Below are 72,089 nucleotides of genomic sequence, written 5' to 3' on the forward strand. Positions count from 1 at the left end.
TAAGATGATGTTCGAGACATCGTTGGAAGGGGAAAGATGAAATAGAAGGGAAGAGGAAGAGGGAGGAGTTGAATGTCGGAGAATCATGGAGATAGGAGAGAGAAGTGAAGATTCATGAAACCAAGAGAAGAACGAAGTCGGCGAACAGTATGGACTATGGAGTGCGGAATCAATGAAGAAAGGACGAATAATCCCGTGAAGGAAAGGTAGGTTAAGGAGAGAAGAGAGAATGTTGAGAGAAGGGAGAGAGAGAGAGAGAAAGGGGGAGAATACAAAGAAAAGAAGAAGAAAAAGAACAAATTGAAATTCAAGAAGCAAAGGAGAGGGAGCTTAGATAGATATTAGTTTTGTTTATCTTTCTCTCAGATAAGCTTTGAAATACAAACTTCAATATACAGTAAAACTAAGATATGATCATGTGATATTAAGGTATTAATTCGTCGGCGACCATCCGAACCGTCGTATCTGTCAGCGGTGTGCGAGAACACGTTTTCGAGAAAAACGCGTTTGAAGTTTGGGGGTCCTTTGAAGTCTAGTGTAAAGAAATTTCTTGCTTTTATTCCCGATCTTTTTATATGAAAAGAAAGGCAAATTCCAGACGATTCGTATAATATATGTGTTTAAAATCATGTATGAATAAAACTAATGCTACGTTCACAAAAAGAAAGGCCTCCGCACAGGAAGAGTCGAAAAACAGGTATACGACGGTTCGGAGATCGCATTCTCAGTACGCGCGGTCATCCGAACTGACGTATCGGGGTGATACGTCAGTTTGGTGAACGCGCGTACCGAAAGTGCGATCTCCGAACCGACGTATCCTATTCTTATAACACGCGCGTCTATGTGATATGCGTGGTTACGTGGTGTTTATCTGTAAAACGAGTGATTTCGTGCATAATTTTGTGTGAATGCAACTATTCTGTGTCATAATTTCATAAGATGTAGTACAAATATGTCCAAGGTCTAGTTTTGGCATGCACATGATGAAACAATGGTAGGGGAGGGGGAGATTCCTCTGCAGATTTTTTGTTTGTTTGTTTTGTTTTGTTTTGTTTTTTTGACATGAATTACGCTTCAGGCATCAGACGAGAGTTCCTTTGATGTAAAAAAAAAAACAAACAAACAGACAAACAAACAATAAAAAAAAAAAAACCCACTCCATGTTTAGGACACATTATCTTTGATCAGTTTGTATCTAATTTGTATCACGCAAAAAGTGGTTATACATGTATTGTGAGAGGTGGGGCTTATGAAATTATTGCTTTTTCATTGCAGCCTGCCTCTTCTTTTTCCTCTCATTTCATCTTCTCATTGTTCTCCTCCACCTCTTCTCTTTCCCTTGCCACGCTTTAACCCTCTCTCCCACTCTCCAATACTGTAAACAAAAACCAAAATCACACATCCAAGCCTTGCTATTCTTTGTGATAATTCATGCCGCAATCATGACTGCAATGACCTAACTTTCATTCTTTCTAAGCTGCCATGATGAATAATACTGTACATTTTAACCCATGAATAAAGATTTTCTTTTACAGCTCACATGCATGGCAGACATAATTCATGATCATTCAGTTGGGTAAAACTCAATTATCAGCTTGCTCATCAGAAATAACAAGCAATAAATTTAGTAATAGCCACACGTCTGTCTCACATTATTGTTTATATATACATATATAATATATATATATATATATATATATATATATATACGTTCAGGACTCAGAAACAGTTGCAAATTAATTTTCTACGCAGAAACATCCACACACACAAACATGGATTGTACTTGTTCACACAAATAATAAAAGGTGTATTGTCCTACAGACTTAAATGATATTCAAGTAGTACTATGAATATCATTTCACTTCCAATTATATATGCTGACATTTTAGTGTGCATAATATTATGATTTCCTCACGATATGAGATCACAGTACATAGAAGAGAAAAACAAGAAAAAACAAAGAAAGTGAGTCTTGAGACAAGGCTGCATTAAAATGCAGCAATATTCATTTCAAAATCAATCCATATCTCACATCCAAAAAGAAAAGAAAAGGAATGAACATGTCCTTAAATACAATGGTAAAATTTCATTAAAAATTTTTGAATTTACAGAATGATCAAGATGTCTGGGGTAAAATAAATATTGATTTAAATTCATTGATAATGAACATGTCCTTTAATACAATGGTTACATTTCCTTGAACATTTTTAAATGTACAAATCAAAATGTCTTTGGTTAAATAGATATTGATCTAAATCAATTGTTAAACCGATTTTAACATGAGAAAATTGTACACAATACAGTTTATATTGAAAAACATTCTGAAACATTCATCAGATGGAAATGGCTTAAAGCAGAAGGCCAACTTCCTCCTAATATTAGTGAATCTCTAATAACTCAGGTCTTAGGGCTAAAAAAGAGTACATTGTATGATTTGAGTTGCTATTATGTGCATGTTTGTGATTGTACTTTCATTTCGATATAACGGTAATATCTACGCAACGGTCCTACAGAAATCAAATCAGATTTAGAAGGAGGAATAAAGCTGTTACATGTACATCTTTCACATGAAAAAATATGACAATTATTGTTAAAGAAATATCAAAGCTTATTATGATATCATAGAATATTTAATAGCTATAGAATAGACAAATCATAACATGGCGAATTGTGGTGGGGAGATAGTGCGGAGTGATAAATTATCAAAAATTTGAATACATAGACTAAATTGCTTTTGCATGCACAAACAACTGTAGGCACCATAGGCAAGCAATAATTAGTGAGAAGTTGGTCAGAGCTGACATCTTGCTGGGATGGAGCTGATGGTGCTTCATTGTTCAATTCTGGGACAAAGTGTGTATTGGTATCTTTTGAATGCAGTCCATGTCATTGGTGATGCCAACTGGAAATGAAGAGAACAAAAAGAAAAACAAGATACACATGGTGCATAAATATTACATTTGTATTATCATGTTTATTTAAAGACTGAATTTATCATTTCTTTGAAAGGACAAGATGTCATCCAGATTACAACTCGTGGTGGATCCATGTGTGGACATATGGGGTGTAAAATGCCCTTATCGTTTTTGGTTTTTTAAACAAAAAATCAACAGAAAAAACTGGAGGACGTGCATGTGGTCCCCCCCCCCCACACACACACACACACACTGTACAGAATTCCTGGACCCATCCCTGACAACTGCAAAAAAAAAAAAAAATAATGGTACATATTAGCCAGGATGCTACATTCTATGCTTGTGTATAGTTGATGTCATTCTTTTTATTTGTTATTATATGACAGCAATAGCATCATTTAATCCGGGTTACTAATGCTTAATCCAACAAGATTGAGTCAGCAATATCTGGCTGGGTTTCCCAATTAGATTAAGTGCTTTACAAACACTCACCAGTGAGAAGTTGTTCAGAGCTGACATTCTGCGGGATGGATCTGACAGTGCTTCATTGTTCAATACTAGCATTGGTATCTCTTGAATGCAGTCCATGTTCTTGGTGATGCCAACTGGAAATGAAGAAAACAAAAAGAAAAACAAATACACATGGTGCACAAACATTTCATTTGTTTCCATCATATTTATTGAAAGATTGACTTTATAATTTCTTTGACTAAGATTAACCTTTTAATAGCACAGTTTTCAGATAGCCCTTTGAAAATGTCCACAAACAAGAGTTTTTTTGCCCATCAGCAGAGATCGGACAGACTGGTGATCTGCATTAATGCGAAAGCAGTCAAACGGTACACGCATCCTCATTTGAGAATTGCTCATAGATTATCACTCTGCTTGGAAGGTCCAGGTACAATTGGCAGACAAGCTACATTCTCCAGTTGTGTGTTAGCCATTTGTTACAATATGACAAGAAGGATAACATGTCATCCAGATTGCAACAAGTGGTTAATTCATGTGGGGCACATCGGGTGTAAGATACCCTTTATTTTTGTCTTTTTTTTTAAATAAAAGAAATAAACAGAAAAACTGGAGGACATGCATGTCCCCCCCCCCCCCCAACTTTCACAGAATTCCTGGACCCACCCCTGACAACTGCAAAAAACACTGGTACATGGTAGCCAGGATGCTACATTCTTTGCTTGTGTGTAGTTTATGTCATCCTTTTTAATTGCTATTAAAGTGTATAAGACAGCAATAGCATCATTTAATTGTAATTACTAATGGATATTCCAAGAAGATTAATGCAGCAATATCTGGTTGGGTTTTCCAAATACTCACCAGTGAGAAGTTGGTCAGAGCTGACATTTTGCTGGGATGGGTCTGATGGTGCTTCGTTGTTCAATTCTGGTATTTGTATCTCGTGAATGCAGTCCACTCCTTGGTGATGCCAACTGGAAATGAAGAAAACAAAAAGAAAAACAAGATACAAACGGTGCATAGATATTACATTTTTTTAAAATCATATTTATCGAAAGATTGACTTTATCATTTCTTTCAAAGGACAAAATGTCATCCAGATTACAACACATGGTGTATCCACGCGGGGACACATGGGGTTTAAGATGCCCTTTTTAAAACAAAAACAAAAAATTAACAGAGAAAAACTGGAGGATGTGCGTTTGGTCCCCCCCCCCCCCCCCCAATTTGCAGAATTCCTGGGCCCACCCCTGACAACTGCAAAAAATACTGGTACATGGTAGCAGGATGCTACATTCTATGCTTGTGTATAGTTGATGTTATTCTTTTTATTTGCTATTATATGGCAACAATAGCATCATTTAATCCGGATTACTAATTGATATTCCAACAAGATTGATTCAGCAATATCTGGTTGGGTTTCCCAGCAAGGTTAAGGCTGTGCTAACACTCACCAGTGAGAAGTTAGTCAGAGCTGACATTCTGCTGGGGTGAATCTGACGGTGCTCCTTCATTGTTCAATACTAGCACTGGTATCTCAGGAAGGCAGCTGATGTCTTTTTTGATGCCAACTGTAAATGAGGAAACCAAAATATACATAGCCCATGGCTATTTTATTGTTTCTATCAGATTTTTTTTAAAGAATGAATTTATCTTTTTTTTTTTAAATATTAAGATTAACCTTTTAATACCACAATTTTCAGAAAGCCCTATTTAAATGTCCACAAACAAGAGGGTTTTTTGCCCATCAGCAGAGATCGGACAGACTAGTGATCTGCATTAATGCGAAAGCAGTCAAACGGTACACGCATCTTCATTTGAGAATTGCTCATAGATTATCACTCTGCTCGGAAGGTCCAGGTACAATTGGCAGACAAGCTACATTCTCCAGTTGTGTGTTAGCCATTTGTTACAATATGACAAGAAGGATAACATGTCATCCAGATTGCAACAAGTGGTTAATTCATGTGGGGCACATCGGGTGTAAGATACCCTTTATTTTTGTCTTTTTTTTAAACAAAAGAAATGAATAGAAAAACTGGAGAACATGCATGTGGTCCCCCCCCCCCCCAACTTCACAGAATTCCTGGACCCACCCCTGACAAGTGCAAAAAACACTGGTACATCGTTGCCAGGATACTACAGTCTTTGCTTGTGTGTAGTTTATGTCATCCTTTTTAATTGCTATTAAAGTGTATAAGACAGCAATAGCATCATTTAATCTTAACTACTAATGGATATTCCAACAAGATTAATGCAGCAATATCTGGTTGGGTTTCCCAACAAGATTAAGGCTTTACAAACACTCACTTGTGAGAAGTTGGTCAGAGCTGACATTGTGCTGGGATGGATCTGATGATGCTTCGTTGTTCAATTCTGGTATTGGTCTCGTGAATGCAGTACATGTCCTTGGTGATGCCAACTGGAAATGAAGAAAACAACAAGAAAAAGAAAATACATATGGTGCATAGATATTACTTTTTTTTTAATCATATTTATTGAAAGATTGAATTTATCATTTCTTTGTAATCCAGATTACAACTCATGGTGGATCTGTTCAAGAACACATGGGGTTTAAGATGCCCTTTTTTATAACAAAAAATAAACAGAGAAAAACTGGAGATGTGTGTGTGGTCCCCACCCCCCAATTTACAGAATTCCTTGACCCACCCCTGACAACTGCAAAAAATACTGGTACATGGTAGCCAGGATGCTACATTCTTTGCTTGTGTATAGTTGCTGTCATTCTTTTTATTTGCTATTATGACAGCAATAGCATAATTTAATCTGGATTACTAATTGATATTCCAACAAGATTGATTCAACCATATCTGCTTGGGTTTCTGAACAAGATTAAGGCTTTACAAACACTCACCATTGAGAAGTTGGTCAGAGCTGACATTCTGCTGGGATGGATCGAACGGTGCTCCTTCACTGTTCAATACTAGCTTTGGTATCTCTAGAATGCAGCTGATGTCCTTTTTGATGCCAACTGTAAATGAGGAAAACAAAATATACATACACTGTAGTGCATATATTTTTCACTGTTAATATCATATTTTTTTTTATAAGTTGAATTTATTATTATTTTTTTTTAATTAAGATTAACCTTTTAATACCACATTTTTCAGATAGCCCTATGTAAATGTCCACAAACAAGAGTTTTATTTTTGCCCATCAGCAGAGATCAGATAGACTGGTGATCTGCATTAAATGCAGTCAAGAGGTACATGCATCCTCTTTCCACAGTCAATTGCATGTGCTTATGAAGAATACAAAAACATCATTGGAAGTGAGGCACAAAAATAGCATTTGCTAATAGGCTTACAAACTCTTTTGTTACTATAGGGCACCCGGATGGGGTCAGCAAGTCAACATTTTTTAAACTCAGCCTTGCTGGCTACACACATAGATCTTCAGTTTTGCAGCAAAACAAGGGCATTATGAAATTGGAAAAAGTAACTAACACAAAATATAAGCAGATGTAACACAGAAAAAGAAAAGATACTGATAGAAGGTCTAATCTGTTCATAAAAAGTTTTTTTTTTTTTTTTTTTTTTTTTTTTTTTGCAGGCATAACACTAATAAACATGAATTAAGGCTACACAAGTACACGCTCATGTCTTTATTTTGAAAACATGGTATACCTGGTTGTGCTGTATATGAGTTGACATCATGAAAACCTAATATATACCAGGCACTACTTAAATGCATTCATGCAGTATGGAGTAAGCTACTTCTAACATTGCAGCACAGTTATGAGGTTATTAGACGCATTGAATAAACACACACACTGTATACTGTCCATACTTTTTACAAGTATGTATTAATTTGTGTGTGCTCAATCTTACCTAATTTCGCCAGGTAAATGTTGTCATCATCGTTATAATCAGAAGTATCATCTTCGTCACTGCTGTCTGCGGTGCTTGTGTTTCCATCATCGCTACTGCTTTCAGAATTCTCTCCCCCATACACAGCAGTAACTGTGCATTTCCACAGTTTCCTGTGCCATCGCATTGACACACGAACTCCAAGTCGTGGGAAGCTACCCCTCCTGAATTTCAGCTGATCAGCAGCTACGGTATTCCTCGTACCCATCTTTGTCCCAAAGGACTTCAACATCTGTTGGTTTCCCTGAGGACAAAGACCTGTAACAAACAAAAACAAAAACATTCACTACAAGTGTATTAAAAAAATATGTTTAATTTTAGCAGAAATGTTTTACCTCAAGCCTATCTAGTGGTCTATTTATACATTGATCATAAAAATGCAAAAGCACAATTCAACTCATATTATAAACAGATAGAGGGCGAAGATTCCCTGTGCTTATGGTACTGCAAAACTACTCTCTAGAATGTGTGAGCACCTATAGCCTAGCTAGGCTAGATCTGACAAGTGGAACATTGCATTTAGACCTCAATTTATACATTTTAGTTATAGTGGAACATCAGCGTATTACTATTAGATATCACAGGAGGGGCTTACTCAAGTACTGCCCTCTGGCCTGTTAACACATTAAAGCCTTCGTTGCAGTGATTTCAATATTATGGAGACTTGGCACTCACAGCGACATAAAAATGCATGCGATAAAAACATACTGTACTCAGTACCGGTACCGAACAAAGCATTTGCAGATGGCTAGATCTCTGAACAACACACATGTATTTATAAGCCAGCATAATTTAATCCTACTCCTTGAGTCCTAGGAATACAAGTATCAGATAAATTTACAGACGTTGGTAAAATTATTCATTTTTACTGTAGCCAGTATAGGCCCTTCTAGCGTTACTAGATCCTTGGCTTACATCAATTGGCAAATTCACACGAGATACATTACACTCAGATTTGGGTGTTTTTCTTTGTGTGTGTTTGCAAGCTTGGGGCTCAATTGGCCATAGATATATAAGTAGTACCGGTATAGAACCTATCATCAGAACTCTATGGCCCTACACTCAATGATGAACCAGCGATTAGCGGCTCTAAATTGTTGGCAGTGACTACCTAACTTGTTAGACTCGTCTAGTAATCTCGTACTTTTTGTGGTAATTCACAAACACCTCACCCTGAAGTGTTAACACTATGTTTGGCACTGTCCACACCCACTACGTATGAGGTCCATATATGGACCATAAGCACATAAAGCCAACTCAACGAGAACATTGTGAACGTTGTTTTTCTAGACTAAAGGGTCTATCATGATTTCAACCCTACTATATAGAGTATCCCTTTGTACCCACATATTTATCTATACACAGGACTACACCTAACAGCAAAACGAAATATTTTGGAAAACCCACGACAATCTGCGTATTTATCTTGACAAGTGACAATCTTATGGATAGAACTTGCTTGGGTCTGTTCATTTTATTTGAAATTGCATGATTTCATAGCTACACATTATAAAACTCACCGGTCCTGGGGAGGGTCCGGTTGACGCTCCATCGTCTGCTTCTGCCAGTTCTGGCGATACGACACCTTCTCTGAACGCGACTTGAAGTTTCGCGGCCAGCCGAACCGACGTATAGCGATACGTCGGTTCGGATGAACGCCTTCAGCCAATTCGCGTTCAGGCAAAATGACGTATATCAAATTTCTCTGTTAAAAACACAAAATCCGGTTTCAAAATTTTGTGAGTAGAAAGAGTGTGTGCTGGGCTTTCTTAAAACGGCAAAATCTGAAATTCGAAAAATTTACCGAATTTTGACATATACGACGGTTCGGATGGTCGCCGACGAATTATTCCATTTCACTTGAAACAATCAGAAAGGTATCATGCCCCCTGGATTTGCCTGTTTCATAGAAAACCACAATTATAGTGATATTTGAAAAAAATACCATCATTTAAAAATTCCTTGTATGAAGTACTTCATAATAGCTGATTTACACCAAGGGTTGTTTAAATGACTTAGCATATTATGGTGATAACAGTCTAAATCTTATTACTTGAAATGCAACCATTAATTTACCATAAAGATGGTAATAATGACAACTCTTAGAATAATAGCAGAATAATGAAAAAACGCCAATGATTATCCTTACTCTATCATTGTCACCATTGTAGCAAATATTGTCATTAACTTGGTCAGTAAAACAATAGCAGCAAAAATCATGTCAAAAGCAAAAAGAAATGATAATTAGAGCTGGCCTATGTTTGATAGAATTAAACATAGGTTTAACGTCTTGATTCCAAAGAAAGAAAATTGTCCTTAACACCGTCATAACAGTAATTCACTTAAGCCGGAAATGATTCGAGAGAACGCAACTGCGCCATGCTGATTTCAATCGCGGTACCATGAAATGACCTTGTCAAAAAAAGAAATACGAGTTTTTGAATCAGTCACTGGATTTGTCTGTCGATTAAGGGTTTATGTTTTTGATGATTCGTTTCCATTTTCCCTCTCCAAATCCAAAGTGATTCATATCAAAATCCAGCAAAATTCACCCTTACCCCGTGGCGTCTCGACGGAGCATGTAGTGGAGAAATGAAACAAGTTTGATCTCGCCTCTAGCCTGAACGATTCCTTAATCAGACTCTGCATCTTGTTGCGTGATATCCACAAATTAGTAATCTTCCTCCTAACACTTCATCCAAATGCTATCTGTTTGATGCCATCATATTCAACAAGAGCAGCTCTAATCCCAAGATTTATCGCGTTGAAACATTTTTTGCCCTTCTCCGTGTTTATTATATTCTATGATTTTTAACAACAGGGAACTCGTCTATGAACACTTCTCATTTCCTCCTGACTTCGTTTCTTCCTAGAATGGAGATTCAACTTTTGTTGTCACTGCAATTAAATGGTGGATCGGGTAGGTTTATCTTGACATGGTGTATGACATAGGTCTACATAGCAAGGGCCGTGGAATGGGGATGCTGGGGGCTGCAGCACCGCGAGCACTCCCCCGATAACCTCCTCCCCCTCCACACGTTGCACACACACACTAATTAAACTTTCCGCGGCCCTTGTATAGAAATCGATCACAAAATTTACAAATTAGCACCACATTATCAGCTGGGAAACGAAAGTCAAACGTTTCTCTTGAGATATTACTGTAAGAGATAGTTTATTCAAAATACATGAAAACTCATTTTCATCTGATGAGAAAAAAAGGCCCACATTTTTGCTACATTCAGACAGAATGACAAATATGTTTTGCTGGTTTATTCTCTCCTGAAAAAAAAAAGTGCAGGGATGCTAGATGTGCCATTAGTGTGGAGTGAAGTCTATACTGTCTTCATCTTAGCTTCCGTATTTAAGAAGTGCATAATCCAGTGTGTGCCGCCAAGATTCAGGACTACTCTAGAGACAGATATAAGTCTGCTTACTCGAGCATTATGTTCTATGAGTCATTTTGCAGTGGGATAACTTCGTATCAAGGTTGTCGGCAAATAGACAGACAAAAATGAATCAGTAATGAGACAATAATCTCTCTGTAATGATTGATTGTATAACTTTTTATAACTGACTTCAATAACTGACTAATGAATTTGTATATGATTTAAGTTACTGACTATTTACAACAACAAACTTCAAATGAATATTCTAAATTGGTTTAGCCTCACATTCCCTCATATTCTAGGTATTCCATGAACACAACTTTGTGTTTATCAAGATAATTTGATTTAAAGATTAGGAATCTTACTCCGAATCTGATTCCATGAATTGCTTGCGGAATAACTTATAGTAGCCTGCGAGATTATTTATATAATCATGCCATGTTGAATCAATTACCTTTTGGTAGGTTGTAATTTCATTCATTGTTACCAAGTTTACTTCGGAAAACGCGGAAATGATAAATTATTGCTCGGATGAAATAAGCAGGTTAATAAAAAGCAAAATACGGAGTGACTGAATGACTGACTTGAATGAATGAATGGATGAATAAATGAGTGAATGAATGAATGAATGAATGAATGAATGAATGAATGGCCATCTAGCTAAGGAAAGAAGAAAATTGCTAAGTACATGAAAAATCAACTTTACATGATGAGACTCAATCTTGATAGGCGTATTGGTATAACATTGGATCTGCTTCCTGAATATTCAGCCCAGACAGACAAGGCTGCCGTGCAATTGAAACTTAATAATGTCGCATTCCCGGAGGCACGAGGTTTCAATAACCACACAGATCCTACTTCCCCAGGCAGGTTTATAGTGAAACGTAGCTGCATGGCCTTTTCAACCACGTTCAACCACCACATAAAGACCACGGTTAATATGAGGCCACTTGCTGATAACCATCCTCAAGCTTTTAATAACCGAACACACGGTCCTCAGACGCTCGTGATAATTAAAATCCAAATATGACACAAAGACAATGATATCACATTGAGGCGTACCTTACAGCTGATGAAGTAAAATGAAGCCCACAATCAAGCTGTGAAAAGAGAGAAAAGGGGGGCTGGAGGAGATCTGATATTGGTCCGCTGTAAACCTGCCATTGGGTCACTGCTAGGCTTGCTACCTTGAAGGTACACCAAGAATGCATCATCATGACGTCACTTTCCGAACACTCACCTCAATCCTGATGGTTCCCCTTCTTCGCTCAGACTTATTGCTTGCCAACAAACCCTATATATGGCCCATGCAGGGTAAACATGCCTTGATGTTTGTTTCTAGAAATATATATATATATATATATATATATATATATATATATATATCAATAAAAAATAGATAAATCATGTTGGATGCTTCCGAAATATCATATATTTCATTCCTAAATCTATACGGATTGAGTTTTCTTTAATCCTCTTTCTGACTGAGAAAAAAAGTCCACAATGAAAAACATCTGTGCAAATATAAAGGTGGGGTTTTTTTTTTTTTGCACGTTTAAGCATTTTTTTTTTATTATCTATTAATAGTTGTTTCTAAATAGATAATGCAACATCAATGCATTGACCTCATGGTACACAATAGTCATGTTGTTATTGTTATTGCCATATTGCTTTTTGTCTTCGAGTGATCCACGTTTTACAAGCTCAGCTTTTCAGCAGATCACTCCTATTCTACCTCTAAACTTACTTCTTTTTTCACCATTGCAGATTATGCATTGTTTCTATTCATTCGTTCATGTATAGTGTACTAAACATTTCCTTACAAATTGTTTACAAATGTATAATGTGTGTTTGTATTTATACCCTTAGTTGGATGGAAATAAAATCACGATTAAATTGTCATCACTTTATCTCAGTGCATGGGCTCGTTACCAGAAAAACGTAACAAAAAATCTTGAAAAGAACTTGAAAAGGGAAACGCTTTAATTAAATACCGCAGATGAGTAAATTTCAGTGTGGCTTATTATGTGCAGTTCCTGAAGCTGGATTACGTTTGTTATTATACCAATCTTCCATCATCTCATCTTGTCACTCATTCATGTGTAAGACATTTACACCAACACAAGTTTACTCACTCTAGATTAATCGACTGCTCCTAAATAGGGGAGAAGTAATACACGGTACCCATTTTTATGTCTCCAGCTTAAAATAATACCCTTTGTAGTAGCTGACAGTGTAATCATTACAAACACATAAGCAGAACTTGTTGAAACTTTTTGCATTGTACATTTTTCCAATTCAGATGTACTTTTTTAAGTGTAACCTAAAAGATAGAATAAATATAAACATTTAGTGAAGTATTTTTATATTCACATAGTATACTGTTGTCTATCATGTCTATATCTCTTTCAGTCAAGACAAATATAGTGGTTGTTAAGTTCAATTTATTGTCTACTTAAACAGAATCAGAATATAGTTCTTTGATTTACCAAACAATTGAAACAATAGAAGAATATTGACAAAGGAACGTTTGTTGCTCTGTATTGTCAGTCTAGGTTGCCAAGAAATGGTTGTTGTGGTCGTTATCTCTGGAATCCCAATATATTCAGAGATATCCAGCTTGTTCATTAATGGATCTAATAAAACGGATTAACGGACAATGCATACGCCCTGGCACACAATGCCAACACACACACCAGTGTTGATCTCCCCATAAAATGCGACGCACTTTCGTTTAGTGTGCGATCTAAAATTAGATCGCATATTTTTTGGATAACCACAGAGGGCAAATTACGTCCCATGAATGGCGGCTTCCTTTTCTCCGTGTAATCATCACCTAAAAATAATCGTTTCTAACTGAATCTTGTTTTCCTATAACTCCTTTCCTTTTCCTCATATTTGTAAACGAATTTGTTATTGCTGTTTGTCTTTGAATGTGTACGTGCTCAGACATTTCTGTTGAAATCAAAGGTCATGTTTAACTCTCACTGCTACATGAGAGTACCGACAGTTCCATTGTAGTATGACCAATTTCCGATGTCAAGTTCATTCCTCTGTAACGTAGCTACACGGTGATTAGCCTAGCTGAGTAGGACTGCCATCTCGTAAGATGTTTTTGTCGCTTCTCTGAAATGTCCAAGGCCCTGTTGCATAAAAGTTGAAATCAAAGATAAATCAGAATATCAAACACAAGTCTTTGAATACTGAATTCTGATTGGCTGATTTAGGACTTATGTTTCAGTTTCTGGCATATGTTTGATTGCATCTTTTTATGTAACAGTTCCCAGGTTTCATTTTTCTCTCTTTGTATTTGGGTTGTTTATATTTTTTTCTCAAGTGAGGAGTAGTGAAAGTTCTAATCAAATCAAATCAAATCATACCTCACGAAGGTGACAAATATGATCCTTTGTGTTGATACTATACCTGCTCATGTGAGGAATATTTTGTATGTTACCCCATAATCTTCCTTGGATCTCTCTCGATCTTCCTTTGACCGGAAGTGGCTCTCTCGACAAGATTGTTTCAATGGTGGCGCCCTGTGGTCTGCATGGAAAGAATAATTGTGAACATGTCTGTCCTTGACACTGACCAGCCCGCATCATTCTGGGTGACGGGCGTGCAGTGATTGGTCTTACTCGGCGTTGACTTCTAAAGTTCTTAATAATACTCTTGGGTTTGTAAGCGAGCGTTTGAGAGGTAACTCCCCTTTATCTTTCAACTGTCATCGATAAGAAAAGTCAACCAGACAAGACGGCAAAAGTTTCATTGTCATTCATTAAGTTAAAATCGATCAATTAGAAAGTACTTGAATTTTGTTTTCGACACACAATGCTATTCGTCACAATAACATGATAAAAACGGAAGACGATTGTGAAGCCAACCGATTGACAAATTGCCCTACATCGACGTAAATATGAAGCCGTGAAATAAATTTTCAAATCATTTTTCTGATTTTGGACGGTTTTTTTTTTTTTTTTATTCCCCTGGTTTTTCTGAAGATTTGCGCAGTGAACTTGAACACAGTATGGAGTTTCACTCTGTGTTCACGCAAAAAAAAAAGGTTAGTACATAAGCGTCAGTGATCTGCTCCCCCTCCCCCCCCCCCACCTCCCCCCCCCACCTCCCCCCCCCCCCCACCTCTCCCTCGTCTCTCTATCCAATGATTGCTTTTTACAGGATTCTCCTTCCTTCTCCCGATAGCATAAACGATCCAAAACATTATCAGAGTGAAGCCGTGCCAAACATAGTAGGCTGACAGGAAAGCGTATGTAAGGCAAGTATCTCATAGAGCAAAGAATAGACAGATATAACTTGTTGACATACGGTAGCTGTATAGGATATCCTCCTATTCAATACAGAGTCATGTGATACGCCCCAGATGGGACGAAAAAACAAACTTCGAGCCTTAAAGGATGTTCTACAGGCCAGCTTGAACCATTAATCAATCTTATTCCATAATTTTCCAAACGAACATCTCGCAATGGTTAGAGAGGTAGAATGTAAATATAGTAAACATGGTATTAGAGCGTTTCTCATTAACAAAGTGTGCTTGTAAAAGAAAGACAAAAAATTATACTTTGTTGTATACCGAAATGCATATTAATGTAATAACATTGCGTGATACAATAAATGAATGGTAAATGTTACTGCGTGAAGAAAAGAATATAAGGGCTGCTATCTTTCAGGGGGAAGGGGTATATTGAGTGCCCACGTTGTCGCAAGACCGATAATGCAGTGATGAAAGCGCAAGAAAATTATATTTATATCTTGGCATCCTGCGATCTCAATCCCTCAAGTTGTACCAACTGCTAATTGCAAGCAAGCATCTTGTATGCATATTACTTTGTAAATTCTATTTAAAAAAAAAATAAAGTTTGAATTAAGCTGTTGAATTAAGTGACACTGCAAAGAAACAACTTTTTAAGCATTGCAGCATAAAAAAAGAATAAGATTGCATTAATTGAGAAAGAAGCTGCATTCATCGCATGTGTGTGTGTGTGTGTGTGTGTACGCGTGCTTTAGGCTGTTCTTTTTATCATTATTAGACCTATTTGTGCACAATCTATATTTACCAATGTAGTTTTAGAGCGCCAAATTTTTATCAGATAATCCGTAAAGCTAAAAATCCGCTGCATGGAAAGAGGGGCAAGTTGTGAAGAAAAACGAAAAAGCACAGAGGCTGTATTCTGTCTCTGTTCTAACTAAACTGATGTACACCATGAAAAATTGGGTGTCCCAATTTCATACTCTCGAACCTATAATAAGATGCGAATCCAGAGCTTGTATTACTCACAAAGTTTGAAGTGGGAATGTTTTCTATAGCACGTAATGTTAATACCACGAAATGTTACAAAGTTTAGTGTTTATTAAAGTGCTGGAAATAGGTCACAAAATAAAAAGGTGAGTAAAATATCGATGAGTAAGTCGTTCACGTCACACACCACACTAACTAGGTAGGTAAGTTTCACTCCGGATATAGATCCAGCAAGGTCGGGAGCCCAAAGAGCGACCTGCGAGACCTCAAGTCACTACTGCATCCTTTCAGGGACCGTAGGTGCTTCCTTGCTTCTCCGCCTAAAGTCCCGGGCTGGAGAAAAGTCCCAGGTAATTCCTGGCTGAAACTCACCCACAATCAACGGACACACTCCTTTGTATACCCCATCCCTACCATTGCGGTTAGGGTTTTGGCGGCAAATCGTAACTTGCTGAAATGAAGCGTAACTCCACACTGCCGCTGGCAAATTCATCAAAAACAAGAACAAAATGAACAGCTTTTGATTTGCGACAGAGTGCGTTAGAGGATCGATCACATTAGACTCTTCATCCAGCGCGTTGGGGCGCTGTACGTGGCATAGTGAATATGACTTCCGACTCCTTGATCGGAGGACCCGAGTTCGAATCCCGCCCAGCGCTTACGTCCTTGGACAAGATGTTTTACCCACCATGTCCTCTCGAACCAGGTGTATAAGTGGGTACCTGGCAATGCTGGGGTAATAATAATGGCAGGGCCCTCTGGTAGACCAGTGGCAACACTGAAGAGGTTACCCTGGGTAAATAAGACCTTATTATTATTGTCATTATTATCATTATTATTGTTATTATTATTATTATTATTAGGCAAGACATCTGCTATGTACGTTGTAACTTTGTCACGCTCAATTACTGAATAGTTCCGATGGCGTACTGGTCTTTGTTTGATAACCCTTCACGATTTTCCAACTCCACGTACTTGGGCTTCATACAAATTCAGGTAGTGCAGCTCATGTAACTTATGTTGTGTATATGTAAGTATATTGTGGTGTCTGAGAATGAATAAGATGCAAATCGACAGGAGGAAAAATATTAAACATTAATTTTGAGAAGTCAGTCGCAATACGGTACATTGCATCAGTGTATTATGGAGGGTTCTTTCTACCTACTGGTATTCGTGGTTTCCAAACCCATTCAGAGTCCATCAGACAAACACATACCTGTGACAAATTCTTCATTGAAAGTGAAGCACGTCACTAAACAACATTAACTACAAACAAAAAATCATATAGAGATAATGGCGAAATAACAACAAGGGCAAAATATTTTTAAAAACAAAACAAGGCACTGCATGACGAATTGTTAAACACGGATGAGGTAAAAGAGTCCAGGAAATTTTATATGAGCAAGCGGAAGTAAGAGTGAATTGAACAAGATATCGGCGGATTCAATGGAACGATTGAAAAGATAACGGAGGAACTCCGAAACAATGATCCCGGATACAGATATTCTGAACGTGGAAGTCTTTATGGAATACTTGCTAAAGAGTGTTATACTGTGAATTCTGTGGTTTACTTCTCCAGGTACGTGTTTAGTGAGACCAAAAGGTCTAAGGAAAAGAGAAAATTTGTTGCCAGAAGAAAGAAACCAGGTACCTCAGGGAAAGTGCCTGGCAAAAGCATAAAATCACACACTTCTGAGAGAAATTGTGAATAGTATCCTTAAGTTGCTAAAGCTAGTCCAGTCTGCTGTACTGTAATGATTACCGAGCTCATTCTCAATGGCAAACACACCAGAGGAAGAAATTATCCCACCAGAAATGAAAGTCATTGGTGTTCGATAAGTGATATAGTCGTATCGAATTCAAAAGGAGATGATCATTGCAAGGAGATTTACCGTGACAGTGGATAGGGTTGGTTTTTTTTTCTTCGCAGTCTTAGATATACAGTAGCTCCAGTCCCATTATGCTACTGAAGCAAAATTAAAGAAAAAAAAAAAGTTCTTTGCATTCTTTGTCATCTAGGACGATTTTTAGTATCTTGGTATTAATAAATTTATTGTATGAATGATTGCAGGAAGAACCCCTTTGATTGAAGATGATTTAGCAAACACTGAAATTCCCTTAAATAATGAAAAATTTATGATAGCCCCTATTTAATTCATGATATTAACAATAACCTAAACGAAATAACAGTCATGACAGTGGTGCTCAAATTGACACTATGCGCGGCAGTGGGTAGGGCGGCTGTCACATTTCAATATTCATTTCTTTGTTGAAGGGTGTTAACAGGTGTTACAGCGTTTGAATTTCGGAGTTAAAGGAAATACTCTAAATCGCATTGCAGTCATGCACAATCATTGCACTCAAACAGTCATTTCCGTCGGTTTTAACTCTCAGATTATGATTACTGGTCACAACCAGAATTAAATCAGGTGGTCAGTTTGAGGCTGATCATTGCCCACACCTGGTCAACAAAAAATAGCCGTATATACGCTGTTTTGTTTTCTTCTTCTTCTTTTTTTCTCTAAAGTGATGCAATGTGTTTAAAGGAATGGAATCTGACAACATACTGAATTAGATGAATTAGGCGCCAAAGATATTTTCGGATTGTCTGCTTGTACATCTCATTCGAGTGATGAATAGACTCTATTTGACGCAATTTACGCGTGACACCTTTTCTTTCCCAATGTGTATAGGCCTACTTGTAGTCCATCTGATTGTGGGTCTATGTGATTGTTGACCCGTCTTTTATTATCTGTGTGAAGTAATTGCAACTTGTGTACAATTATTATCTTGTCATCTGAGGCCATCCTCGTTCGACAAGAGATGAATCTCCGTTCCCTTACGACGCATTGAGGGACAGCTTTCTTTAATGCATTCTTTTAAACTTTCTTCAACAACATTCAGTCATTAAAAGCGATGACAATGGACACAGTTGGCAACAATATAGGTTAAATAATACTCTAGGTTGGGATGATATGAGAATCTTTGACCTCTGTCAAATATTTGTCAGCCGACAAAACATGGTATGGTCGCCATTACAAGTTTTCTTATTTAACCCTATAACTGCATGATCCTTCCGCCATATTTAACCCTAAACTGGCTTCCGAAAAGAAAAATCGATGAATTTACGTGGTTAAAGACTGGATTTCTTCTTTTAGGTTTAGGCTTCAAGCGTATGCATGTATCCTTGTCTTGCTACAATATTAATGTAACAATTTCGACCTGCAAAATAATCGTAAGGTTTCCTTAGCAGATGTGCTTTCGCTGTCAACACAATGGTCACGCATTTTGAAATATGAAACGGGACCGTAAAATTTCATCCTAAGAAACTTGCTTTCACCTAGCATAGGATGTGTGGCTAACGTCACTTCTTCTAACTTCTCCAGATTTCCGAGGGGGCTTTTATTTTTCTTGAGAGAGAGAGAAAATTAATTCGCACCTGCGGGGCTATTAAATGTCCGGTCGTCTAGACTATGAGTTGACATAAAGCAGGCCAGAATGGTGCAAGTTTGGGAGACGTGAGCTGTGACCCGTGTGAAGTAGGGGCAGATGTCGCTTATAATTACATCCAATCAATTAAAGGACTGAATTAATCTCTTTATCTCGTCAAAGGCTAATTTAAGGCAGAACCCAACTTTATTTCGAGGGTTCACTGTTGACTTGCAGTTTCCAAAATACTTTAAATGACCCGGCGTGCGCAGGTATTGATTATGGAGTGGTGAGAATGGGCGCTTTCTTAAAATGCTCAACATCTGTAAAAAATAAAGTATCGATCGTTTGCGTGTTGGTCTCTACTTCCTTGCAAGGCTATTAGTTCAAGATTAAAACATTAAAAAAAAACAACTCTCCTAAAGTACTCTTGATAATCATCATTTAATGCTTTAGATTTTTGTATCAAATGAGCACAATCTCTGTCACATTCTTTCTGCTGAACAAATAACCATGCATTGCATATTCGGAACATGAAACGTTAATGAATTTAGTTGGTTTGAACAGTTATCTAATGAAAAAGGTAAACCAATGCGGTTTTTCACACATGTTATTTTCATTATACAGGAATGAAACCGTGTATCTCAGCAACGACTGGCAAACTTACTTACAATGCTGTTCGCTTCTCCATCAGGGCTCGGCCTGTAACCTCGGTAAGAGATCTTAACACTTCGCTGTTTTGAGCATCGATGTACTGCCAGTTTCAGAGACACGTTTACTCTAGTTTTGATGATTGAAAATGATGGTATTGACGACAGGAATGATGATTATAGTCATGATGTCCCTGATTGATAAATATAATGATGATAAAAACATGGATGATGGTGATGATGATGATGATGATAATGACAACTTTATTTCATTTCATTTTAGTTCAATTGATTTAATTTCTTTATTTGTCCAAATTATGTATAAAAACATGGTATGGAAAATTGGTTTTGTCACACATTCATCATAAACACATCTTGACAACAGATAAACAACAAATTACATTACATGATATAACATCGAATGAATACTAAAAAAATACAAGGAACTAAACATTCAATCAAAACACAAACTATCATCATATGGTAAACGTGCAATGATAATTGAAATTGTGATCAGTTGTTTGATCATATCTGATGTCAGAGACACTTTATATAATTATGACAGTAAGGTATAAGTAATGATTGTAATCACGAGCATATCGATGTTAGTAAACCTATACAACTTCCGTGTTGATTATTGAAACTCAGTGTTCCTAGATATATTTATTTGTCTCGTGTTTCAAGACAGAAAGAAGTAACACTAAACATGCCATAAAAATAAAGTAAACTACAAATTATTGCTACCATCATCTACAGATTGTTGACTCAGTTATGTTTTGGTATAATTATGATACATGTAAGGCGCTTAGAAACTTTGTATCAAGCGCGATATATATAAATGTTAATTATTATTATTATTATTATTATTATTATTATTATTATTATTATTATTATTATTATTATTATTATTATTATTATTATTATCATCATCATTATCATTGTTATTATTATTTTACGAGGATCGAGGTTGTTCATGTTTTCTAAATACATAATTTTGCGTAAGCAGTAAAATAACATGAACATTTAAAAATAGAATCAGCAGTGGTCTATTGCCTTTCGATTGATGACGTGATTGCGACGTGCCATGTCTATACTCTTGCGAATTGTTAGTAATGTCATATAGGTGTAGTATGTGATAGTTTTACACTCGGAAGTCTGCAAGGCTTCTGTGAGGCAATGTGGTAAGAATCAAATGTTCGCTTAAGATTCTTATATGTAGAGAGAAAAAGGCTGAGATCACATCGCAGATACTTCTGGAGATTGTAATTGTTTCATGTGCAGTGTTGTTCAGGAATTTTGCAATAATGTACTTTTTAACCACTACCTAGGCCCCAATCCCATACCATTTGTATCTACATATTCATCATCTTTCGATGGTGAAGGAAGATGCTTCGCTTGGAATAGCTTTGAAATATTTGCTTCCATTTACGAAGACCTGCAGAGTAGGTATTGAATTCCTTGTCGCAGAATGTTAGCAGCTTGGATTAACCTTTGTGGGCCTACCACCACCAAACACACTGCATATAAACAGGATAGGTTGGAACTGATAGTGTTAATAACCACAAAGCAGTATACGTAGGTCTATCTAAAGGGACTATTAAAGAAAAATCTTCGGCTTAATTAAGTTTGACTTACACAATATAACTAACAAAATATTCATTCATATCTATCCGGGTAGAATATCTTCTTCGACTAAGCCAATTTTTTGTACCAGGTCAATAATCTTCTGTTTCTATGGTTGTATGTTTGTCTGCCTATCTGTCAATTTGTCTGTCTGTCAAACTCTGGCTTTCTCTTCGTCGTTCTGTCTTTCTAGATTTTATCTGTCAAAGCTTTCTGTCCGTCGATCTCTATCACAGTCCAATCGTCGTTATAGAAAATGCAAACTAAGTCCTACTACATAAGCACAAGGAAAAGCTCCTATTACTGAAGGGGGGGGGGGGTGGGGAGGGAGACATCACGAATAATTTTCAATCTCTACTCTCGGAACCTTGCAGAAATATCAGCTTCTATCAAATAGAGGCTGATATTTGTACCTATTTCAACTCAGTCAGGTATCAAGCTGCGATTCAAATAACCCAGGGATAATGAGATCATGACGTAATCGACAGAAATGACATTGAACATATCTAGTAACTTTCTTGCCTGAGGATCTATAGTAAAGATTAAGTTTTTCTGCCGTGATGTTCACACAAGCCATGAATACCAAACTCCTTCTCTTCATACGTGCTAGATTTAGATCCAGAGATGAGAATATTAGTGGGCAATAATAAAAATATACTCAACGTTTTCAGTTACATAACCGGATGAAAAGAATATCCAATACCCCTGGCAATTGCTTTTGATTAATTTCCTGCTATCAATCTAAAACAAAGTAGGAATACACTATGCTGATCTGAAATAGAACTGAAGTTTTCACTCCACATAGTGATTTTTTTTTTTTTTTTTTTTTTTTTGCCTTTGCTGCAGCATTCCCGTGCAGAAATGGCGGAGAGAAGTCAAAAGATGGCGCTATATGCATCTGTAATCCTGGCTGGACGGGTCGTCACTGCTTGACGCCGTGCGTCGCCGGGCGGTTCGGACAGGATTGCAGCCGACGATGTAAATGTGGCGAGGATGCCGACTGTGATGCTATGACCGGAGCGTGTACTTGCCGCGATCCAAATCGGTTTGTCGCCACCTATTGTTTCATGGAGGACAATGTTATTTGCACAGCAAGAATAAGAAAAGGAAATTATGTTGTATTAGATGTGCACATTTTCTACTTCGGTGTCTTTTAAACTAATCACTGAGCTCGACAGATCGACATCGAAATTTACAATTCCATGAGTAAAAGCAACACGGGAGCATTGAACCAGATTTTTGACTCTGTATTTCAGAACATTCTGTATTTTGTTTTTGTTTTTAAACTTGCATACCCCTGTGGGGTGAGTGAGTTAATAAGTTAAACTAAACTTAATTAAACTAAACTGAACGTGAATTAACTAAATTAAACCAAACTAACTAAGCTAAACTAAACTAAACTAAACCGTCCTTTAAAGAAGTTATTAAAATGTTTTAGTTGTACATTGAAATATTGGCAAGATAGTATTAGTATCAGTCTAGTTCATTCGCGGAGGTGGAGCTTGTTTATTTGATTTGATTAAAAATGTGTCATCCCTGTGTATATTATGTCATCACTTTCTCTCTTACAAGATCTATGATTATCCCTCTTATTTCCCTTCTGTTGGGATACACCGTACCCCACCCCCATGCACCCTCTCTCTCTCTCCCTTCCTCCCTCCCAGTTTTGTGCGATATTTTGAGATCACCCACCCGGCATTTCGATGTAAGGCGCCATCACTCTTTGGAATACTTCATTTCTCATGCTTCATTTCTCAATATCTCTCACAGCTGCACAACTCGATGTCGTAGCGGCTACTGGGGTTCAACCTGCCACATCAAATGCCGATGTTCAGAGGGGTGCCAGTGTAGCCATGACAACGGAGAATGCTTATGTCGATCAAGACCTCCTCGGGACGGATTGTCCAGCCCTGCTAGTAAGTGGACATAATAGCGACAGAAAACCTTTGAAAAACAACCGAACACATTTATGTATGTAGCATACTATAGATATGTATGGAGGTTGGTCGTAAAATGCACTAAGCACCATTAAAAAAAACCCAGAGTAAGTCCATCATCAGATAGAGCTAAATAAAACCCTACAAGAATGGAGTTACCTCGTTTTACGGTCAAACCCTTCATATAACTATGTATGCATCTAAAGAGCTTAAATGCCACCCCCCCCCCCCGATATATCCATTTGAGTATATGAATATAAGAACGACCCAAGTCCATTAGAGAAAATTTAGGAAAAATGGAAATTAATAAAAAAATCCATACTCCCTTAAGTGTGTTCGGTTATTGGGGTGTTATTAATTCAAACTTGAATATAAAACAGTCACTTGAATGATTATCTGTATTTGCATGACTACGTAAATGGCTTTCAAACGCGATAGCCAAATTTGGACTTGGGTCGTTCTTATATTCAGGTACTCATTTGTATCTATTTGAAATATTTGAGATTAAAGCTGCTGAAAAACAGAAAATAATTAAGATATGAGTAATAATTTGATATCTTCAAAAATATTTCTTGTTATGAAACGAGTGCAGTATCATTTAAATGATTGTTTTCATTCGATGATGAACTTATTTAAAAAAAAAATGGTGTTTATCTCTTTTTGCATTCAAGCTCTTGATGTCATATTCATATACATTTTTAAAAAATTGCAGCAATATACATTAATATCTATAGATTAGTTGCGAAGGGTAAAGAGATGGCCAAGATCTTACAGGATTCTCAAGAGATTAGTAGTCCGTTCCTGCCTTCGCAAAAATAAAAACAGTGTTTGAATGAGACACTTTATGCATTAATTCACTGAAAGCTTTTCATCGAGTTAAACCGTCTCGCTTCCTAGCAAGCGATTTACTCACAGTTTACTCCCCCTGTTTACACCTGAGCAATAAATCTTGTTATCCCTTCTCTAGTTTCAATATTGTTGTAAATGACTGTCCATATTATTCTCTATTACTCATGCGTGACGATACAGCAGTAGGTTATCTCACAATCTTACGTAATAACATGTAATAGATAGACTTTACATTATTGAGCATGATGGATTGTTGCGCTGTAGATGTATACACTATTATTATTATTATTATTATTATTATTATTATTATTATTATTATTATTATTATTATTATTGTTATTATTATTATTATTGTTATTATTATTGTTATTATTAATATTATTATTATTATTATTATTGTTATTATTATCATTGTTATTATTACTATTATTGTTATTATTATTATTATTGTTATTATTATTATTATTATTATTATTATTATTATCATTATTATTATTTTTATTACTATTACTATTACTATTATTATTATTATTACCATTATGGTGGTGATCACGCTACAAACCACGGGTCTCCTTCATCTTTCTGTTATGTTTTGTTTTCTATTACAATGTGATCTACCTTAGATCTGTACGTCGCTACACAAACTCAGGCGCAGAACGCATGTGGAGGTGAGTGCCGTAACGGAGGAAGATGTCGCCCAGCGCTGAGAACCTGTCGCTGTAGGTCCGGGTACAGGGGTCGGTTCTGCGAGGATAAGTGTTCCCCTGGATTCTACGGCAAAAATTGTCAAAACAGGTGCATGTGTGGGGAAGCTGCGACGTGTCTACCGGAATCGGGGCTATGTTTGTGCCCGGACTTCCCCACGTCGTGAGTACATAATCACTGGACATCGTACTAGTTAACATTTCCGTTTATTATCCATACGATATTATATATATAAAAAAAATAGGTTACACATTATGACAATTATTCTACGTCTACTAGAAATGATTGGACAAAGGTACTTTGTTATCTAATACGTCTGAAGGATATTACGGTCTAGTTGCCATCGAGGCTTTTACTGCTGTTGCCATGGCAACAACCTCCCAACGGAACATTTATGATAATCCCCTTGGCTGGAAAAAATTTTGTGTAAGATGCTTTGGTCCTTATGGATTGATAACGTGTCAATATCTGAAGTTTTCAAGAGTTTTCATAACCTCCAACATGTGCTTACAATCACTGAATTTGTGTTGAAATAAGATGAATATAGATAGGAAAACACTAACAAACACACACGTACACACACAAAGGAAACTAATCTCTCACGTCGGCTCAGCAGATACTAACTAGCTTTAAGGTAATAAATAGGCCTACTACTCGCCACCAAGGGAAGCGCAATTTGAAAAGTGGAGAGAAAATAAAACGTTATTATAATGTAATAGGCTATCACCTCATCACAATTGATTTTAAATGTTGATTTTTGTTTGTTTGCCCCTGCACCCTCTTCCCCACTCCACGCAACGCTATTCCACCCGATTCGAAAAACTCATTCTCTCTGTTCACTAATCCAATCCGCTTACCCTAATGCTCCTTATCTTTCGAAATAACCAACCACTAAAACTCAAAAGCCAATCTAACCAGTCAGGCGATATTGAGGAAGAGGGCCATGTAGAGGACAGTCAAGATGATGATGACGATGATGATTCGGATTTTTACGATTCGTCGGCTAGTGATCTCGATGTAACCCAAGCCCCTTCGTCACCATCACAATACAGCATGTTTCACTGCACGGGTCGTTGCCCGATGGGCCGCTACGGGCCGTACTGTGGACAGCAGTGTCGATGTCCTGCCGGTCTTCTCTGTAACGACATCAGCGGCGACTGCGAGTGTCCCGAGGGGAAAGTTTGCACTGGTATCCAAACGGATTCGTCGTCCACTTCGTCGTCAACTTCGTCGACAACTGTGGGATCAGCTCCAGGTGAGACCAACCGTACTTTTTTAGTTCTCTTTTTTTTTTCGGGGGGGGGGGGGGAATGGGAGGGGGTGGTTATTGTGTATTGTCCGTCGAAGTAATGTTTGCATCCATTTAATTCATAATGATTTCAATAAAACACTCATTTTAAATTTCTGGGATAGATGGGATAAGCTTTGTAAATTTCTAACAGAGAAAAGTGGTATTCTCTTACTCTTGTCTATGTCACACACCAACAAACAAAAATCATAGATACTGCAGGGTCCAAAGGATTGATACACTGTTTTGTTTTTCGTTTATATTCTATGTTGATATTTTTCCAAATCCCATAACTTTTTTCTTCTCTTTATTGTGTAACCGTTGTTTTCTCATGTTCTGTCGGAAACTGAAAAGATCATGAACTTGTACTTGCAACGGGAAAGTTCACTGTAATTTAACGCATCTTTATCAGGATATCAATTCTTTTTAAGTCGACGTTCTGACAACATTTCGTTCTGTTTCCATGACAACCTAGAGATGCCATCGACTCCAACACGCCGTCTTCCTGTAACCGTCGTGCCAGCCGCAGTGAACCCCGACAAGGCAGAGGGAACAGCCCCCTCAGCGGCAGGCACAGCTTCGTCCAGTGTCAGTAGCAAGTTCCATCACGCGTCTGGGCAAGGCGACGGGGAGGGGACCAGCAAAGCCGCCGGCGCGCCCGAGATATCCCTGAAGGGCGGCGACGCCGTGCTGACGGGAGAGCGACGGGGGCGCGGCGAGACGATGACGCTGTGGGCGGTGATTGCGGTGTCGAGTCTCCTGCTGCTCGTGGTCGCCTCGGTGCTCGTCGGCTTTCTTATCAAACGACAGCAACAAGGCGCTGTCGTCCACGCCCAAAGGTGAGAAGTCTTTCCCTCCCTGTGCTATCTTATAACAGGATCGTAGTTTTTGTACTCCAACAGCTGTAGCCCTATTTACAATAATTTTGCAACAATTGATATTTGAAACAAAATTTTACTCTAAATGCAGCTGTGGGTCTAATTGAATGAAACTATATATTGTGGTAGATTGATGAATAAACAAGCCCAGACAAAAACTATTTGTATCATTATTTCTGGCAAAGTGATACAGTGCAGATTTTACTGGTCTCCATAGCAACACAGGTATCACAGCACCGTAATTGTAACTATTATTGACAGTGTACTTAGAATTTAGAAATGAAATTAAGTTTCTTTACAATAATGATCAAAGACAATGTATTGTCGTCATTTTTTGGCCAGTGCATGAATGGGTTCACCGAACGACCATGTGGGGACTGGGAGCCACTAAGAAAAACTTCAGACAGAAAAATGTAACACTTGGACAAGAGCTTGGTCAGGATGATTTACAATTACATTTTGTTGTAAACAAGTAGTAATGATTTATATATGCTAATTAATCATACTAATTGTCAACGGCAAATTAGCGATTGAAAACATGTATGTGTGTATGTTTGTCTACTGTGTTCATGTGAGCTTTCAGTTTCTATGTTGTTATCTGTCTGTACGTATTATATTATATTATATACGTTTGTGTTGTTGTTGATGTTGTTGTTCTTGTTGTTGGTTGAGTGGAGAAGGACTTCTAACTTTTGGATATAACAAGTCGTGAAGCGGAAGCGACTCTAAGACCTATCAATCATAATCCATGGTCGATGTATCCAGGCTGCTAGACGTGGAAGTAACCAAGGCATTAGACATTCTACCAGGGATTGTAGGTCTTAGTCCGCTTCCTCTCTTGCCACCAAAGAAGAAAACTTATCGTCATAAACCTGGTTGTTCTCTCACCAGGGGTGGTAAATGGGTACCTGGTAAGATTAAAGTGGTCTAGGTAGTTGTTCGTTAATAAACAGTAAACCCGTGACAAAGTCGGGCCGGTGATGAATATCGGCATAATATAATCACTGCCATGGATTCATTCACAACTTCCTAAGTAAATTCAAGGTAAGCGGAAGTTGATGTGTAGAACCTTTTCATTAGGACAAATTTCGACAGACAATAGATATTATTGAGTCTTTTATTCTGTATTCGAGAGCACTTATGCGAAAGAAACTCATTTGCAGTGATTACCATTACTTCATTCCTTATACGTTAATATGACGCATTCAATCATGTAGGCGCATACGTGTGTGTGCGAATAATCATGTTTTGCCTGTAATAATGTGCGTGTGTGAGAGAGAAAGATGGTGTATGTGTATGTGTGTTTATGTGCGTGCGTTTGGGAAGTCAGTGGGCCTCGTTGGTATACCATTGTGTTGCATGCTGTCAAAATGAAACTCCTATTTCCCATGGCTGGTCTTGTTTGGCGCCATGCCAGAGCGATCTTGATGACGAAACGATTTCTTGAAATTACGTCGCCAGACTTTGTTGTTGTTTTGGTTCACCATGTGTCCCATTTTCGCCAGTGTTGATAGGAGATTCAAGTTTACGCCATCCAGCACGGGTCAACGCGATGGCGCACCTCTTTCAGCTGCATCGAACTATACAGGGTTGGATAGGTCGGCTCGAAATTTGCTTCAGAATCCATGTAGATAGAATATGTCTCTCTCAATCTCAATCTCAATCAATCAATCAATCAATCAATCAATCAATCAATCAATCAATCAATCAATCAATCAATCAATCTATCTATCTATCTATCTATCTATTCATCTATTTCTCTATGCATGCATGTATGTACGTCTGTATGTTTGTAAGTATGTATGTATGGATGTATGTATGTACGTATGTATGTATGTATGTATGTTATGTATGTATGTATGTATGTATGTATGTATGTATGTATGTATCTCTTTATCTATCTATCTATCTATCTATCTATCTATCTATCTATCTATCTACCTATCTATCTATCTATATCTACTTGTCTATAGAGATCACATTGTCACTTTACCTCCACGAGACAATGAGTGTCACCCACCTACTCTAAGCCGTATATGTTACCAATCACGCCAATGGCTGAATAAAACTTAAAAACAAAGTGAGTCAGTACGTTTCGCTTTCACTGAGGTTACAAAGATGGATATAGCATTAATGTCATAAATTCTACACAATCTTCAAAATACAATATGTTATGTCATACAGCATCACATTTTTCCCGTGAAGAATTCAGTACCTTCTTCTATTCTGTTAGAGTTATGTTGATTTTTCCAACAGAATACAAAATTTAGAAATGGCAATGATGTGGTATACATTTGAAAATACAGGTGTTGTTTTAACACTTGATTACATTCATTCATTCATTCATTCATTCATTCATTCATTCATTCATTCATTCATTCATTCATTCATTCATTCCTTTAGAATTACAAGTCAAGCTTGTCGCAAATAATGTGAAATATGTTTATTGTGAACCCCTGAGAGGAAATCTTTGAAAAAAAGCGTAATCATCATAAACGTAAATAGAAAGTATAAGGTAAAAGAAGACATGAAAGAGACTAGAATATATAACAAGACGGTTAACAGGGTTATCAAAACAGACAAGAAAGCAAAACATGACAACAGTAATGCCTACAAACGCTTCATCCTACTTTAAAAGGAAGACCCCCTTTCCGTGTAATTTCCACCGCTAATGTATTTCATTGACTGTGGGCATTTATTACCTCCCGTTGCTCATGTTCATAAAAATAGTCAACAATCTCAAGTTAGTTTTCTTTTGTTTTCCTTCCACAGAGCATAAGTCAAGAAAATTGCAAATGATCTTGAGTAAATATTGGTTGACTGTAAGATAAAAAGTAGACGTATTCAACAAATTGAAAGCAAACATGTATACATAGTTTCAAACCAAACTTGTTTCATTTATTTTGTTCGGATAAAAAAAGAGAGGGTCACTCAAACATAGTGCTTGTATACTATGGACACCATACGCAATCTACGCAAAAACTTAGACTTTCCTAATGCATTATATTGTATTTTCATTCCCTAGGCATTCTTTCAGTTCAATTCAATTTAATTCAATTATACTTTGTTTCCATCCAAGAAAAGGTAATACATGATGAAATATATATTGCTTAACAATTTAAAAGAAAGTGTAAATCTCAAATTATAACACGAAGTACAATCTGTATGAATAAATGAGAGAAAAGTGCATACTCTGCAATGGTGGCAAAAGTAATATAGCGATGAAAAAATGATCTACTGAAAAGTGGAGCTTGTAAGACATGAAACGCGCGAAAAGCAATACCAACAAGATACAATTAAAACATGTGATGATTGATTTTTTTTTTCTTGTTTCAGTTTTAATCCCCAAGCCAACATTTTTGATGATTTTTTTTTTCTCTGTGTGTAATGACTTTAATTCGTGAAGTGTTTGTATACACTTTATCTTCCACGTAGGGGCAGTTTAAAGATTAATGACTGATGATTTTGAAACTAACTTCATAAGAAATAAATCGAGTCTGTAAACTAGAATCTCTTTAGTTCATAGTATGCTCTGGTAGTCAGTAGTGTGCAGATTTTCTATTTTAGAGACTAGTTGGTGGATCCATGCATTTACCCATCGATTTAGCAATAGATAAATTGTTTAGGACCTCAGCTAGCTCTCCTAAAATTTTACAAGAACAATTGTAATTTCTGGACAGAGATAAGGGTTATTATTTGACAATAAAGGTCAGTTTTTGAGGACAGCCTGAAACGGCGCTACATAAAGGTTAGTTTCCATTCACAACATCGTTAAAGAAGACGTTAACAATTAACTTTGTTTGTTTCCAGAGTAAAGAAAAAAGGCCTATGATATAGAAGTTCATCTGTATAGGATGGAGCTTTGAGAGCTAAACAATCCTGAGGTAAATAATGTGTATTGAGATTAAAAGTTTAACACCAATATCCGGGAAAAAAAGCTCTTTCATTTGAAGACCAGGTCTAGAAAGCACTGTGTCTAAGAAGCAGGATTTGGGTAAATAAAAAAAAAAAAAGATCTCTTTGATTCCATATTCGTGCTAGCACTTGTGATAGAGCCTCTTAAATTTCGGATCTACGGGTACGAACATCTAGGATTTAAGAATGTGTGTGGTTCGGAATAATGAATAATGATAATAAGCCCTTTAAGGCCAAGTGTAAGCTGCGCTGCAGGGTGGTCTAAGATTGTCGAGATTCATACGTGTAGTCAGTTTGGGTATAGATGAGAACGGGCCAGTTTAAGTACGAGAGTGGCAGCGCATGGTTATATTTATATACAGTGCTTATCGCTACCGTATATAGTGTCTCTATGCGCTTTAAGGGAGAGGGTTGAAAATGGAAAAGGAAATGTACTGTATGTATAGATGTACTGTAGATGTTTCAGTTTGCAAAACCAAAAGTCATTCATAATACTTTTAAAACAGAAATGTCTTGAGAAGAGTTTTGAACTGTATACCTGTGTAAGCTTCCTTTATATAACATGGAACAATGTTCCACAGTGTGGGAGCAGCATGAACAAAAGATCGCTCGCCATAAAACTTAAGTTTTATGGTTATGGATGATGTTAATTGTAGCTAGGTGATGAGAAGGATCTTGATAATGAACCTTCAGAAAAACAAACTTCGCCCAGAAACACACCGGTAAGAAGAAAATTTTAACTACCTGGAGACGTATACCTGTTCAAATGCACTCACTGATATAAGATGCGCACAGCTTTGCGGGCAACAAAATACTTTCAACTGTGTTTTCATTTTTTTATGTTTTATTAGCGACATGTTTAGACAATGGAACGTACCAATGTCTCAAGGACTCATACAGTTTAGAGATTGACTCAACACTTAGACCTAGCTTTGGATGTAGCGTTTTGAAATATCACAATGTTGTACCACTCTTTCGACTTTCAATGCATCTGCCTCGACGAGATTTTGATCCTTTAAGAAGGACCATGAACCAGAGACCTAGTCCTTCATTGTTGTAATGTTAGAATGTCCGCATCAGCTTTGCAAAGCAATGAATGAAAATCATGTCCTTGATATCAAATCCTTCTTTTCTCCGTGCCATGGCTAGAATTAACTCTAATTGATTTAGCGTGTCCTTCCACTTTCCTTCCTGCTTTCTCTTTCTGTATACTTCCGGGTGTATGTTAAGCGACACCACATCTGTACTTCCGTCTTTGATAATGCTCGTAAACACATTGTCTTGTTGTGATCCCGGATTATTAAGCAATCATCTCTAGCAAATAATGTTGCGTTAGTTTTGGCATGCCGTGACTCTCAATAACAAGCGCTGAATGTAAGGCAGTGATCGATTGTTTACTCTCCATCTTTGGGGGAGGGGATGGGGGTGGGGATCTGTACTGGAGTAGGATGGGGGATTCCCCTCATAGATGTGTTCTTTAACGAAACTGACTTTTCAAGGGTCATTTCACTTCCTGGAAGTGTAAATCTCGTGAAAATGTATAATTACATTGTGATACAGGCCTTTGTATCACAAATATAGGATCACTCGTCTGCCTGGAAAACAATGGGCATGATGGGGATCTTATACTGACTGAAAAATGTTGTATATTAAAATTCCCTTACTATTGTATGTAATGTTATGATTCTATATTATTTTACATACTGGAATATTGTAAGGGGAAATTGTGGTTCAACCAAAATAAATGGAAAGCAATATATCCTCCCCTTCTTACTATTCCCCGTCTAATTCCCTTGTTATTCCATAATACTTTTATTTTTATCGACTGAATTATACCGATTGAAAACATAGAAAATTAATGATATTCCTATTTTTCAGATTGCTTTTTTTCTTCATAAGCATACATTTAATAGTTTTTCTATAAGTTTGATTGTTTTTTTCTGAACATTTGTTTTAGTTTTTTTTTTCGCTACAAACTCAGCTATATATTCATATTCATCCACAGAACGTCAGTCGTCTGATGATATCATCTTTACAACCCCAGAATGACAATCATCGTAGCCTAAAAATAATCAGACATCACTGACCAAAAATAAACCCTTTACTTTCAATCTACATGTAAAACAGTGCCCATCGCAAAATATCTTCAACAAGAAACTTTAAAGAAATATCTTTATATCTTTAAATCTTTATATCCCAATATCCTTCCAATATGCCTACCTTCATGAATATGATAGTCATACCTTATGTCCCCAGATACTCTAAACAATGATTTTACGACTATCATATTATCATACAATATGTTTCCCCCATCACACTGGCATACATTACAGTACATGCTTCCACAGACCAACATTATCCCAGCACATCACAAAGTTCATAATGTACTTTACAATAAATGATTTATTTTGTTTTATGTTGCAGCATTACAGGGTCATCACCGTCGTGAATCTATGCTTATGCATATGGCCCGCTGCATTGCACTTATTTTTCTATAAACTTTATTCTAAAGTGTTCCCTCTTGTATTGCTGTATAAACTTTCAACTTGACATTGCTTTCTTTCATCACTTACAACGTTTCTCGTGTACAGCAAAATAATGTATTTTGATTTTGTATGAATAATATAATTATAATGCCAACACCTTATGAGCTTTTTTTTTTTCACTGTAATGCAATGGAATGCAGAAATAAAACTGAACATCAACTGAACTGAACTATGACTCGAATATAAGGTGTACAATATCGAACACTAAAATGATTAGCAGGAATATCGCAGGAAAGTGACAATTCGCCAGACGGCTAGTAGGAAACCAAGCTAGATTCAAGATTCAAGATTCAAATTCAAGCTGCAGAGTTCAAATCGGTTATTTTCTCTCCTCAGCTGTGTTTTCCGCCGTAGTTATGTCAACGAAAAAAAAAGTCAGAGCCGTATATCCAATTGATATTTTTCATGTTTCCTGCAAGTATTGTGTATCACGCATCTCGGATGTCATCAGAAAGATAGTCACCGCTTCATTTATTCGCCCTACCACCTTAAATGACAAAACACAACAAAAATTGAGAACAACCCTTACATTATACTGATGATGGAATACCAGGTCCTGTGTGTGTTGGGGGAGGGGTGGTTCTGGTGTCATGATCGATTAGATTTGCCACAAATCAGTCTTCATTTCAAAGACATAAAGATGAGTTGTGAAAATAATATTTTATCTCACATCTTCACACTCATATCACTTTCATATCATATTCAAAATGTTTTGGTTTTTTATAATTTACCATCCTTCTAAATAGTATTGCAAAGCTATGAATTTTACTTTTTCTGCGTTGCAATGTCAATATACAGACAATTTTTCTGTAAGATTTCATATTCATGTTCCTGTTGGAGATAGAAAACCAACAAATGGTGTCAGTAGTTATTCAAGAAAGAGGCATGTGAAAAAAGAAAGAAGAACAGTCTACATGGAATCATATTTAGCCTCAAGGAAGATTATTGAAAGATATTCATTTAGGAATGTATTTTTCATTTGAAAATGCATTTCCACCCCCTATACCCATGTCGGCATAAGATATAAAGCCTCAAGAGAGGTAGAAGTTTCCTCGTGGGGGGGGGGGGGGAGCTGAAATTGAATGAAACGTACATTTTCACCAGTTTATTTTCTTTAGACCTGAAATAAAAGGGAGTAAACATACAGATTTATTAGATGTTTATATGTTAATATATGTACCGCACTCAGAAACACACACACACACAAACGCACACACACAAACACATTATAGCTTTGTCTTTCAAAACATTTTTTTTTTTATGATGGCATTCAAAGGAAGGACGGTAGGTGCCAAAATGTAAAGTTATCATCAAAAATTCATCTTTTCTTTGCCGCCCAAAGCATCGAGAGGGTTTTGAGATGACGATATCATCAGCTTTTCTCTATGAAAGCACTTAAGACTGTAAAAATCCATTATTTTCTTATTCATGTCCGATTTTGATTAAGCGCTGTATTTATACCATTCTTTTTGTCTGATAATAATGTATATAGTCATTAGTTAACTTGATGTGGAATTTCAATGAAAGAGGAAGTAATGGATCTCTGTATAATGAAAACTGTCCTTTTTTCCGATTAATCAGGGTTGACTCCAACAGAGAAAAGAAAAGAAAAAAACTTCCCAGCACAATACCACAACTAGACATTTTATTTTGATAAGAGCTCACATGTAAGCTCAGTCTCAGTGGAATGGTGTAATTAGAATTCCTTGAATGTATTGCCAAAACATTCAATTTATACGTCATTTCTAGTAGGCCTACTATTTATCATATCGATGCGAATTATGATATAAACATGCTATCTGCGCAGTTGGAGCACAAAACATTTGATCTGGAGTTCATGTATGTTCTTTAAATTGATTTCCTGTCCAGAAGGCTATCCGATCTTACTCATGCAGTATCATTATGCTTATCCTAAATACCCAGAATACTGCTGAGAAACGTTACAGTAGCTTGATACACCTGTAACTGCATCGCAGTGTTGCAAGCATACATGTGGCGGTGAATACCAAGCCAAGTAATGAGGCTAGATGGAAATGGAAGTGATGACGACACGTGTAAAGAATTCCCACGCAAGATTCATTTCCATTGAAGAGACAAGCCCTCGGCAAGGTCAGCCAATTGTTCCCGTCCGCTTTTATCTTCAAGACACCGTGACAGGTTTTTAATGCGCGCTCACAATTGTTTAATTGTTGGCGGAATGTGTATTCTGTGTTTGAGAGCAGTAGACTGTATTGACAAAGGCGCGATACGGATTTACAAGGCGTACTGGAACAAATCTAATGAAGTCCCATTTAGCATTTAATGGACCATTTGTAGGCTCGCAACCTACCGCGGATTATTTCTCTACCAATTTGCAGTTGTTAGCCTTGACTGTGGAGAACAGGTAAAATCATTTCCATTTTCATTTTTCTCTCCTTGCTTTCCAGTGCTCTTCTTTTAAAGGTGTTGAACATCTAAAGCAATAACCAACATTTAGGCCTTGATTCGTCATTTCTAACGAACTGACAAACCACCAATGATAATCCATAGTCCTGTACTGCATGTATTTTGTTTGTAGTGTTACTTGTAGATATCTTCATTTACGATAAATGATATCTATTCCAGAAACTGATCAGCAGCATGTGCACTTATCTATCAGTATTAGTATCCATTTTCCTTGATCTGATTAATCAATAGGCCTTCAAACCTCAGCGTGTGGTAAACAGATAAATGATGTGCTAACAATAAAGGCAAACTTGAGTGAGATTCACTAGAGAGAAGTCGCTGAGATACATAACGATCGGAAATGGCATGATAAACCCAAGGTACCTAATGTGCCGAGTACAGAATAACAACCTTTAGTTTTACCTTTATCTCACTCTGAATTTGAAGATTGTTTGCTGTGTAATCTGTTCAACAGAATTATCTGCGGACAACAAAAAAGAAGGCATTCCTATTATAACTATAACATTATGTTCATTGTAAGATTTGGGTATTTACGTCATTTTGAAGACCATCTGCCCAAAAGAGGAATCAGCTGGTCCGTCGTCACACTCGGCTGTTAATATACACATACATTGTATACCATACAGCTGAACACAAACACACACACATACATCATCATCATCATCATCATCATCATCATCATCATCATCATCATCATTATCATCATCATCATCATCATCATCATGGTTTATAGTGACCTCATCTACAGCCACTCTGTCTATTTTCCAATTGGTCTACTGGCAATTCGTCTATTACCGATTCGTCTAATACCCATTTTGGTCTACAACTTGTTTTGTCTAGTACACATATTGTCTAATAGTCACTTTGCCCACTACCCGTACTGTCTAATACCCAACTCGTCTAAGGAGCATATCGTCTACTGAGCAATTGATCTAATAGCCAAGTCGTATGTCTACTTGTCATGTCGTCTAATATCCATTTCGCCTACTGCCACTTCTACAAGTCATCTTCTACAAGTCATCTCGTCTACATTCACTTTGTCTAGTTATCATATCGTCCAACCCTTAGTTCGTCTATACCCAACATGGTCTATACCCATCTGGTCTACACCCAACTGGTCTATACCCAATTGGTCTACTCCCAACTGGTCTACTCCCATCTGGTCTACTCCCAACTCGTCTACTCCCATCTGGTCTACTCCCAACTCGTCTACTCTCAACAATTTACCCAAACTGATCATTCCCATCTGGTCATGCTAATAATGAATATACCACTTTGTCTAGTATCCAGTCCGTCTCACTGTCCCGAACTATTCTTAACCCTGCCCTGGTACAAAAATCAATAATAGTCTATTCTTTAAAGTTGTCAATTATTCCGCACATGCTGAATATAAAGACATATTAATGGTGAGACACGACTATCCAGTCAACATCCTGGCCGTAATATAACTGAATAATAATAAACTAGCTCAGTTGCAATCTTTCATCACAAACGAATTGTCAGTTATACGAAACAGAATTACATTTCGACCGCCCACCCTGTCCACCTTGGACATATAAATGCTGCATGATTACTTCTGATATAAATTACACATCCAGCACAAATGTAACACAGCAAGTTTTTCACACTGTGACCTTATTTTCTTTTTATAAAAAAAGTTATAAAATTGTCATAATTACAACAAAAAAATTTAAACCAAATGGTGCACCAAGAGTGTTCAACCTATTTCAGTGGGAAAGGAAACTGGATGAAGTAGACTTAAGTAAGGAGTTTCGAGTAGACAAAAAAAAAATTATATATATATATATATATATATATATATATATATATATATATATATATATAGTAGACCAGTTGGGAGTAGACAAGTTGGGAGTAGACGAGTTGGGAGTAGACCAGTTGGGTGTAGACCAGTTGGGAGTAGACCAGTTGGGAGTAGACCAGTTGGGAGTAGACCAGTTGGGTGTAGATCAGTTGGGAGTAGACCAGTTGGGAGTAGACCAGTTGGGAGTAGACCAGTTGGGTGTAGACCAGTTGGGAGTAGACCAGTTGGGAGTAGACCAGTTGGGTGTAGACCAGTTGGGAGTAGACTAACTGGTTATTAGACTAATTGAGTATTAGACAAGGTGGATGTAGACCAACTGGCTATTAAACAAAATGAGCTGTAGACTATTTCATTCATAGACCTAATGATTAATAGACGAAATGGTCAATAGACATAGTGGGTATTAGACGAAATGTGACTTAGACAAATTAGAGATTAGATTAAATGGTTAGTAGACGAAATGGCAATTAGACTAATTGGCATTTAGACAAAATGGTTGGTAGACGAGTTGGTAGTAGACGAAGCGAGTTTAGACGAGATGGCATTAGACTAGGTGAACAGTGGACAGTGTGGTTGAAGACGAGGTGCCAGTTTACCATCATCATAACACACGCACACATCATCATCGTTCATCATTATCATCATCGTTATACACACAGACACATGACTCCAAAAAGCGTGTATAGCCTCACACGTTTTTTAGTACGTACACGTAGTATATTTCATGTAATGTATCACGTGGATGTATCCATGTGATACATGAGGAGGAAGTCTTTTTCCTTTCAGTGTTCCTTCCTCGTCTTTTACTCATTATCTGAGAGAAATCAACTCTATGGACTATTTCAAGTCACATCTGAAAAAAGTAACACTCCAAGAAACAACAACAACAATTAAAAAGCATTTTTAGAGCTTCCTAACACCGAATGATAATGTAAAGATAAGGTGTTAAACAATCAGTCTTCTTAAAATTCCTGTAATCCTTCCAGTGTGTTTCTGCTGGGTGAATGAGACGTACGCTCTTCGGTAATGTTCTGCGCTCTTTCGCGACAACTGTTATCATCAATCATCATGCAAGTCCATCTTATGCTGTTTATAGATGTATATTTTCATGCCGATCAGGCCACTCTGTATAAAGATTCGCAATAAACAAATTAAAAAAGAATGATGCAAGGACACCTTTTTTTTTTTTTTTTTTTTTTGGGGGGGGGGGGACATTTATCAGTCCCCCCCCCCCACACACACACACACATACATACATGAAGGAGAAAATATTTCGATAAAGTGTAAACACGGCGTCTCCAGAGCGACATTAACAGATTTATTCAAATGAATGATTCTTGCTTAGAGTTGTTTTTATGGTAAATGAATGACATCGTCATAATAATGTCGTCGTAAAAATTGACTTGAATAATCGGTGTTTATTCACGTCTATGCATGGAGGGTAATTTGTCAATTAGTTGCCTGTAAGGTAATTTTAGCAATATGTGGAATTCACCATTTACTACATCTGGTACTTTTGAAATACATAATGAGGTCACAAAGAATTCTGTGCCATTTCCATTTGACTCCCTTGATATTATTCCCACGTATATTGCTGTATATCTGTGTATTTACACTGCGAAGGAATAGTTCTGACAAGAAAGCAGCAAAGCTATTCTGATAGAGGCTGTTAGATGGGACCGGAGCTGCAAGAAATTAAAGTGAATGTTGTACATGCACAAATAAAGAAAAAATACATTTCTATTGCAAGTGATGCTGCTTATATCACGGGTCCAATTTCAGACCTGTCCACGTTCGATTACGCGTAAGTTCGTGGAATTTTCGTTCCCTGTGGTGTAATTGCTCTGTGATAATGATATTGCATACTTGTTAAACATATCAAATAAACGCAAATCCAGAAGAAACGGATTTCCTTCGCTCTGTTCGAACCCACAAAAACAATATTATGGTAATGCTACCTATGAAATAGAGGTGACTATTATTCTTTGGGATGATATGGTTACCACAATAATATTGTACGCAATTAATGTTTAACAGTGTAATCCTACGAGAAACTCAAGCTATAGGTTTCATACGTTCGTCATCTCCTTTCATCTGTCTCAAATATTTTTTTTCCAAAGAATCAAGGCCATTCTCATAAAAATGCTAGAATGATATAAACGAAGGTCTCGTCCAAACTTATCACAACAATGCTCTAAGCAACGATTTGATATTAGCCAGAAATATCATGCATGTATCATACAGAAGAAAAAAAAATCTAGACATTGTTTTGAGTCATGATCATGCGTTAGATATAAATTTTCTATACACAGAATGCATGGTATGAGATCCATTGAACTGGCAAGTAGGGCAACAAACAACTCAATAGCAAAAGTGTTGAAATTTATTGAAGCCCGATTACACTTATGATGATAATAATGATAGGATTATGATTTAAATAGCGCCATTTTTCACTCTGATTAAATGTTCAAGGCGCTTTACACCAAAGATAAAAGACTGAAAATACATGTACCATAGAAGAAAAAGAAGAAGAAGAAGAAGAAGAAGAAGAAGAAGAAGAAGAAGAAGAAGAAGAAGAAGAAGAAGAAATAAACGTCCCTCTTCTAAAGGCACGGTTGAACATACGACATGCTGACAAGGTTGTGTTAGTGTGGGACGACAATGCATCGGTCATCAGTCTTGTTTAGGAATGAAACGTTGACCTGAAAACGATTTTCTAAACGTCAATCTTCCAAAATGTGTTAGATTATGCCCCACTTAACATTATGATTTTGAAAGAACGGAGACTTCGGAATTGCCTGCGGAACTGTTTGCTATGATTTCTTGGTTTATATTATTATTTGTACCTATAGCATCATGAAATCTTTCATGCATGCATTCTTTTAATAGTCAAACAGACCAACCGGACAATACACGTGGTGAAATGCAACGTCCTTCGGTTTGCTGGATGTTATTTCATATGAGAGGACTTCAAAATTTCCGCATATTAACGCGAATGTATGATGTCATCACCAAATAGATGGTCATTGATTTCGAAGAGGCTTTACTGTTAGATTTCGTTTTAATGTTTTGCTTGTAGGGTGGCTTTTATGTCATTAATTGCAGATGAAACATCGTAATAGTATTTTTGACATCATACATTTAACTTTGACGCATGTGTCGTATTATGATCATGGTAATGCTGAGTTGTATAATGTCATTATAATCAGTGCATTACGTATCAAAACTAGGTTAAACTCTCTTAACTTTCATAACGCCATACATGATAGAACCCCACCAAAGAGACCATAATGTGTAACGAGCAAACAACACCATTTTTAACCTCCTTTCCCTGGTAACCAGTCACAACAAGCAGTTTTGTTTCTTTCTTTTCAATCGAGCTTTCCTTTCTGCCTGTGTATAGAGGTCGCTTGGTTTAGATGATCTGGGGCTCTCAAGCGAATGATGTAAGGGAAAGTAATTGATTCTTTCTCAATCAAAACCTGGTAGTCGTCATACCATTAACGAGCAGTTCTTTTGTTTTACAAAGCCTCATCGAAACAGGGTCGCCAAGTTTGTTTTTGATGTTAGGCACGAACAGTGCTCTCTCTTTCGATCTATCCCTCCCTCTCCTTTACTTCCCTCTTTCCTTCTTTATGCCTCTATTTCCTCTTCTTTCCCTTTATTCTGTCCATCATTTTACTATCTCCCCATCGAGGTCCCTCAACTCTTTTGAAATTACTGCACAGTACTTGATGCCTTGTTGCTCCGTTCTAAGTGCCCTTCCAATATACGTACCTTCTGTATTTGTATTTCATCATTGTTATTCTGTTGTTGGTTTCGACAGCATCATTTCACACGCATTCACATTTAAGCTTATCGATCACTGAACTCATAAATGATGACACCTCGCACATCAATGAAGAAACGCTCCATTTAAATGAATGAAAATGTTATAAGGGATTGTAAATCATAATTATTGTTGACTATATACTATCTAACTTGTTAAACATCCCAAGCAGTTCTTCCACGTGCAGTTATACGTGAAGCAATAGCCAAGGTTGTGACGGGATGAAATTACCTCCACATGACCTCAGCTGAAAGTGCATGTAGGCCTATGTGATTATTATTTCAGTTTTATCGATATCATCATTTCATTTTTCTTTTATTATTCCTTCTCGCTTCTCCCTATCATTTTCTTTTCGTTTCTGATTCAGTTTTGATTCCTCTGTCCACTTCAAGTAGCTACATAGAGTGCTGTGTATCAGCTGGTGTAGTCATGAGACAGGCCATGCAGCCATGACAACCACCGTTTCCGGTGAAAGTTTTTCCCACCGTCCGTCTGGCTGCGGTGGGTATAAATGAGAAGTGCTGGCTTGCTAACCGAGGCATTAGCGCTATATCACCACCAGGAAAGGGGAAATTGCCAGTAGATCCAGCTTACACGGGTCTCGTGGATATACTTGGTGGATTCGTATTTTTCTGCTGGTAGATTGTTGTCGTACATCACGGTCACGACGTTCGAGATCGCTCAGCCCAAAGGAAGGATATTCGACGCTGAGTGATCTGCTTTTGTGGGTCTTTCACGGATTCAGTTGAGATATTCGTTTGCAGTGCGCGCTGCATTCTGTGGACGCGGTTGGTTCAAAGAATGGCGCCGGAGAGTGTGGCGTACAAGAGAGAGTGGAAACATGAGAAGGGACGAGTTTCAGCTGGTACTAACCTGAGACAGTTGTTTTCTTGTTTCCGATCCTGTCTTCCATACAGATCACACAAGGTGGGACTGGAAGAGACAAACGTCTACGAAATCGTGGAATCAACGAACGGTAAGTTTTTATCATTACTAGTATTACATAAATATTCCATGTTCGTTAATACCGAAAACGTTTTAGTATATGGTAGATAAATAATGTCAGCATATTTGACCCAAGAATGACACAAAACATGTTTTAAAAACATGCCAATTTAAGAACCACACTTATAGGTTTGCCTGTGATGTAAACCTGCCAAGTCAAATTCCCCTGACCAGGATGAATCAGAGCTTATAGCGACTTGTCACATGTACTCTATACACGAACACCAATATTCACTTTCACCACGAATTTCATTTGAGCTTCCATCCGAACTTGCATGGATAGTTCAGTGGAAATGTTTTAAATTGTTTATTCTGTCTTTTCAATTTTCCTCGGCATTCTTGAAGTCAATAAGTCCCCAATCGTCTAAACAAGCAAACATATCGTTTCTTTTATGGGTTTGATATCTGTACTCCGTTGTTTACAACCGAGTACAGTGATTGATTGATTGATTGATTGATTGATTGATTGATTGATTGATTGATTGATTGATTGATTGATTGATTGATTGATTGATTGATTGATTTAAAATATTACTATGTAAGACTCATTTCTACAATATGCGGTATACGATTCAGAGCAACATGTATCATTTTGACAACCAGTGAAATGTTTCCCCTATGCTATGGGATATGAGTTGGTCATACTAGGCCAGAAAATGAGGCGACTAGTTTTGATGACCTATATTGTTTCTGTGACGAGATCAAATCAAAACCAATTGTTCGCTTGTATAGCTAGTCTGTGGGCAATACAATGAAGAATTTCAGAATCTTTATATGCGAACATACACTGTGTCGCTGTATCCTGTTATAAGTCTCGTAGGACAGCGTCTAGCATTTTCATAGAACGACTGACTTGTATCAAACTTTGAACTCAAACTATTCGTGTTAAGCATTGGGAAGAAATATATTTTTATCTCTCTTCTCATTTTTCTGTATCCTTTTAAGATAAAGAAATCTTATAGCTGCCACTAAATGTTACTCCAAACCATTCGTATTTTCACGTTTTTCACAGAATATCAAAGCACATCAACAATTCCATTTCTTTGCATTTGGTCCACCTTGTTTCAAACAGACTTCAAGTTACAAATGATTGACAAATTGTCATTCATCGATCATTCTATGTTGTACGTAATAGCCATGATGAAAAAAATGGACATACATACTCGGATGAAATTCGAACTCACGACCTCTTGATTTTGTATCTATCAGTGGATACCCGTGATTTCAAGCATGACTATCACTAGAAAACGCTGAATAATCGGTGTTGTTTGCGTCGATGAAGAACAATTTGTCAATCAGTCACAATAGAAAATACTCGACGCTGGAATCCCTAATTTGAATATACTAAAAGTTGTTCCTTCTCGTCATATATTATGACGAAGATAATTCGTAAGATAAAGACGCAGTAACATAAATCCAAAGTCAAGCATGTAAAGCGGGATAACATTCAAGGGCAATTCCACACCTAATGACCACGTGGATTTTAACAAATAATAATTATGATGAACATGAGGAATGAAGGGAATGATAGAAGTATCCTAAAGATAGGATTTGAATAAGAAGGTAATGGAATTTTAAGAGTTTAAGACGAATTATTGGATAGTCTTACTTCAAGACTGTTGTTTCACCAAGAGTAAATGCGATCACATCTACAATGCAATGTACCTGCATTTGGGACTTTGATTTCTGGTCGCTTAAGCAATGAATTGCGTTCATGATTTGACTTTCATTGCTACAATCATGTATATACTTCAGTGCATGTAAACTGGCGCATGAAGAATCAATCGCAACACAGATAGCAGATGTTATACTAAATAGCCAATACACCTAGATCTATTTAAATGTGCATGGGATGTTTGATAGAGAGAGGATGGTTGAAATGGAATATGTGTGAAAGGAAATGGGAGTTGATTTGTGTGTGGTTTTTTAGTCACAAATCAGGAAATTACTCTTCGTGTGACCCTAGTTCATATTCTCATCAGGATAGGCATATTTCCTGGTGAAACAAGCTGGTTGCTTTTTTTCGGTTGTAAGAAGAAGGATGAAATGGTTCTCATACATGTGGTACGCATATGATACAAAGAAGGCGGCATTTTGTTTTTTTTTTTTTTATAGTGGCGCGTATTTCTCGCAGAAGGGAAAGATTCTTGTTCGATAATGTCCTATTTTTGCTAACTTCCTCCTTCCATAGATCCCCTGCCACGAAGCTAATTGCCTACATTGCATATAGAAATTTAGGGTCTTGATTGGCTACGCAGGGGGTGGTTTAATATCCAACAGAGGAAAGTCCGGCGTCAATCCCCCCCCCCCCTCCCCCTTTCTCCCCCTCCCCCTTTTTGTCTTTCCCTCTTTCTCACTCTCTCTCCCTTCCCTGTCTTTCGCTCCATCTTTCTCTCTGTCTTCCTCAATCTGTCTGTCAGTTTCTATGATATGTGTTCCTGTTTGTGTTGTTTATTGTGTCGTGTTATTTTTTGGGTGGATTGTGGGTGGTAATGGGTAAGATGACACGTAGTCAATGTTCCTAAATTAAATATAATTATTGACCTGGGTTTAGATTGTGATATGATCTGTGATTAAAAAAAAAGTGGAGTATTACTTTCAATTCCGTGGACCAAGGACTATCGGTATAAAAACAGATAATCACAACGTAACAAAAAACCAAGAATAGTCCAGAATTGACATGACCGGTCGTAGCAGGACAGGGATGAAATATGTAGTCTGTATCACAGTGTCCTAAGAATTTAGATTTTGATCAGGGAAATTTAAAGGCAGTAAGCATGTCTTAAAATACTTAATTGGAGTGATTTTGGATTGGATGTAAAAGTTAGTGTCTCAGGCAGCGGTTTGTTGGCAGAAAATCCTGAAAGGGTTTTTACCACATAGATAAGTGTATTATGGCGATGACCAAATTAAAAGCAAATGAAAACAGTAGGATATTTGATAATGGGGGGGGGGGGGTTATAACTCAGCCCTTGTATATTATGAGAATAGCTAATGTGCATTCTTAAAAATGACTTCTCATTGATTCAATGCAGCCCCGTCCCCAACTTCCCTCCAAACATCGCTCTCTGTGTCAGTGTAACACCAAACACCAAACACAAATACTCCCAAATCAACTCACTGTCCATGAACACTATAAACACAACAGAGAGATGTACATGACTCCCAACTGCTCATCTATACGTAACTATCAAAATGTGTAACACTAAGTGTAAAACCTAAAGAAGAGCTTTGTGACACTTTAAAAATCGGGTGAATAATGATGATAGGACAGTTATGAACGTCCTTGAACATTGATAAAAAAAGCGAAATGTAGTTTCAAAACAAAACCGAACCAACCAAAACATAATTAGTCAGGTTCAAGGCACTCTTTAAGTAGGCCTACACTGATTAGAAGATGTCAGTTTGACGATCACTGGACCCATTAACGTGAAATGAAATATCTTCCAGTTTCCATGCTTGCTTTGCAAACATTTCTGTTTTCTTTCGGTCTGGTGAGGAAAATTTTTGTTTAGATAGTAGGAGTCCGCTGAATGAGAATTTTCGTGTAATATGAAAAAGTCATAATCTTCGTCTTACACCATGCTGTCAAAGGCAAACAAAATACAGTAATATTCGAATACAGTAATATTCAATTCAATCCAATTCAATTCAATTCAATTCAATTCAATTCAATTCAATTCAATTCAATTCAATTCAATTCAATTCAGTTCAATTCAAGTCAATTCAATTCAATTCAATTCAAATTAAATTTTGTATATGCAAGAACCTAAGCATATGACCTTTCAATGTCAAATAAGCATCATGCAGTGGTGTGCTGCTGTATGTAGGGATATTTATTGTTTGGTACACACTGCTTAACAGCAATGTAATATTATTACTTCTATAACAAGGACCGGGCCGTCTTTGATAGCTGAAACTTGCTTTAAGCTTGTCTAATACAGCTTACTAAACGCAAAAATGCAAAGTTATGAAATGCATTCACAGGATCAGATAAATCAATATGATGCGTAACTATAGGTCGGGGTGTAAATATATGCATATAGTTATTTGAATAACATTAGTAAACAAACCTTTTCAACAATGTATTCATACACACGTTGTCTTGCCCGCAAGTCGCAAATTCTTAGCACTTCCGTGTTTCACAAGTAACATAGCAAATCAGATATGTGATGTATGTGATATATTTGCCTTATGGGACACCAACACTTTCAATGTTGTCGTACTGCTGTGATCCGAGGTGATAGAACCCTGGACTCCGAATCAAAAGTCCCCAATTCGAATCCTGCCAAGTGCATAAAATTCTTGAAAAAAAAAATCTTTTATTCAACATCTTTTGCCAGAAGGAACAGTGTCCCACAATCTGTTCTCAATGTGTTCACATAGTCGACTATGTGAAATCTCTTGAATTTAGCAGAAGTGTGACAATGATATCACAGTGTGGTGTGGTTTTTCATCGAGAGTTCACATGGTAATGTCCTGTTTCACACTGTGAATTGATGATTCTCAATGTTTTCACGATGTTAAAACGCTCGAATTTAACATCGTGATATAGGCCTAAGAGTTTTTACACTGTGTTTCTCATTGTGTTTCAAATTGTAGGACACTGTGTTCTTTCCAGAAGGAGTAATTCAATAATTTCGGTCTTAGCCCTCTCTGTGTATAGATAGGTAGGTATTCGGCTATGACGGAGTCATAAGAATGGCCCGGAACTTTGGTAAAGCAGAGATATTAATGGATACCCTGGATAGAAGAGAAGATAGATCGTCATTAATGGCGACGCTTAAAAGTAGCAAGTTAGTAAATATACAGCACTGTGGGAAAGCTAGAGGATTATTGGTTGATACAGCGGGAAGCTGTACTAGTCCGCTTAACTCGACTCAAACTTTGGCGAGACTTCAAAAATGGTTATCCTCTCGACTACTGAACAGATTTCCATCTCTTTAGTTTTCATATAAGAAAGTTTCATATTTTTGGAAAGTTGACGCCAACAGTTCAGCGCTTTGGATAATGCGGGCGTTAGGGTGTCTGGCCGTTGCTAATGGTTACTGCAGTATGAACTTACATTTCTGTTAACGCATAAGACAGATATTAGACCGCTAATGCAGAAGCACACAGCAAAATGCAGTTTCACTCAATCTCATTTGGTGTTTTTTTTTTTTTCAGATATAAAATTTCGTTTGTAAATAGTAGTTTGCATGCAAAAAAAAAAAATCCTGTACCCCAGTATATTCCTAAACTCTCCATGGTCTTAGAATTAAATTTAAAATCTATTTAGTTTCATTCCAGTGCTTTAAGTCATCGCATCAGTCTCATTTGTCGTTTAACATAACAACGAAATCACAAAATGCTTTCATAATTATAATGAATGCATCAGATTGTTGTTGTTTTTTTTTTCCCGCGGCAGTGAGGTATATTGTTGAAATCGTGATTAAGTTTTTCAGTCCACATTGTTGAAACTTCCAGCGAAAATTTTAAGTACATGAACGCTATTTACTACTATTTTAGAGTAGTTTTCATTTGTTTGTTTGTTGTTTATTTGTGTTTTTTTCATTTTCTTTTAAAGATCTACAACATGCTTTGTGTAAAAGTTCACTCTATGACTTACTTGGCTTCGGTTCAGCAACGTAACAAGGGAAATGAAAATTTCGTGTATAGAACTTTGCTGGATCAGGGGCGGATCCAGGAATTCTGTAAAGGGGGGGCGTGACTAATGTTTCTGGTGCCACTTCCGGGTTTCATTTCATTGTTTTTCTTTTTATTTCTTTTGTTTTTTACGAAAAATAAAGGGGGGGCGTGCGCCGGTTGCGCCCCCCTCTGGATCCGCCACTGTGGATGGCTGACTTATCTTAACTCGGTTTGTAACCCCAGGGGTTTGTAAACAGCTACAATCGTATAAACTGGGTCTGTCTTTTTTTGCCCTGAATAAATGTATCGGAACCAGTGGATGTCTGTCACACGATAAGTCAAACTGTCGATATGGGATCCCGTGATAAAACTTTACAACGGAAAACTAAAATCACCCAATTGTGTAAAACTTTTCACACGATCTTGCACGAGTTTGTCCGCGCTTTGGAGAAAAATCCCCTTGAAAAACACCCGCGATAGGAAAAGCGCGGCATAGATTCAGGCGGGAAGGACGGTCGTTTGTTGGGGACTAAAGAGGGGATGTTGTACCTGAATATCTCTTTCGCTTGTGACGTTGAAGGACACTATTCGATGCTCTAACTGGCTTAGCCAGCTTCCAAAGTTTGCTGGGCCTGGTACTTATCATGTGGAACCTGGAACCACTTCCTCCGTGTTTAGTTCACACAGACGCAAACAACCATCGCACATTTATACTAACACAAAATATACCTGATATAAGTACACACCATAAAGAGAATCACTATTTCAATTATTATTATGATTATCATTCATTTGGCAAGTCATATTACGTGATATAAAGAATGTGGTGATTCTCGATGCATACAACTGGTTGCCAGGGGAGGAAAAGGCAAACGATATCACCGAGGCTCGAGGCCTTCCTCCCCGACCAGTGCATTTATTACTCAGAATCGGCTAACTGTTAAACAATTAAAAAAAAAAACAACAACGTACAAATGATACAATTATAACACAAAACAAATATACATTTAAAGTACAAATGAATACAAATAGACGTAGGCCTACAATTACAATCAGTCACTTGAAAAATAATAAACGGTTTATGTAATCTCACTTCAGCAGGCTCAAGTTTGCATACCATGCTTTGTTTAAAATCCAGCATTATACTTGGGTCCCCTTGGGGAGTTGGGTGGGGTCAGTGGCATCTTGGTTGCAGCAAAAAGAGAAAGACACACAGTTAAGTACATCATGCTTGAAGTCAGGAACTCTTGGTTTACAGCCAGACTCTGGCGAAGCGTTTCTAAAATAGTATCATTGATACATCAGAAGATGCGAAATGAATATTTGAAAACGGTTTGAAATGGAGATATAATACCCTTTTCAAATGCACCCCGAACTTTCCCTTTAAAACTGATAGAAAATTTTATGAACAAGTTGCCATTAGTCAGATGAATAGACTGTCATGATTCTCGATAACATTCATTGTGTAAGCTGGATTAAAGAATTAATGTTTTTAAACCAATATTGATATGAGACGGGCCAAAATTTCCGGCAGTATTTTTCTCAAGAGTGATTATAAAAGAAGCAATGATAATAAGAGTAATACTAGTAGCAGTGACGATAGTAATGATAATGATAAGATAGTTATTATCCATAACCATAATGGCATTAAAATCATAATCGTACTAATAATGATAATAGTAACACCGTTTTTCCTCAGAACGTGTGTTCTTGGGCCTGATATTCCTTCTCTAAATGATTGATAAACAAATAAAGGTGACAATAGTAGGCCTAGCGACATGCTTTTACTGTATGCCATTTACAAACAGCTGACAAAGGAAAGTACAATCACTCTATCATACAATATTCATCAGCCCAAGAAACGGACACACATATCCTTCTTACTTTGCATGGTATGTTCAAAATCATTTCCTGGATCATCTGGATTAAATAACGGTATGATAGTGTGTGTGACTGCAGAAGTACATGTATTATCGATTTCCTATTGCCCGTAGAAATAATCACAATTTAGAATCACGGGTGCTTTTAGATGCTGTACGTAATGCCCTTTGAACCATTCCGAGTGCGAACATTTCATTTAGATGACCGCGCGCGTGTGTATTAAAACACAAAGACTTCTCTCTAACTACCATCAGATTTTACCTTTGCACTTTTGCAGGAACCTTCATACTTGGTGAAGCATGGCATGACACGGAGTCATTATTACCATCATTTATGACAGCTGGAATTGACACGCACATGTGGTAATATAATCCTTTCCGATTTTCTTCTATCTTGACTGTTTACAGGCCGTGTGAGGAGTAACAGCAAATCACTGGACAAGCTCGCGAAGAAATCCCGGGAGCGAAGTGAATCAATCCGTGCCAGGGACAGCATCAGTTCCATCACCAAGGAGATCTACCTCCTCCGCACCTCCTCGCTGAGTAATATGTCCACCATGGATATGACGAGAACTGACGCCAAGGCTACCGAGCTCTTCGCCAACTGGGCCAACAGCCTGCGTACCAACAAGTCTAATTCCAGCAAGGGCAGTGCCTCTCCAAGCCCGATGCGCTCCCGATCGAACTCAAATCCGAAGCCTAGCAGCACCACCAAGGTCACGCTCGACAACGACTACGACGACTACGCCGAACCGGTCGACCACGTCTCAACGCTCAGCTCGGACGCTCCTTCCAAGCGAGCTCTAACGATGACGCAGTCCGATTCGAAGACCAGCGATCGTGGCTATCAGTCTCTCTACACGTCATCTAGCTCGAACACCTCATCAAATCGGGTGTCAGAAATTTACAAGCCGACGGACGACAGCGACTACGACGAGCTTGATGAAGAGGTGCTCGAGAATGAACGACCAAAGCAGTTCCGCTTCACACGCTCATATACCTACTCGACTCCTTCGCAGAGCAGCGAATACAGCGTTCTTAACAGAGGGACGGATAGAGGGAGCGCCGGCAGACGAGCAGCCGAGGGCGGGAAGAACACGACGCGCGGGAAGACAACGCGCGGAAATACAGGGTACAGCAGTGCCTTAAAAGTTGCCGAGAACGATGGTCAGTATTCGCACCTCAACAGGCCGTCTCAAAGACTCGCTCCCGCGCCAGCCAAGCGGGTGCCGGCCCCGACGCTTCGTCACGACGACGAAGACGACTACGACTATCTAGAAGGAGATAACCAGCAGCCCGCAACGACGGGCGAGCAGGCGAGCCCCAAAAAACTCGGCGGTAACGGTCAGCTGAGACAGCCGCAACCGTGCCCTGATGGGGGTTACGACGTACTGCACAGACAATTTAAATCTCAGAACGATCAGTACGAATCAATATGGCCCAAGAAGAAATGAATCTTTGATTCCACATCAAGATTTTGTGTTTCGACGAAACGGGGAACCTTTGTTAATCACGAGATTGATCATAACTTTTTGTTTAATTTGTAATTGATTCGCGCACGTGGGAGAAAGCATGTCTTTCTGGATAACCCATGATAAAAATAGTGTGCTCTCACCATCTCGTCTCTCTTTATTCCTAGCCTCAGCACGCGTCAACAACTCTGTAATGTCATCAGGTGTACACGTATTAATCCTCGGCCCACCTGCATATTATGATTATTTGTGAACCCGTTGACAAAAACTGCTCTGATGAAACTATTCATCCGTGGAGATTTCTTATGTTACATAATTGTCACGTGTAATGCAATTTGCGCTCATCAGCCGGACATCACAAATACTGTAATGATAAATGGAAGAGTGCCGTCACTCTAGGTTCACCTTACATTATAGCCCATGGTAGTAATTATGACACGTATATCTCGCGGTCATTTCAGACGTATACTAACCTTTGTCTTCCCACGTAAAATCAAAAAATGTGTGTGAACATGAAATGTAGGGTTAAAGTTCAACGGAAGAGCATGGGAACAATCATACAAATATGTAGCATCAATCTACAGTCAATGCTGCAGACGAAAATATTTGGTTTGCTGTTGTATGCGGAAAGGGTTCTTTCACATTTCAAAGTCAGCTGTTTTACTGTCGAAAGAAAACAAAAATATTTATTTAGGTATTTATTTTGTTTAGTTTAATGTGTGTATTTATTAGTTTTTTCAGTGCTGATGACGGGAAGTTTCTTTCGACATCTGTAGCTCTTACAGACTGCATGAGCAGGCATTAGTTGCTGAAACAGACTGAACATGTTCAAATCAGTGCTTGCCTATTACGTTGAAATGCGAAGACTTACGAAGACAGTTATTTGCATGTATGAGGGAAGCATTCTGGTCTAATTATGTTTTAATACTTTGTCTTTGGCGAGGATTACTGTCAGATGTTACACAAGCACACTCACCATTATGACTGTATACTGAGCAAACGAGATATTTTACAAACTGTGTGCAGGTATCGCGTTTGACTTGGTGGTTCCGACAATGCTTCTTTCAAGCTTTTTCTTATACCACGTTTTCACTCAAGTCGCTGTTTATCAACTTTGTATTGTATGTACCTGATTCCATCATTCTTTAGATGCCAATGTTGTTAAAGTGTCATAAAAGATAGAGATTCTTCTACAAAAATGAAATTAGATGAAATGATTCCAAAGTTCTTGGTGCTTTTCAAATACTAGTGTATTTTCGTTTTATTTCTGGGTGCGCAGCGTGTCTTTTTGTGATTTGACCTTTAACAGTAAACTAATAATAATGTCTTGTGCGATTTTGGTTTCATTCGTAAGAGGGGACACAGAGACCATTGAGGAAAATAAGGAGGAATCTTTCAGAGAGAAAAAATAAATATGATAAAGAAGAAAATAAGAGAAGAGAAGAATGAGAGGATTAAAACGAGGAGAGGTAGAAGGGTTAAGACAAACCAGCCAAACGAATGTCACACTAGACTAAGAAGCATCCTTTGTTCGGAAATCACCCGTGACGTACAATTGATCGCAAAGACATTACTAAGAACAATTAAATCCTAGCTGCGTTGGAGACTTTCCTGCATGTTAAGGGTAGCTATTTGCAGTCCAAGTTTAATTACCTGGGATCGCTGTCCTATAGACCTAGGAACCATCATCCATTGTTGATTTCCTACAATGTCAAACAAAAATGTCAAAAATAGATCTATTAGCATGTTTTTGCTTTTTCTTAACTCTATAGTTATCACCCATTCCAGTCCCGATATTGGTCCCAATCTCATTAACTGTTATTGAAGATAATCCTGATTACAGTGTCTTCGAATTGCATCAATTCTGAGATGAACAGGGTTCGGGAAACGTCCGCCTCACCCCTTGATTCCACTTTCTCTGGAATCGTCAAAAACAATGCTATACTCTTTACATCACCTTCATATCCCACGACTTCAATCTATTACAGTTTATTTTAGACCAATATGCATGTAACATCAGACTAGATATCAAATGTATTTTATCATATTTTTGCTGCATTCGCAAAGTTCAAAATAATGACCCATTCTCCCCAAATCCTACATTGTCTAGATGAATCAGAAGATGTCAGATTTTGTTCATTCTGATGATGTAGGGAATCTTTGTTGAGATATCAACAAATGTAATCATTTGTCTGTGTCAAAGTTATTCTCAAATTCACTTTATCCCGTTTTTTGTTGTTGTTGTTGTTTTGAATGCTGAAAGATATCATGTCGTGCCTGAGATTGTCTGACATATGGAAATGAGGGAAATCTTTATCCAATCAACCTTGTTGCCTTATCTCTTAGTCGTCTTCCGTAAACCAACCTTGTGCACATTAACAGACAAAGCTGCAGACCAACAATCATTCTGAGTACACGTTTCACCACGCCTGTCTATGGCGTGAAAGGCTATTGCAAGCTAACGCGCACGAAACAAAAGCCGCCCACCAGCAAAATTGCTTCCGAAATGCACACCGTAAATATCTAAATGTACATATTATTATGTAATTACGCTCGAAGTTTCTGATAAACCCACCAGTCAAACAGACAAGCTTTGAAAGAACAAAAGGTGCTGTCTTATGAGTTGTATCTTCTTGTGAAGTCACATCTTACATTACGTTTTGATATGATGCTCAGTGTGACAGATTTTATTTTGGCACAATTATGCAAGTGTTATGTTTCATAATAATCTTTTTTTTTTCCCTACGTGTGCACGGGTCGGCTTGTGAAGTGCAATTAAGAAGTGTATCACCCATGCAGCATCCCTGTGTCGATGTTGCGGTGTGTATGTTCAATGCTATGGTCATTTTAGTAGCTTTCGTTCTCGCAAAGTGCATTATCTTTCACTACTTTATAATCCACAGATTTTGAGAAGGAGAGATTGTTTATATATAAATTTGGATGTGTACTCTTTATCATATTGCTAATAAACGTTCACGATCACAATTTTGGCAGTCATTGTTTGTTTTCTATATTTGTCTATCCGATTTAATATGTATATGTATGGATATAGGTAAATCTCCTCGCCTCGAGTTCCGAGTAAATATGTAATGATTTCCATTAGTTCAAAGAGAAGAAACAATACTTTCAAACTTCTGAAGTAAAACACATCTACTACACCATGGTACATGATGAACTGTGTAGTATAAAAGTTGACAGCATCAAGTACACGTTTTGTAAAGTCGAATCAAGAGAGAGGAATAGAATTTTTCATTTCAAATCAAACAAAGACGAAAAAGTCAAGGAACCACACCCATTGGTAGCACAGGGACAAGGTGCTTCCTGTATCATGTGTATTATGGAGCCAATGAAAGTGACTTTTTGTTTCTTTTTTAAGAATGGCTTGATCGACCCAATCACATGGAATGTAAGTCATCTGAGTCATGTAAATAGAAATAGGGCGAGATACTAAACTATGCTAGGATCACAAGTCTCATAATAGATTTCACACAATCTTTCACTGAATTCTTGAAATTTTAATTCTGTTTTGATGAATTGATAAAAAAAAAGACACGGAATTCCATCCATAAACTTATTCTATAGTGTTGCAGTGACGAAGCAGTGATGCTCATAACATTGGGAAAGTATAACTGCCAAATTAGTGCGAGAAACAATTGCCGTGTTGACCATAATTTTAGATAGACTATCGGGAAATTTCAACTCTCTATTTCATTTAATTTTACTCTGTTTATTACTAGCAACATGAAAACCGAGTTGAATTTCCTCTCTAGAAATGTTTATGTTGTGCGGGTGGTAGATAAAATAATCTGCGCATGCCCAACCGCTGAAGCGCATTCCGCATGCGCAAAAGGCGAACATGGTGCCCTCATCGACGGGGTGAAAAAACAACGACAACCAACAAACAAAATACATGGTCTTACTTTATAATGCCTTTGTGGTGACGAAATGGTTGTGACACACAATCTGTAGCATTACAGCTATCTTCCAACATATCAATTCAGGACGAGAACGATTCAAACGTAATCAATATTCACTTGGCCCTGGTAGCATAATGATAATAATCCTATGCCTCGAGATGACGCGCCATATCATTGCTGGTGTCGGGAACCGATAATATTCTTTCCAAGCATTACGGTATACATTTTTTAATCAGTTACGGAATCAGACACACGCATTCCTTCACTATTAGCACTATCAACATTATCCAGGCACACACACACACACACACACACACACACACACACACACACATTACACGACAGTATTACAGACACAAGCGTGTTATAAACGGACAGGTTAGCATAGCCGGAGGTCATTCATTTTACAGATTGACAGAGTGTCACCTTCATCTCCTCTATAAATATTGGGTAGATTTAACATAATAAAACGTTAGAAAATATACTCAGTAATTTGAAACTGAATAATCATGTCAATATGTATGCAGTGCGCGGGTATGCAGAGCACAGAAAGAGTTTATAAAACTAACATCTGAAACATGAGCTGGCTAGACTTTCTTCGGAATTTGTCGGAGAAACGTGGAGTCAGTTCTTTCCCTGTTTTGCTAAGGTTGTTGTTCTTTCGTTCCTCTTTTGCTGTCTTTAGAATCACATTGGCTTCCGCGTAAGTATACGGCCTCCTTCCTTTTCCTTTTCTTCCCTTTTTTCTCAAAGAGTAATCTCAATACAGCATTTTGTGAACGTTTTTCTATTCAACAAAATATTCTCACAATCCCATACCATTTTAATCAGGCGCGTTGGTTCTTAACTTCACTGAGATAAGCGTTTTGTGATGGAATGATTATTCATGCAATCCCTAAAAATGGTGTTTGCCAGCACATCCACCTGACAGAAAAATTGGTATTTGGAAATATCAATAGAAAGAGATTGTTAATACATTCAGTGCAAAGCGATGAAATGGATGCTTTACCAAGTGTTATTTGACGGATCATTCTGGCCATCTGGTCTACACAAGTTCATTCTTTGTTCGAACAGGATTAATGAATCATTAATTGTTACGTAAAGCTTCGTGAAAACGAGTGCAGTTCCCCTAACCGACTGAGAAAAAAGAAAGGTCATTTGGACCAATGTGCCTATGAGCTAACTCCGAACTGGCTCATTATCCTAGCTCATGATGAATAAGTGATAGAAACTTAGAGCACATGAACATCGGCATTCTCGAAAAAAAAAAGACTAAGGTTGTACTACTTGTATATTGATGTACACACATTTTAAAGAGAAACTGTAAGGAAGGGGTTTGTTGTTGCTGTTTTTGTTTTGCTATAACATTACAATTTATCATATACAGAACCCATGACAAAGCTATTTCACTTTAAAGAAGAAATACACTCCAGAATTTTATTAATTTCGTAGGAAAGAGAAAAAAAAAATCCCTACAGCACGTTCTAAAAATGACAAAAATCGTATAAGAAATAAGGAAGATATGACATTTCGAAATGTAACATTTTGAGGGAAAACATTTCTTGACCAGTCCTAATGCTTGTCATGGATATTCAAACGTGTGGGTTAATGATATTACGCCCTCACAATTTGCCATGTATGTTATACATAACATTCAGAAAAATCATTATTCTTAGTTAATACAGATAAAAGCATATTCCCATACCAAAATATCAGAGGTAACATTTATATATTTTTTCTTTATTTTGGGTGGTTTCAAGGCAAGTCTTATATACATGTGTATACAGCTAAGATATGATATTTTTGTTATTTCTGTATATATGAAATAAATAAGAAGTTATGAGAGCATAACATCGTCAACTTGCTGATTTAAATATTCATAACAAAATGGTCAAGAAGTGTTTTTCGAAAAATGTTGAAATTTCAGAATGTCGTAACTTCCTTATTTCTTATCCAATTTTGATCACAATTTTCCACTGCTCTGCAGGAAACTTTTTTTTCTTTTTCGTATGAAATTATTAACATTCTGGAGTAGATTTCTTCTTCATGAAAAAGGATCTGAAAGCTCTAGTGATAATATAACTTTCACCTTTTTTCGCTTTGTATACTTAAAAATGCAGTGTACAGAATTTTCCTAATCAAAGTGCATGGTAGCTCAGAAGCCTTTCTACTTTACTGAAGTTGAAGGTCGAGGTGAAAATGAGCATGTGTGTGTATGTGCGTGAGTTGTGTGTATAAACGTATAATGACATTCTGACCAGCAGAAGCAATGCAATACAAAAAAATAAAAAATAAAAACAAAACAAGAGAGATTGACACCGTTCCGCCACAGTTCAACGTGTTTTACATGGGCCTCTGTTTAACAACATACACAAAGAGAAAATAAAAACGAAAAGTAATTGGTGTTAAACTTTTGATCTCAATAAACATTATTTACCTCCAGAATTTACAGCTGTCAACGCTACAGCCTTCAACAGCGGAAGTTGAACACCAATTTTAGATGAATTACCAAAACAGATGAGCTGCTGCTCTGAGATTAAAAAGTAGTTTCAATACATGTGCATTGACTGATTCAGCATGTACCACCTTAACAGGTATTCCAAGAGCATAACAAAACGTACGAAGTGCACTTTGCTGAATATTTTGTGATTGTTACTGTTTGGCTTTATCTTTGTTTCACTTTTTTTTTCCTGTCTTTTTTTCCTCTTAATGCATGGAGGAGAAGTGTGGTATACATGTAGTTGGTGACAGCGGCCCTGGTCTCTTAATACCCTGTACAGGTCACCACGGGTGTTTCACAAAGAATTGAAGTCGATCTTAAAAGTTAAAATCAACTTAAAATTAGGCTATGCTGTGTGTCTTCACTGGTACTCTTTCTCATGAAAATGAAACATTTTTAGACTTTTCATGCAGTCAGTAATTTGAAAAGCATTAAATAAAAATGAACACGGAAACCATTGGCATACTATAATTTTAAGTTGATCTTTAAATTTTAAGATCAACTTAAATTCTCTGTGAAACACCCCATTATGACTACTTGCCATCGCGTGCCTCCTGGGATAGATTGTTCTACCTAAGATGTACCTCTTCACCAAGCTGTAAAAAGAAGTAGCTGGCAATACCGGGATATTTATGACAAAGCTCTCTTAGGTAGTACAGCTACCACTGCAGAGGCTACCCTGGGTAAATAAGACCATTATTACGATCTTTATCACTCATAAAAATAAGCAACAAAATAGAAACACAATACAACTTTGGTTCAACTTTTATCCACTTTATTCATTTATGTGGCACTGTGCAGATATATATTTAGTAAATACAGTGTTTGTAGAAAAGATTCAAGGTTGAAGGATGATAAGAAACCGTCTACGACCGAATCAGTACAAAAATATGAATTGACTTGGAATCTATTTCAGCTGCACTTTTATATAAACTTCACCAATATTATACAGCTAGGCCGTGTGCATACAAAAACAAGGTAAAGCAGGGCATAAGTCAAGTTGCACTGTTATATGACTTACCCACCAAATAAAACACTAGGTCATCTTGTCAACAAGGCAATATTCAAAGGGCTGATGGTGGGATCCAAAACTATGCTGTGTTGGGGTACATTCACATGGCGATGCCTGACCTGATCATGCTGATTCTGATTCTGATGATGATGGTGGTGGTGGTGATTATTATGATGATGATGATGATGATGATGATGGTGGTGGTGGTGATTATTATGATGATGATGATGATGATGATGATGATGATGATGATGATGATGATGTGGTGATAATAATGATGATGATGATGATGGTGGTGGTGGTGATTATTATTATTATTATGATGATGATGATGATGATGATGATGATGATGATGATGTGGTGATAATAATGATGATGATGATGATGATGATGATGATGAAGACAGAGAAAATTATGATGATAAATCTCAAGACAGTACCGAGAGATATACTGACAATGAAGATAATTTTTACGGCGGCAGTGATGATAATGACTGTGCTGAATTAAGCGATAGCATAGTTTGGTTGAGATGGGGGATTCAGATTTTAAATTTTTGTGAGATAATTAGAAACCACTTGTGAAGTGTGTAAGAGCATACAATTCTAAAAGTAAGTTTATTTGATGAAAATTGGTTGTGAAATGGCCGAGATATCCAAAAACAAATGAAAATAAAGTGGTTCTAATAAAAGATGGGTCCAACCTTTTATGAGGACCTCTTTGGTTTTGGATATCTCGGCCATTTCAAAACCAAATTTCATCAAATAAAACTTTTAATTCTTCTTAGAATTGTATACACTTTCATGTTTCATAAGAGGTCTGTCATTATCTCACAAACCTGAAGTCCCATGTCAACCAAAACTATACCATCCCTTCAAGTGGGATTACAAATGAAGGCAATATTCATCTTGTCATCACCATGGCAACACCACTCATAATCTTGATGATTATGCTACTGACAACCCTGAGAACGCTGGTAGCATTCTTTACTGCAGTTCCATTAAAGTCACTGACTTAATCCATTAAAGTCACTGATACTACAGTGTACATTCTAAAGATAACCATTGTGCTTAGTAGACATTATTGCAATAATATAAATATACTGTGATGATATTACTTCTTGTGCAAAATGTTATGATTTTTACAATATGAGTCACTATCATAAGCAACACTCAAAGTAACCATTTATGTGAGTGCCTTTATTATAAAATGCTCAACAATTTCAACTGCTATATTAGCAAGATAGCACATATAATTGAATGATTGTTCATTGTCCTAGTGAGAAGAAGTTATATTGATAAAAATCAAACATCATTTGCATCTTGGCAGTGATTTTGACTAGAATGAAGGTTGAAAGAATACCTATCAACCCTTATCATTAGAATTCGCAAATGATGATGAAGATGTCTGCCAAAAGGAAAATAAAAATTACAGAATGACAAGTTACTAAGTGAAAGAAAGATTAAAATCATTTGGTCCTACTCCATCTCCAAGCTGTCACAAATCATTTCCATCACTTCTTTATAAACATTAAGTTCCTTTATTAAAGTGACTTATTCTTTAGAGGTGCTGGATTTCTACAAGCCTTGTATAGGCTTGGTGTCTGATTAAAGACAAATTATGACAAATGAAGATGATCTAAGATCATCCTTGACAATCTGAGACAAGACAATACAATCAACATAATTAAAAACACAATCCTTCTCTTCACCACAAGACCACATGATATTTGGTATCATTCTTTGTTGAACTGAGAAATCACATTTTCAAGAATGATGTGATGTCACCATATCAGAGGGAAAAAAAAGCCAAATAAGCAACAAAAGTACACTAATTCCAATGGTGAGAAAATTTTCAATACCTGTTTCTTCATTCGCATTCTCTGCATAGCCTGTAAGCAACCTAGCATGACTTCAGTTCATAGAATAAATACGACCCGCAGTCTAACCGAACAGACATTGGTGTGATGCCAGGCTCTGTAGCACACTTGAAAACACTTCATGACTTTTGAAACCGCAACCATACTCAAAAAGGCCTCAGATAATCATATACTTGCCACCCTAGAGGATATAGAAACAATTTGATGTTATGATTATACCGTGTCTTCGACAAAACATCGATACTACATGCAGAGATGACCATTAATCAAACTTTTTAACAGCGTGCTGTAATCTCGTTTAAACTTCACTCACAATTTTTCTCATGGGATCTTAAAAAAAGCGAGTAAATTTAAGCAAGGCTTTTTGCAATGATCTGGTCGTTTCACAATTTTCCAGTCAAGCAATAAGCTAAGCAAGGAAGCAATGATGATAGGGGATTACAAATGAGGTACAGGAATAGCTCTGGGATGATAAATTTCTCATGAAAGGTAAATATTTCTAGCACTCCAATGAAGACAAAAGAGCACAAATCAAACTATAAATATCTGTCACAGCATCACAAACATAGTTACTTTTCTTTCATAATGCTCATAACACACAATGACATATACATAAGGGTTGTTTTTTTTTTCTTCCAATCATAAATTCCAGCTTAATACATAATTATCTTTGGCTAGACACACATTTGCATAACATGTAGACTTTAACAAAATATACAATTCAGATAAGCACATTCACACATTTCAAATATAGGCAAATATTTCAATTTCACTTCTAATTCAAACAGAATATCCAATTCCATCAAACATTATAGAGATAAGAAGCTGCCCTGTGGTAATGTACAGAAAATAACCTACAACAATAACATTTACCATTACTTCTCTGTCAACAATAAAATCACTGGTCTGAGCAATTCAGATTCAGCTCTGAATTATGCACTCACACTTACATATGATCTCCATATCAAAATTACTAATACTAGATTTTACATTAAAAAAAAAAGACTTCCCTACAGAACAAATATAGTTCAGTAATTTGATCAAAATTTTCCTTTCAAGATATGATATATACAATTCTGCCTGGGGAAATAGTACTGGCGACTTGAGCACAAGAATGCCCCATGGCAGAACGAGCATTCAGGGTAGGGTTGCCAATTTGAGTATGTCAACATTGACACCCCTGTACGGAGAGCATGACAAGACCTTCAATACTCAAATAAAAACAGAAAATACAGGCACAAGGGACCCATGTTATGTGAATATTTCAAGTCAAGCGAATGATATGACAAAGAAGACAAAGGCAAGTTGTATAAGAGGATGTATGACGGCTGAATACAAACATGAAAGGGATGTCATAAATATTCCCTGCACACTTTGGGACTTTGTACCGCTCCTCCTATAATATAGTGTCATCTGTTTGAAGGTAGAAGGCATTAACACCACAAAAATTTAATTTCCTCTGCAAACAAAGCTGAGACAAAGAAGATACTTTGACTTTTATGCAAAATGGTATCATTACAGCGAGATCAAAACACAGTGGTCTTGATGAGAAAAATTATGATATGGGTAAAAACAAACATTATGAATTAACAATTGTATTATGGGGCCACTTCATACCAAACAGATGTTGTGGCAGTCAAGCAGTCATCAAACTGACAAGGTATGAACACGTATCAGTGGTGGATCCAGAGGGGGGCGAACCAGGCGCACACCCCCTCTTTATTATTATTTTTTTTAAACAAAAGAGATAAAAAGGAAAAATGGGGGAGCGTGTGCCCCCCTTTAATTTTGAAAAGGCGCCTCCCCTTTACAGAATTCTTGGGTCCACCCCTGCATATAATGTCATTGCTAGTATGGTACAATGTGACATAGTGATATGCCTTATTCAGCTCTTCTGGTTGAGACCAACTAATCACAGTGAATACCGGAGATAGAATTTGAGTCAAGGCCACTTTTATAGACTGAAATATCATGACCTTCACTGCTGTGTGCAGTGATCTAGCACGTTATTGATTGATAGTAAATATCTATGTCACAACGATACACAATTCACCAACAACACAATTCTATTCATGATTGTCTTTACTTTTTACACTGTTGGACAGATACGCTTTACATTCACATAGCACTATATAAGTAGACACTTTGAGCTATATCTTTGGTTACAAAAATTTCATTAAAAACAATAACATATACACACATCATGTGTGTGTGTGTCTTTTTTTTTTATAAAAGTTTTTTAAAAGTACATTTGCTGACAGTGATATGAAGGCATAACAACATGATGTGACCCTGAGCATGGTTACTCCCCAACAAGTTTATCACACTCCTCTATCTACGGGATTTCTATCGCTTCTCTATCTCTTTCTCTCTCAAGTATCAAACAAATTATCCCTACATAACAATTATAACTAATCTGCCTCTGAAGTAGATAAACTGTAAACAAAACAACAAAAACAAACACATAGGAAAATAGAAAATATACATTAAAGGGAAACACATCCCTAGGTAGACTCTTTTATCTTATAATGCATAGAAACATAAGACTATCAGCCTCTATGATAGGAATAAAAGGTTAAGGGAGTATAGAGGGACACTTGTTTCAATAGGCAAATGGTACGGGGCAAGCAAATAATTTTAGCCAGGGCAAGTGGCGTGAGATCTAATTGGAACTGCTAGCCTACACTTGAATAACAAATAGATCTGAAGAATGAATGATAGATAGATGGGATGATTGCAAGTCATCACATTGACTTGCAGGCAACCCCCTACCTTTTCTCTTGTTAGCTGTAACCTTTGAAGTACGGAACAAATTGTGCCTGATGTAAAAACACACAAGGTACTTCACACACTTCCATTGAGAGTTCAATTCCTTGTTATTTTGTTATGCCTGCTTGCTTATTTGCTTGTTGTTAAGTTTCTTTTCTGAGGTAGATATTTTCTGGCTTGGGCGAGTACAATGTGTGTACTCTCAACTCACTTGCCCACTTGGACAAGCACTAACTCCAAATTTCCAAAGTTATACATTATATGCACTTTATGAATAACTATTATTATCATTGTTATTATTGAATTCATCATAATCATTATTACAGAGCCCTTTAGGGGTTTGTTGTACAGCCTCTTTTGAAATGGGGGAACTCAATGTTTCTTTGCTGGACTGCATGGTTGGGAAGCTAAATGAGGGAGCAGGTGGAAATGAAAAGCCTTGAGTTTGGTCCAGAACACCATGCCTTAACTCATGATCACACATGAATGCCAACTTCAGTCCAACCTCCATCATCAAGCTTTGCTGGGACTAGTGCTCATCCGGATAAATGATATAGCCAAATATGCGAGATGTGCTGAAACACAACACTTTGAGCTAAGTTTTGTTGGGGTATACATAAGGCATTGTTAGTTTTATAATATTAACTATGACATTTATCTCATACCTGCATGTTTCAGAATATAAACAATATGAAAATAAAATGGAGCATGAGTGGAAATACACCTTCCTCTTGATCTTTGTTCCTTCTAGCAACAGTATTTTGATGGGTACAAATACATTGAATCAGGGTGATCACCATTTTTGTCCCCATTTCCTTTTTTCCTACAATTTGTTAGAGAATAATTGTTGCTTTGTGCTTTAAGTAAAGTTTTACAGTGAAAGTGCCGGGACAATAGTGTGCCAGTCCATATCTGGATAATAGAGTGATCACGAAAAGTGATGACCAGATAACAGAGGTCTGACTGTATGTATATTCCAAGACTTAGTGAAGAAAGGGAAGGAGGGTGAAAGTAAGTTGGGAGGGTTCAGTATGGTCCTCTTCATTGATCGTCTCCCATTAACCCACTGGCTGTGGGTACCTGGTGGTCCATGCACAAAGTCTATGAGAGTTTTAGAACCATGAGGGGAATGGATTAAACAACATTAGAGATATCCACCTGTCTCTGTAACCTACACTGAGTCAAAAACCATCACTTGTTTTGCTGGGTAGATAGTACCAGTGGCTATTACACCTATCCATGCTGCTGCTAATAGAATTTTCCTCTGTTTCGTTTCGGTTTGTTTTGCTGAAACCTGATGCAAGCGGGGACAGGAAGAGATTAAACCTCACACGGAACCCACCACCGGTAATTGGGGCGAGTCCCTGCACGGTGGTATCAGGTATGCACAGGAGGATGCAAAGTGGGGGGTGCAACCTACCACCACATTTTGGGGCGATGAGGAGGATGCGATGTGGGGGATGCAACCTACCACCACATTTTGGGAGGAGAAGGAGGATACATTGTGGGGACGCAACCTACCACCACATTTTGGGAGGAGAAGGAGGATACAATGTGGGGTGCAACCTACCACCACATTTCGGGGGGGGGGGGGGGGGGGATGAGGAGGATGCGACGTGGGGGATGCAACCTACCACCACATTTTGGGAGGAGAAGGAGGATACATTGTGGGGATGCAACCTACCACCACATTTTGGGAGGAGAAGGAGGATACATTGTGGGGATGCAACCTACCACCACATTTCAGAGGGGGGGGGGGGGGGGAGGGGGAGGATGCGATGTGGAGTAAAATCTACCACCACATTTTGGGAGGAGGAGGATGCAATGTGGGGTGAAACCTACCATCCTATTTTGGGAGGAGGAAGAAGAGGAGAAGGGAGCAATGTCACTGTCAATGTCGCACTTAATGTCCTCGTGCACTTTCAACAAGAGGACACTCAAGGTATCTTTATACCGGAAGCAATCCACTCCAACATGTCTTTCAACATTTCCTGTATGGAAACATGAGAGCATACCCCAATGAGAATCATATATATCAGATTGAATATCATGGTACCGTAGTACTCTCGTGATAAATCAGTTCACCCGAAGTATAATCTTGAAAGTGAAATAAATGATCTCGAACACCAATTTGATAGCCACCAGATAGGTTTTGAAACCCTCCATATCTAATTCTCTGTATCACAACCACCCATCAAGGCAATCATCAGTGTTATAAATCACAGCAAAGTTTGACTAGTACTGCCATCAAGGGACAACACGATTGCCCTCTTGTTTTGTTTTTTTTCCATGTTCACAAGACAAATAATGAGGAACATATAAACCGTGATCAGGAGAGTATCTACTGACATATAAGAAATTTATGTGAAAGGAGATTGAAGTCTTTGGTTTGTTTATTTGTTTGTTTTTTTGTTTGTTTATTAAACACCAAAGCTCTTTAGTTTTGAACTCTCCTGGTCTGTCTGCTTTAACCTGTCACACACACACAATGTTATGTTCATTTTTTCATCTTATGAAAACAAGAAAAATCAATTCTCGAAAACAAGAAATATCAACTAGACTCGGAATTTGTCAAGACTGACAAATTAGGTGATCCGATTTTTTTCAGATCAATGATTCGAGTTTTCACCTGAGATTAGGGACATTGGTCGTGTGATGTTTGGATTCTCATTTTGAAAAGGGAGTCAGACCTGCCATCTTGGGTACCGAATTCCGTATACACTATCAAAGATGCAGAATGAAGTATATTTGACCTTTGACCCCACTTTGCACCCCCAAGATGTGCAAAATATGGGAAAGATAAGACATGTATTCACCAAGATACAGGATGAAACATTTATGACCTTTGACCCTAATTTACATACCCAAGATAGTGTCTGATCAAGTAGTTGTTATTTTATGAAATAATGTACGTAACATTAAATAAACATGTGCAAAATATGGGGTTGATAGGGGCTATTTTTCTTGAGTTGTTGCAAAGAAAATTGGAAAAAGAAAGATATATGAAAATACATCGAAGATAACCTTTAATTTCAACCACGTTTTTGGATGTGATCCCGACACCATATGAAAAACAAAGGGAATACAACATATTAAAATCTGGGAGAAATTCACCGAAGGGTAAGTGAGCTAGTGCTCAATAAAGACAATCATGTCAATTTTCACATCTAGAAAAATTCCATCCCAAAGAGATAACACGTCATAACGAAGATAAAGAAAGAAGTACATATGACCTTTGACCCCGATCTGTACAGACAAGATGGCATCTGAGCAAAAAGTAGTTATTTTGTGAAATGATTCTTGTAACACGGTCTTTACGTGTGCAAAATATGGGGAAGATAGAACATGTATTCACCAAGATACAGGATGAAACATTTATGACCTTTGACCTTAATTTACATACCCAAAATGGCGTCTGATGAAGTAGTTGTTATTTTATGAAATAATGTACGTGACATGAACTAAACATGTGCAAAATATGGTGGTGATAGACTATGTTTTTCTTGAGTTATTGCAAAGAAAGTTGGAAAAAGAAAGAAATATGGAAATATATCGAAGATAGGCTTTGATTTCAACCAAGTTTTTGGACGTGATGCCGATACCGTATGAAAAAATGAAGGGCACAATAACGATAGCCCAAAGTCTCAGCTACAACATATTAAAATCTGGGAGAAATTCACCGAAGCATAAGTGAGCTAGTGCTCGAAAAAGATAGTCATGTCAATTTTCATTTCCAGAAAAACTGCACTCCCATTAAGATAACACGTAAACTGGTCAAATTTGACAAGATTACTTTCAATCCAATATTACAAGGTGATGCCGTCATCTAATAAAAATGTTATGATATTAATGAAAGAACATTTAATAAGCTACAACATACTGAAATCTGGGTGAAAATGGGCAAAGGATAAGTGAGATACGCTCGAGTGAACTTGTAATTTGATGACGTCATTTTGAAAATTTACTTTTTATTTTATTAAGAAATTTGATATCTTTTCATCATTTTTCCAGCATTGCCAACCCATGAAATGACATGTAAAACTCATCAGCTTTCAGAATATGTAAAGAAAATGGGGGGTCACCGTCCATCCTGACAAGTAAAATCGGATTTAAAATTAGCGGTTTTTTGGCATTGTTGCACTGTATATCGCCATTGACGCGCGCGCGGAATTTCAACTTTGACGGGCCCGTATGACGTCATATTGAGTCGGATTGACCTGAAACTTGGTAGACATATTCCCTGACATTTCAGGCAGGCAATAAGTGTGAAAAAACGGGAAATTTCTATTGCATATGAGCTGTGCGTGCGTATATGCGCGCTCGCGTACGCGTCCGTAAAATTTTTTCAATTTTTCAAAAAATGCTCTAAATGGTCTGAAACGTGTGCAAAAAAAATTTGAGCTCGATTTGAGCATACAAATATTTCAACGCGCGCGTACGCGCACGTTTTAAGGTATAGATGAATTTTGAGAATATGAGTAGAATGCGCTTGACTTGAAATATATGTGACGTAAATTTCATTGAAAAATTCCATTCCATTAATGAGATATGTTTGAGAATGTGTTTTCATATAATGACGTCATAGTGACGTCACGGTCGACTGATCACTTTGATTTTAGTTCGATTGCCGTCTTTGGGAGACGATACATATATGGTATAAGTTTGAAATTGATAGGAAGAGGACTTTCTGAGCTAATCGATGCACAACTTTTGGGGAGAAATAAGAAAAAGAAGAAGAAGAAGAAAGAATCCGTACAAAAACAGAAGGTGATCCGAGAGGATACTCGGATCACCTAATTCTCAAAAACAAGAAAAATTCATTTTCGTAAAAGGCAGCATGCATAAAATGTGCTTTGGCATCTACAGAGCAGATAATTCAAAAGCTCTTTCTGATGTACTGTAAGTCAAAATTTCCAAGGTAACCCAGCAACAAGCCCAGTACACAGAATATGTCCTTGTCCACAGAATGTATCTTAATGGCCACGATTCATGGGAACTTTTTTGTTGTATGCTTTTATGATGTACAGAATGCATGCATGATATGTTTCTGCTTTTCATTTGGTATTCTATCTCTCCACACCATTTGTATATTCGAAAGTGACTTCATACTAGGGAGAAATTCAAACACTTGCCATCAAACCAGAGTAGTATTCATCCCTCTGCAATTTTCAAAGAATGGCTTTCATATTCCACGGCGGAATATGCTAGGCTACAAGAGAAAAGGATGATTGCGGAAGTGAACATCAGTAGACAGTCTGTCAGCGACAGTGGTATTACCTCTGATCAAAGTATGGTGAAAGAATCACAAGAGATTTTAAGAGGGTGAACTGACAACTGTTCTCACACTTCTCAACACATTCTCACAGCTCCATCATCTTGTGGCATGAAATCGAATTACCTTTCAAGAGTGTCTACGTGTCCCCCTTCATACTGTTAAACTTAGATGAGTTTCTTGTTCAATCGACTGAAAGTGGACCTTGTCAGCAAAGAGTTTCACATCCTCACAGCAAACCCCATACTTGATATAAGGAGATAGCTAAAAGAGACTTTCAGTCTGCTTGATGCCCAGGGTGAGCTCTCATTGGGTGAGGTGTGTCCTAGCCTCAGATATGACCAGCAACAGACTCTGATGAGGATAGCTTCCACAAACCATCAAGTTTAGAGTCCCTAAAAAAACATGTTTAGAGACCCTAGAGGAAGAAGTTTTGAGACCGTCGAAGAATAAATTCAGAGATCCTAAAGGAGCAAGTCCACGCTAAAGTCTAGACCATCTCCCTCCTTCTCTACTTAAACACTCATCTTCTCCAGATCACATCACTCCTTCCTTACTCCAAACTTTATTCATTCCTGGGCAGAGAGATGACAGACCAACAAGGGTGTGACAGGTCAGCCTACATGGGTGCAGTCCGGGATATTTTTTTTGGTTGAAAGAAAATCAGCCAAGGAGAGCAAGGCACAGATATCAAGGCACACTTGGGATTAAACAAATGAGGGAAGAAAACACAGCAGATAGCAGAGATTTTGCTGCCAAGTACTTTTCATCTTTAGTGGAAATAAACAGACATTCTGCCAAGCATTCTGAAGAAGTACTTAAATTGATGGACGGATTCCCTGGAAGTAAAATATGGCAGAAATGGGGGAATTTCTACTCAAATTTCACAATTCTTTGACTTTACAATATATGAAATGCATGCCAGCACGTTTTTGTAATACAATTGAAAAAGAAAACAGTTTTTAAGCAATCTCATCCTTCTGCTTTATCCATTTTTTTTTTTTTTTTTTTTTTTTGGGGGGGGGGGGGGGATAATAAGCACAAATTAGGGCAATACTTTACCCAACTCTCACCTGAAGTAAATATTCTATAAGGATGCTTGGAGGCCATGATGTAAGTAGTACAGATGTGATGTCAATACCTTGTCAATTGGGGAACTGAATTCATGTCACAGATTGCAACCAGGATAAACATTAACACAAATTTGGTAAGTGAACATGAAAAATCCATCAAGAAATGTTTTTTGTTGTAGTTGTTGTTGTTGTTGTTGTTGTTGTTGTTGTTGTTGATATAGCCAGAATTGAAATCCAAATAATCCTTATTGTGGGCTTTACTGACTAAAATACAATTTTATGATAATTACAGCACAAAGATTGAATCTTGCTGGCATGACATCTATCAAGTAAAGATGAAGAGCTACATGTAGGCATTGAATTATTGAGTACTACATACTGAGGATACAATATCCCTTGATGTATGGTGGGTTTTACAAAATCATGGGGTCAGAGGAACAAAGCAATCTTGCATAGTTTGCAATAACAGAGTGTTCTATGATAATGGTATCGTCTGTCCCTGGACAGTACAAGCAAAACAAGAGATATCTGCCAGGTAAGTACTTCATGTAATGGAGATAAAACAAGAGTGGTATGTTCATGTTGAATCCGGGATGGTTTCCTCATTTGTGAATCAACATCACATTGTCTGATGACCCTTGGATGACCGTCCTAACCCCACAGACTACGGCACAGGCTGGCTACCAAATGGCTGTACAGACTGAACAATAGCAGCTGAAATGGAGTGGTATTCAAGTGTTTGTATCAAATGACCAGAACTGGGTGCTTCAGAAAGTGAGGGCATCTAATCAAATTCCCAGGATAGTGATGCAGCATGGGATGGGGTATAGAGACGTTTCAGACTTACAAAAATACTTATTTGTAAACCTGCTTACAAATGTGTTTATTGTGAGTTAAGTTACTGTAAAACATGATATTTTTGTGGCATGAAATTTTTGCGAATTGGAGCTGATGGCCTTTTTTGCGGCATGAAAATTTTGCGAGTTGCCTCTAACATTCGAGGCATATAGTGTAGGCAAATAAATAAATAATTTCGTGAATCTTGGCTCTCAAGAAATTCGCAAATTAAAATGGACGCAAACATTCCTCGTTTCACAGTATTCCTGTAACAGGCGCGGTGGAGCACCCCAATTTGCATCTCATTATCGCCCCGTTCTATTTGAATTCCCAACGGGCATCCACGGCTGCCCGAAACTGTGTTCGTGAAAAAGTCAAATCTTTACCTTCTCCTTGTGCCGCTATGCGTGCCGCTAGTAAACTCAAACTTCCCACACTATCTAAGTTTTTAAAAACCTTCCTTTTGATGAAAAAATTATGAAATTTGCTGCACTAGAACTTGAGATATTACAGCGCTTTGAAAATCACCTCTCGCAAAACATGCTCTCTGTTTTTTTCCGACTGGACTATGGCCGGGCTCCAATGTGTCCGAAATTGGCAACATAAGTTTATCAGGCCTTAATCCATATATGGTGAAAGTTTTCACTTGGTTCCACCTGTACTTTTTGAGAAATCAACCTGTTTTTACAGGGTTTGGAATAGAAAATTGTAGTCAGTGAAACAATTGAAAATGACGTCATTTCTTTTCCCGTAATATTGGGCATGCGTGTAGCTGTACGTGAGATTCAGGATTTCGTGCTCATTGTTAGTTTGCATGTGACGCAGTCAATTTTGCCGAGTGTCGCCACAAGAGTTCTGTGAGTGTCGCACGGCGGTGACTGCTGAGCTGCTGCCGCGCACGCTGCATGCAGCAAAGCGTTGTGTGTGCTGTGACATGCAACGCTACAGTCACGCGATTATATATACATGGGACCGACCTGTACGCTTTGCGTTCGTGTCATTTTTGACATCAC

General features: G+C 37.5%; 1 protein-coding gene across 1 annotated transcript; it reads left to right on the plus strand.

Annotated features, from left to right (window-relative positions):
• The first annotated feature begins 19,952 nt into the window (after positions 1–19,952).
• Positions 19,953–54,713, plus strand: LOC140237816 (uncharacterized). Its single transcript, XM_072317745.1, has 8 exons — positions 19,953–20,058; positions 22,465–22,663; positions 23,389–23,534; positions 25,028–25,271; positions 26,162–26,364; positions 26,873–27,236; positions 42,753–42,811; positions 50,757–54,713. Exons 1-8 carry the CDS (start codon positions 19,953–19,955, stop codon positions 51,800–51,802), a joined length of 2,367 nt encoding a protein of 788 aa, XP_072173846.1. The 3' UTR covers positions 51,803–54,713.
• The last annotated feature ends 17,376 nt before the right edge of the window (positions 54,714–72,089 follow it).

This window comes from Diadema setosum, chromosome 14 (genome assembly GCF_964275005.1).
Source record: "Diadema setosum chromosome 14, eeDiaSeto1, whole genome shotgun sequence".
NCBI lineage: Eukaryota > Metazoa > Echinodermata > Echinoidea > Diadematoida > Diadematidae > Diadema > Diadema setosum.

Bases quoted from the DNA above. Each gene is read 5' to 3' on its own strand.
- LOC140237816 (XM_072317745.1), top strand. From the start codon at position 19,953: ATGTTATTTTCATTATACAGGAATGAAACCGTGTATCTCAGCAACGAC. The intron at 26,365-26,872 runs GTGAGACCAACC...ATGACAACCTAG, and splicing joins AACTGTGGGATCAGCTCCAG to AGATGCCATCGACTCCAACA. The intron at 27,237-42,752 runs GTGAGAAGTCTT...TCTTCCATACAG, and splicing joins GCTGTCGTCCACGCCCAAAG to ATCACACAAGGTGGGACTGG.